Genomic DNA, 60,948 nt, shown 5'->3' with positions numbered 1-60,948 from the left:
TAGAAGCAGGTTGAGAAGTCAGTGCGCTAGGTGGGAGAGGCTGGGAGGCCCCAGGTTTTGCTTGTGTGGCGAGCTCTGCTCCCCAGCAGGATGCTCGGCTATGCTCAGGAGTGCGGCGCCCGCAAGGCTGTAGGCTTACCTCATCCTGGGAGAGCAGTCACTGGCTTCAAAATTTAGAAACAAGCCAGGTGCTGGTGGCTCACGCCTGCCATCCTAGCTACTCAGGAGGCTGAGATCTGAGGATCATGGTTCAAAGCCAGCCTGGGTAGGAAAGTCTGTGGGACTCTTATCTCCAATGAACCACCAGAAAAACAGAAGTGGCACTGTGACGCAAGTGGTAGAGCGCTCACCTTGAGCTGAAGAGCGGAGGGACAGCGCCCAGGCCCAGAGTTCAAGCCCCACGACTGACCACAAAATAAAAAAATAAAAAAAAATAAAAATTTAGAAGCAAAGCTAGGTGTGCCGTTAGAGCTGCAGGCAGTCATGAAGACTTCAGATAGAGTGTGGCAGGAATGTTTCTTTCCCATGGCCAGCCGACAGGCCGGCGTCTGTCCCTGGAGCCCATTAGAAATGCAGCTGTGGCCCCACTGACTCCCGAGCCAGAGGAGTCAGGAGTTTGGGAGAACTGAGTGACTACACCGTCACTCAGAGAAACAAGTCTCTGCTTGGACACAGCCTACTACCCAGAGGAGGCCCGCTGGGTTGTAGACGTGCGTGCATGCGTGCGTGTGTGTGTGTGTGTGTGTGTGTGGTGGGCGGATGGATGTGTGCTGCTGTGGATGCGAATCCAGCTGTGGGAACTCTCCGCAGGTCCTGCTGGTTGCTGAGACAGAAGAGGGCCTTGCCCACTGCTCAGCAGCGCTGCACTAGTTTGGAGGAAAAGGAAATTTTGCTTCCGGACACAGCGAGTGGCAGGCCCTGCAGGGCCTGCGGCTCTGGGGCTCGGGCCCCATCTGCATGGGACCTGGGCAGTTAAACTACTCGGGTGCCTTTCATGGCAGAACTTAGGCACATTCAGGAGCCTTTTGAATACTAACTCCATTCTTTTGTTTCCTCACACCACATGCAGTTTGTCTGCCTCTGGATAACGTGATTTACACTCAATCTGTAAAAGACAAAGCCATCCTGAGTCCTCCAAAATACACGCAGGAAGCCAAAGCAGACGTGGCTGCAGCAGCTTTATTGCAATCTGTTAAAATCAGCATCACAGTTAAATATTTATGCATAATCTATAACACAGCTGTTTCAGAAGCAGTTAGGACATTTAACTAAAAATAAAAAACCAAAACGTCAACACAAAGCTGTAAGGATTATCTGGAACCGAAATTATTTACAGTGAAACATTTAGGGTCCTGATTCACAAAACTTAGTGCATTTCATGATTTCTGGCGAGTTTCACGAAGGTAAGCAGAGAGCATGTGTTTCCAGAGAAGTCTGGAGCCAGCAGCTCTTACATGCTGGTTGGGCGGTGCACTTTCTGGGAGCTAGAATGAGTAAAGCAGCCCAACTGCGGCCGCTGCATGGGATTTGAAATTGTAATTACACAGCAGCAACCAGAACGGGCCACAGAGCAGAGCCCAGGCCGCGGCTCACAGCGGTCTGTGATCTCCCCGCCCAGGCTGCTGTGAGCAGGTCTCAGTGATCTCCCCGCCTTTTTTGGTGAAAAGCAAAACTAAAACAAAATCAGCCCCTCCCTGCAACTCTGGGTTAAGATTCTCTTTCCTTCCTACAGAATCAGACACAGTAAGTGAATCAGCACATTTAAAGAAAGAAGCAAAGTTCCTTGTATGGTGGCCAGAGTGAAGTGGGTTTTTCTTCATAGGTCAAAGCCTGGGCAGGGTGACCAAGAGGCCAGCTAGTCTATGGCCAAGAAAAACGTGCCAGAGAGGCCAGGAATCCAAGGTTACCCCAGGAGAGCTGCAGGGTACCTCAGGACTTTATGTCTTCAACATACACTAACAGGAGGAAGTGTTACCAAGAAAAAGCGATACTAACAGGAAGTGTTACTGAGATAAAGCGATACATTCAGTGAATCAGGTGCAGGTAGTCTCCGAAGGAACTTTTACAGTAAACACTTTCAACTCTGGAATGCCAGCACTGCACGGTTAGCACACAGGACGCTGACAAAGCTGCGGTGACGGGAGCGCTTCCCGAGCCCGAGATCCAAATGTACAGGTCGGTCCACAATGACTTCCGAGACAGGGTTATTAAAATACATTGCTAATCATAAAAATACTTTACTATATACACGTACACGTAGAAACTACATGCCTACTGAAGGAGGCCTCCGGCCCACGGGGCCAGGCCAGGCAACACAGCAGGGCTCTTGTTTGGTCTTCAACACCTGAACGCAGGCCGAGCCTCAGAAGGGCACTTGGCCTCCGGCCCCCGGAAGGCGAGGCTCTTCCGCAGAGGGCTACTTGGAGGAGTCGGAGTCGGCTTTACTTGCGTCGTCCTTCGCTCTCCTCCTGAAAGCTGAGCCCAGCAGCTCTGGGCATTCGCACTGTTCGTTGGCAATTTGGTTACATTTCACGAGGAGACTGTAGTTCATGGCGTCCGTTACCACGCTGTCCTGCTTGTAGTCAGGATGGTTTGCGATGAACTCTCTCATCCATCGGGCGACAGTCATCAGTTGTCCTGACAAAGAAACAGAGCTGCTCAGAACCACGTCCACACCAGTCTGCAAAGCCATCACGACGCCTCGTCGGCGAGCCACGGCAGCGCTGGGAGACGTCACTCCAGTGTCAAGAATTCCTCCTCCAAAGAATGGTAGCTTGCAGGCAGGCAACAGGGACAGTTTCTAGGCACCTATTGGATGCCAGACACATGCCCACACTGCCAGCTCTTACAGCCTGAAGCCAGTGCCTGCATGAAGAGTGGGGGTCCCCCGAATCCAGAGGGAGGTCATGACCCCTCTGACTGCAGGGGCCTTGGGGCGGTGAGGGTAGGGAAGAGGTCAGGATGGGATGGCAGGGGGTCACCAACAGTGACAGCATCCCGGGGCGGGTACCCGCTGCGCCCCGTCAACGCAAGGGTATCTTCAGGATGTGGCTGGGACTGAGGCATGCTGGGAACAGGACAGCCCAGTGGGCGGCCATGGAGCCCAGGGCACAGCTGCCAGTCCTGGCACGAGACCGTGGCGTGCGGTCACCCGGGCTGGACACACACAGCGATGTGCCAAAAGCCACAGAAGAGCTCCTGACCGAGCCCAGGCGGGGCGTGCCAGAGGCCCACGGGCCGCAGGGGGAAGAAGGGGCGAGCGCACTGCATGGGATCATGAAGGAACTCCGCGGTGCAGGGACTCACGCGGGAACAAAAGGAAAAGGGCTCCCGTACCCGATGCTCTCTTCTTGATTAGCTTTAGGTAGTTGAGAATGCTACATCTGGTGTCCACGTCCACTTCCATGTTCTCCAGGTAGGAGTTGAGGATGGGGATGAGGCCGGGGAACACGCCTTCCTGGGAGACAGGACAGTGTCAGCCCCACACCGGCGTGGGGAGAGGCCAGGCCCCGCCCGTCCTCCCTCCCTCCCTCCCTCCCTCCCTACCTTCCCGTTGATGATGGTGTCGATGCTCATGAGGCCGTACTCCTCGGCTGCCAGCTCCGCGCTGCTCTGTGCCTTGCCACAGCCGTCCACCACGGCGTGGCCGCCTGCTGAGCAGAGGAGAGGCATTAGAGGCCGGCCTGGCCTGTGCGCGCCGGAAGCCAGGGGCCGGTCATACCTTTGCAAATGTCTTTCCGGAAATAAAACATGCCTTGTAAGACGGCATCTCGCCTCTGCGCTGTTTTCATGTTTTCGTCAACCTAAGAGAAAAAGAGAATCACAAACAAGCCAAAACACTTGATCAAACAAAGGTGCCATCTAGAGCCGAATCCCACACCGGAGGCCAGCCTGGGCCACGGCCAGGTGCGGAGCGGAGCAGAGCAGCGCAGAGCCACCACCACCAAACGGAACTCAAGGAATTCTTCTAGTCCTGCCTGCCTCCTCGGTATACGGCGGTGCTCACTCGCCTTTCCTCCTGCCTGCCTCCTGCGGTACAGACTGGGCGATGGCTGGGGCACCATCAGCGGGACCTTCCCACCCCCATCCTGAACTGACAGCCTCTAGGAAATACAGCTTAGGCTCAAGAGGAAGACCAGGGTGATGGGAGAAGCCCCAGAGGGTAAATAACCACACCGAGTGAGAGGAAGAGGAGAGGACGCCATCCAGCCAGCGCCGTGCCCTCCCGAGCCGAGGCACGGCGTGACCTCACCTTGGACAGAGGAATGAGGAAGTCCAGCTTGTAAGATAGGATCACCCTGGTGAGCAGCACCACAAACACCACATAAGCTGAGTTCTCAAAGTCTGTTAACTGCACCTAGACATGCAGAAACTGGACACATTAGGACCAGCGCTGGCCCTGGCCTCCCCTTGGGCCTCCTGCCTGATCCAGGGCTGGAAGCTGCTGCCAGATCTGCTCAGGGATCATCCCATCAGCCTGGCTCCGCCCTCCCGGAGCCTCTGGGGAGAGCTTAGGGGCAGATGAGCAGCGAGGTGGCAGCCCGCCCCCCCCCCCCCCCCCTCTCCCGGCAGCACTGCGACTCACCTCCATGGGCCGGAATTCCACTCTCCAGCCGATATCCGAGTTTGGAGGAGGAGGCTTAAATCTCATCGTCTGCCAGTTTGTGGACTGAATATTCTAGAGAAGAAAACAGGCAGAGGATGAAGCAGCTTTGTGTATTCAGGAAAGCGTCCGTGTTGATGCCGACGCGTGTGCGCCCACACACACAAACGGTGTGGTGTGGCACCCCTGAAGGTTTTCTTGGGTGTGACCTGGCAGGTTAGGAGACCGCGGCCCGTATTTGTGTCTGCAGCCTGGAGGTCTACTAGACCATTTGTCATGCAGCATGTGTTTGAATTTTTCTTCACCAGGCAAACAAGGTAAAATACCGAACAAAAATGTGTAGGCTTGAGGAAACAAGCTGTAAGGATTTTTAGAAAGGGTACTTTAAGCCCATTTTAATTCCCTGTTCTTCACCGTGGGAGCGCAGACGGCGGAAGGCATGAGATGCGTAGTGCCACCGGCCCGGGGGACAGCCTGGTGCTGGAGGGAAACGCATTCGAGACGAGGAGGTACCTCGAAGTGGTCGGACTCGTTGGCATCATCCATGTGTATCTTCTCTTCAAACAGGGTCAGCGGGTCTCTGATGAAGAGGTGGGCAACATGCTGGGCCAGGAGGTGATCGATGCCTGCAAGACAGACCACGGCTCCCGGCAGAGGCCAAGGCACCACCTGCTCTGGGCGCATGGTCTGAGGAGAGGCCCCCAGCGGCCTGGGAAGACAGGCCGTGCGGGATCCGCGGCCTGCCCAGGACTGTCCTGCAGGCGCTGGGAGGGGCCAGGGGACCCCCACTACCTCCACAGCGCCTGCGTGGCCACGGCGGCCTGCATGCAGAGCTCCAGAACCAGCTCCTGCTGCTAAAAGTCAACAACACCCCAGGTACTGGGAACTCGAAACTGTAGGAACAAGCCGCCTAAGGAAAGTTAGACGTCACATGAAAACGGAAACCAGACCAGGGTCAGCGAGCGTTCAGTGGCTCTTGCAGGAGCCCGGGACTCACCTTCCTTGAGGAGCTGCTCGTAGATCTCCTTGTCTATGGTCAGGTCGATGTCGTTGTACTTCTCCCCACACTTGGACAAGTAGCTGTCTATGGAATCGTACCGCGACTTACTGATCCTATAGTTACTGGTCTTCAGTGGCTAAACATAAAAAATACAATAAATGCCACTAAAGTGATCTGGAAGTTAAAACCCCAAGTAAGGATGTAAGAACACTTTATCCTAATAGTGTAAATAGTGTGATTAGTTCTATTCGGACAGCGGTGAACACTTGAGTAACTGCCAAAGGACCAGATCAGAACAGCCCTGGCCAAGACCATTACAACCACTGTGGCCATTTCCATTTATTTATTTATTTGGGTCTGGTTGTGGGTCCTGAACTCTGGACCTGGGCGCTGTCCCTTAGCTCTTCAGCTCAAGGCTAGCACTCTACCACTTGAGCCACAGCACCACTTCCCGCTTTTTTTTCCTGTTTATGTGGTGCTGAGGAATCGAACCCAGGGCCTCGTGCATGCAAGGCAAGCGCTCTACCACTGAGCCACCTTCCCAGCCCACCGTGGCCACTTTCAAAACACCCAAGGCCGTGTTCCAGCCTGGAGATCTCAGCGGGAGCTGGGAGGATGTGCCCAGCCAGGGGCACAGCTGCCAGGATGGCCAGAGATGTGTTCCGGCAGCACGCAGAGGACTTGGGAACGTGTCTCCACCCCCCCCCCCCCCCCCGCCCGCTGTCCTCCCCACCTCCAGTCCTCGCTCCTCCCGGGTCCGGTCGTCCACAGAAGCAGAGATGACCCCCCAGCGGCAGTCGATATCCGACACGTAGCCTCGGTAAAACGGAGAAGCAGCACTCAGGGCCATCTGTGGACACAGGAAGGCCACTCTGCAGGCCGCCACACACTCCAGCGCTTAAAGCGGGCTCCCAGGACTCACCCACTGGGGATGGTCCTAACTCTAGGACTCCACCCACGTCCTTCATCATGACCAGAGAACGGCCACATGAGACACTGTAGTGGACATTTTACCAGCACGGTAACTCTACAGCACAGTTGAGCTCCATTAGCTCTAACTCTGCATCCTTTTAAATCCGTTCACTTTTGAATGAAGTCTCAGCTGATCCTCACTAGCACACTTGGCAAATCCTGCCTACGCAGCCTTTTTTTAGGATGTATTTAAAATAGGGTATAATTCTACTTACGACAATTGGGCAGATAGTGGCCAACTGATCATAAAGGTATCTGGCCTCAGATATGCTGCAGGCTTGGAATGTCACCTGTTTAAGAATGCACATGATTGACAGGTCATTAGCATGTGTCCCAAGCCATCAGGTCTGCCGCAGGCGAGGGCTGGAGGAAAGGAGGGGAGGGGAATGCCAGTGATGGCCATGCTCAATGCATGGGCTTTGTTTAAAAGCTGTTCTTGGTGAGGTGAACTAGAATCTGCACTTAACCGTGCCCCTCTTCTTGGGTTATCTGAGGCTTATTTAAACTTCAGTACCACAGGGATTTGGCGCTACTGAGGACAGTTTTAAAGAACCCTGGCGATGGTCTGGTGATGGCCCGGAGTCGGGGGGCCAGTGCACCTCCATCTGAGAAACAGCAGGCTGTGGGTGCTGGCTGGCCAGCCGGCTGGCTGGGGAGGGTGACCCTGGAAAGGAGAAGCCAGACTCACAGGCTTGTGCTGCGCTCAGTGCAGATGTCTGGGGTGACCACCCAGGAAAAGAAATACGAGTTCCCAAGGGAAGGAACTCGCCCGTGGGCGTGGCGAGGGTTCCCGCAGGACTGTGTGGCGAGACCTGGCATCTGCTGCTGACTAGCCATGTCTGAAGCTCATGAAGCAAAGAGGACACCGGGGGAGAGCGTGGGGACACTCGAACTCTGATCCAAAGGTGCTCGTGAGGCCTGACACGCACAAGGCCTGACTGTCCTCCAGACGCGCTGATGGTGGGTCTGGCAGAAGCCACGTGCAGCAGAGCCCGAGTGGAGTGGCCAGGGCCTCTGTTCATTCAGCCCTATTGCGACTTTAGATACTGTAGTATGGGGCGGGGGTGGGGGGGGGTGGGGAGAGTGGGGGGAGCTTTTCACGATAAACATTTTGTTTTCCAGTGCTTTGACTGGCTGCTCTTAGATGTTCTAGGATACAACAATTTATAAGCAAATCCTGGAAAAGTCAACCCTAGAAATGACTGCTTAAGAAAAGTAGCAACTGGAATGTGATAGTTCAGTTTGCAACAGAAACTTGTTATTCTAAATAAGTTTAGTAACGACTTTCCTTATGCTAGAGCTGACATAAGCGACAGAAGAGATGATCACTGTGGCTAAAGGGAAAGGAACAAACCAGTTCTTGCCCTGGAAGAAGGGCATGCGTGACGAGTGGGCGGGCCTGGTGTCCGTGTGGGCATGCCACCCGCGGAAGGGGCGGTGCCCACGGGAAACGGCATCGAGGCACACGGTTAAAGGAAGCCCTTAGGATAACAAGCCATGAGCTGACTGCTCACTAGATGAGTCCCAGGCAGTCCCACAACAGTACGTTTTACTTTTCTCTTGAGACGGTCTTGTTATGCAGCCCAGGATGGCCCGAGCTCCCAATCCTCCTGCCTCAGCCTCTCCAATACTGGAATTATAGGTGTGCACTATCACACCCGGCTCTGGGATTACAGGCATGCACTATCACACCTGGCTTAATAGTTGAGAATTAGAATATGGAAAGATACTGTTTGCTTTGAATAGTAAATCTTTACATTTTTAAAGTAAAACTTAAAAATTACTTTGAAATTACTTCTTTCCCATATAGTTTCTATTGTTCTACGAGATACAGAGCACAGAGTTCTGTAGTTATTGTAGATTTCATTGCATTTACAGCATTTTACATTGTCTAAAAGTCTGTGTTCATGACATGTTGTTGAAAAAATTAGCACTAAATTTACAAGGCTTAAGAGAAATGTACCTTCACCACAAAATGGTGGGTCAGGTGCCACTAGAGCTCACTTCTTTGCAGCGCTACAGTGTCCAGGGAAAGAGGCCCTCCCCCTTGAGAGTGGCTGTGTTGCTGCACAAAGAGCGTCTGTGGGAGAATATCCCTGCCCTTGAGGAGTGTCTGAGCAACACCTGGTTTAGCATTCAGTCAAGAGAGCGACGGGAGCCCCGATGCACCTGCAGTCCTAATGCCAGAACGAGCTTACATATTCTCTTTAGCCACTTTGTAATGAAAACAAAGTCAATAATGCAGCTAATGCCAAGAGTTCTCGTTTTGAATTGTGACTTTTCCTAAGGAAACTTACGGCCCTAAGTTTCTTTTGAAGCCAATACAGCTTTTACTACCGACACGTCAAGAAAACAGAGAAAAAAATTACCCTCTGTCATACTGCATATAAACAAGTCAGTGTGGAAATACGTGGCGTGGCCTTCACTTGGATTACGGTTTTGGAGGGACTCTACAAGCAGGCGTGCGCACAGGCTGCAGGCCCCGCACAGGAACAGGAGTCCCCTGATGTCCTCCTGAAGTGCTGGGAGGGCACGCTCATGGCACTGTCCCCAGCCCGTGGCTGTGTGCAGCTCCACACCCAGCCGTCGGCTGAGACGGAGGCTCTTGAACTTTCATGCTTGGGCTGGCCTTGAATCGTGATTCCCCTTGATTCTGTCTCCTGAGAAGCCAGGACTACAGGCTTCAGTGCTGCGTCTAGTTCCCCAAGGACCATTTCTAATCAGCTGAAGTCGGCAGAACAGACTCTCTGATTTTAAATTCTCAATTTGAAAATTTACAAATTATACAGTTCCCACACAATGATTTTAATCAAATGACAGCTCGTAACAGATACAGCTATTAATAAAGGCAATGAAATAAGTCTGAGCTTAGAGTCAGGCCTAGAAGGGCCCTACTGTAAGGCCTGCTGTTAGCCACATGTGAAGAATGAGGAGCCCCAGTGAAGGGAGAGGGAGGTGGTGCGTGCCGCAGGCCTTGCTGGCCGGGGCTCTGGCCTTCCCCCGTGTGGTGTGCGTGCCTGCCAGCAAGGCCACTGCGAAGCATTTATCCTTCCTCCGTCACTAGGTGGCTTTGCCTGATTAGCCAACTCTAAAGTCCCTTCTATCACAAAACCACTGGAATACTTGCATGAAGAAAGAGCTTCAGTAGTTGCCATCTGTAAGTGCTCACAGAAATAAAGATCTGCCCGTGTCGAACAGCTTCACTAGCCTGCCACTTATGAGCACTAAGAAGAAACTACGGACCCCACCTGTGGTGATCTGGGGTTCTAAGTCAAAAGACAGCTTCAGATGAACTTACTAAACAAGCTTGTTTCAAGCCTCTCTGTTGAACACCTTCATAGTAACAAAAGTATTTTAAAAAATAATTTGTGGGGCTAGGAAGGTGGCTCAGTGGTAGAGTGCTTGCCTTACATGCAGAAGACCCTGGGTTCAATTCCTCAGCACCACATAAGCAGAAAAAGCCGCAAGTGGTGCTGTGGCTCAAGTGGTAGAGCGCTAGCCTTGAGCCGAAGAGCTGAGGGACAGCGCCCAGGCCAGAGTTCAGGCCCCACGACTGACAAAATAAATAAATACATACATAAAATCCAATTTCTTTTCAGAAAGAATCCTATCTACCCCCCATCACCTTAATTCAAATGCAATTTTTAAAGCAGAGTCCACACGGCGGACACCGTACCTGAAGGCAGCAGTTGCCCATCCCAAACCCCATGGCATCCATGTAGATGTGGTCGGGCTGGGCCGCCTGGGCAGCCTCCTCGTCAGCAAACGCCTCCACGAATGGAGATGGGGTGTTCTTGTCCTTAAATACTGCGTTGTGAACATAAAAGGGAAGGATATGGTTGAGAGTCAGGACTCAACAATGCAATAAGCCCTCCCCACCCCCCCCCCCAGCTCCCCTCACCTTTGTAACTTACTTGGTACATTGATGACAACCTTTTCTCCTCTCCTGTGCCGGATATTTCTTGTTAGGGTACTAAAACAGACAACCAAACTTCATAAATACCCTCCAAGAACCACCATGCAGAAGAATTTGACGGCACAGAGATGAGCTGATGTAAGTCCTATTCAAATGACGTGGAGACAGTCCACAGACCGTGCGCAAGTTCCAGGCACTGAGATGTCTTGGGGACATTAGCCGTGTGAGGCTCTGTCCCGGGACCCCCCGGGGAGAAGCACCCCTGTCCCAGTCCACGGCACCAAGCCAAGTCTTGAGCACGCAGGCCCGCCGCGGTGGGCCCTCTCACCATGACTTTAGGTGAATCTAAGTGCGCACTTTGCAGCTGCATCTTGCACACACTTCTCCCGCAAGGTCCACTCAGCGTCCACAGCTCCTCCACTAGAAGCCTGCTTCACCTCACGCCAGGCAGGAGCGCTCTACTTTCTCCAAGGAGATGTCTGGTGCTGCCACCTTCTGTTACCTATCTGTCACTGTCTCTCTTCTTACAGCTAAAAACGTTTATTTCACTTTCAACACAATCTGTGTTACCTCCAAAAAATACTCAGAAACCGAATGAACACTGCTGAGTTTCAGCACCCCTGCCTGAGATCAGGAACCTTTGCTCAGGATGGGTGAGCATGCAGGCACAAAGCCAAGCTCAAGCCAGTATAGGTCCTGAAGGAACTGCAAACCTAACAACCAATAGCTAACAGCTCGGGCAGTTAACAGAACAGAGGAAAAACTACCTACTAAATGCACCAGGAGCCGAATACATTTTATGGTACTGCGATGGTATGTGTACTGAGATGAGTAGATCACAGAGACTACAGAAGGGGAAAAGATTTAAGGAATTTCCTCAGCCACAGGAGGACAATGCCAGTCTGGCTTTCAAGGTGATGTGGGAAACAGTCAGGTTTGGGTGTGAGAAGCAGCATCCAGTAGCGGTGGCCTGTGTCTGTGAGCAGAGCGTCTGCTGAGGGGTGGGAGGGGCGGCACACTCACCTGAAGCGGGGGTGCTTGTTTATTGCTTCATCCGGGAAGAAGAGGGACTTGGAGGCGCCGCCTTCCACAGGGTTGGGTTTGTACTCAGGCAGCGTGAACCCAGGGCAGCCTAATCTACAACAAAGCGAAGAACTGAACAGATGGTGTTCGTCTTGGGTTTGAGCCGCCTGTGGTCTTGCTGTGTACGAGTGTCTGTTACCATCACCGCATGGTGGCGTCCTGAGGGTCATCTCTGTGACCGCCACTCTGGTGTCACACAGTCCCCATGCCCTCACTGACCAGGATCTCTGAGGACTGCTGCCTGCAAGTGATGTCCCTGGTTCCCCCCCCCCGCCAGGCCCCCCCCCCCCATGGCTGAGGCATGCTCTTTCCCCAGCTATGAGCTTTCTAGTCTCTGCTGCCCCGCTTTGAGGGGCGCCTGTGTATGTGGACAGGGTTCATCATCCCCTCCGCAGGCCTCCTCAGAACCTGCCCTGAACCCAACCCCCTCTTCCCTGACCTCAGCGGGGCGCTAACCCAGAGTGCAGACTCCATGCCCGCCTCCCATTCCTCCTGGCTTTGCTCCTTCAGCCACCGCGGTTAGCAAGTGGGGTCAAGAACGGGCTTGCCCAGAGGGGTCCAGGGCTCTCGGCAGGCTCCGCTCACCAGCCCACACCTGACTTCAAATCTCCGCCTTGCACATGGGGAAGCGCCTGCTGGCTGGAGACTGCCGCCTGCGGACACCTGGAGCTGGAGCCTTGTCCGGAAGGCTGCTGTCAGCTAGACGGGACATCACCTGGGCCTGTGGCCACAGGAAACATCCAGAGTGGGGCCAGGCAGAGACTGGCATGGCTGTGAGGCAAGGTGGCAGGGTCTCGGTCCTCCACCACCCGCTGCACAGCCCCAGACCAGCCAGGAGCACTGGCGTTCCCGTCTTAGGCTAGTTTAGTGGACCAGTCATGTGACTTGTTCCAAGCTTTCCCCACTAGAGAGCTCATCCTTCTGACACAACACAACTGCCACCCATGGCAGACGGGACACTACTGATGCAGTATTGGGGTTTGAACTCAGGCCTCACACGTGTCAGGTTGGTGCTCTACCATTTGAGCCACTACTCTGGCAGCCAGCCCATTTTTTTCAAGAGCAAGTACTCCGTGTAGAGCTCTGTTCAGCTGAGGGGTGACATGGTATCAGTACTATATACTCTTAAATTATGAAATACAAAAACAGTCTGGTTTGTGTCACAACCTCTATCCTCTTTTAATTTGCTAAGTGAAATATATCATGCTCTTAATGTTAAATGGAAAAAGGAAAATGTAAAAGATTGGATTTTCAAGTTCACTAGAAGTCAAATGAACTCTTCAGCCTTCATGTTTGCTTTTTGTTCCAGCGTTTCCTCAAACAGCAGCCATCCCCCCCCCCCCGCCCCCGTCTCGTCTCCCCAGGATTCACTTGCTTTTTTCACTTCCACCACACACTCACAGTGTCCCTGCTCTGCAGTGATCTTAGGTTGCAGAGCACACTGTGGCACGGAACCTTCCAGGCCTGCCGGGGCTTGGAGGACCAGGTCAGGTTAGCACAGGGGTGGCGTGGCCTCTGGGCCTGGCACTCCAGCACGGCCGCTGGGACACGCTGGCGTGGACTAACCTGGGGAAGGACGTGATTGTGCACAAGGCCTGGCTCTCTCCCAGCACTGAAGTGGCCTCCTGCCGCCGCTGCCGCATGTTGTCCTGGACTGTGTTGAACTCGGACATGGTCCCCCCGTAGGGCTGTCCCGGAGTCCCCTCGATCATGTAGCTACCGTACTCCGGCCGCCAGAGGGTAGGGTGGCTGCGGGAGAGAAGACGCAGTTTCATCTTGTTTTTTAAAGTTTACTTTATTGTTCTTATAAAGGTGACGTACAGAGGGGTCACAATTACATGAGTCAGGTAAAGATCCATCTCCTTTCGTACAGTCTTCTGTTCCCTCTCTCTCTCCCAGTCCCTCCCTCCCGTCTCCACCTACAAGTTGCAGAGTTCACTCTCATCTGCGTCCAGTGAGCTCCACGGCTGCACCTTTTCACCTTAGTCTTTTGCTGCAGCATTTTGGGGTCTGCGTTAGGACTGGGGGCATGGCTCAAGTGGTGGCATCCCTGACTGGTAAATTTCAACCTCAACACCACCGCCATCGTTACTACCACCAAATCTAGAACTTGCTTACAAAAACATAAGGCCATGAGGTATAAATGAAGCCAAGGACTCCGAGGCTGCTGATTCTCCATAGTTCTTCAAGTGTAAAAGGACTGGCAGGTATTAGGTCTAACATACTTACAAAATATTTAATAATGGTTTATGTTAAATGTAAGTAGAGCTGATGTTTAGCTTATTGTACCGTATCACTCACTGTAGTAATACATTCAATCTCACCAACTTGGAGGCTTGCACTGTTATTATCTATTCTTCACGGATGAGGAAAGGGAGGCACGGAGAGGTTAAGCCAGCCTGAGGCTGCTCAACTGCTGAGTAACCAGTATTTGCAAGCCAGGCAACCTGGAACCTTAGCTGCGAGGACACCCTGCCTTCTACAAGTCTCAGAAGCAGTTCTGCTCTGCGTAGCTCCAAGATCTAGAAATTCAGAATGAAGGCTTACTTCGGATTTGTCCTTTCCCCTTTCTCTTGCAGAGTTTCAAGAACATCTTCTCCAGACAGGACCAACTGCACTTTTTTATTTTCATGATCAAAAGATACCAACATGTATTCCACCTATTGAAAATAATAAGGGTGAGAACGATGAGCACCCCCAGACTCCAGCACCGCAACTTCTGAAACAGAGGGAGGGAGATGTGAAGGCTAGGAAAAACCCGGTAACATCTGCTGACCCAACAACACCCCAGGGCTCATTTGCATAATATGAAAACCTGCAGAAGCCAGCTCTGAGGGCAAGAGTGCCTTCCTCAGCCCTCTCCCCCATCTTAGGACTACCCCCAAGAAGCACCAGGGTGCCTGGTGACAAAGTCTACTTCAAAGGAGATGGATGTCAAGCAGGATGGTGTAAACTGCTATGGTAAAGAAGTTGTCTTTTAGCTTACTTCTTCATTTATCTTATTATTAGAAACAGTTACCTGGGAACACAGGCCAAGCAGGTTACAATTACTGGCACCTTAGAGTCTTTTATAATCCCACTACAAGTCCCAATTTTGGGAAGCTCTACTTGGAAATACAAATGTGGAGAAACTATTTTAGAGCTCTCAATAACTTAGTTTTGATATATCACAAATAATTTATCTTCCCAGCTCTGAAACTGTGATTTTTGCAACTCACAGCAACAGTGCATTGATAGCAACACCGGGTGGGATTCGGGGAAACTGAGAGTGCGGCGCCAAAGCAGAGCTCCTCCGGTAGAGAACAATCAGGGCCGCTTCTGTTTCCCTGAAATCAGTCTTTGAGTCACGAGCGTCAGCCTGAATAGTGAGGGTTATGAAACCCTCCGTGACTGCAGATCCACATCCACTTTCTACATGAGCGCAGAGGCATGGGACGGGATTAGTAAGGCAAACCCTCTAACACCACCTTAGCATGAGGCACCCAGACAGTGATTTAAAGAAGGCAGACTGACGCCCCCAACCAGACAGGCCCTGATATATTTGGTTTGGCTTGTAGGACTATAATACGGAACACACAGTAAGTACCATGACTATACTGCATACACAGACACTCCTGTAACGCGTGCAAAGGCAAGCAGTCTGGATGCAGCCCCTGACCCTGGCCCCGAGGCTGGGCAGGGCTCTCTCCTGGCCGTGCACCTGTGCATGCCCCTTGCATATGTGGACTGGCCAGTCTTGGATGGCACACAAGCCTGCCTGTCCTACCACATAAACAGAAATTTGAAGAGATGAGCAAAAAAAAACCCCAAACAAGAACCTCCAATGACCTTTTATTAGTCAACTTACGAAGGAGTCTAGATTCCCACTGGATTCAGTTTAAGAGATCTTAAGAATGCTGTCACCACTGAAGGGTGTGAGCTCCTGTAATCTCTGTGCCAATGGACCGAGAACCATCTGGGAGCCCCTGTCCCCAGTCACTGGGGGCTGCCACTGCCTGCCGATTGCATCCCTCTGCAGATCCGGCCCTGGAGGAGAGCACACCTGGTGGGCTCGGAAGCTACCTGCGCACGCACAAGCGGGAGCAACCTCTGTCTTCAGGTGAACATAACGAGAAAGGGAGCACCATGAATTTTTCAACACTGGATCCTAATCTTTCAGCCCATCACGTAAAAGTAGCTTTGCCTGCCCGTTTTCTAGGGACAAAGGGGCTATGAGGTTAATGCAGTAACTCAAGGTTCAAGCGCTGGCCGGGCTCTGTGACTGTCCCCGCCTCACTCCAGGCCTGCCGGGACACCAGCTGCTAGGACCTGAGAGGATGGCATGTTGGTGAGAGAAGGTGGTGGAGGGTTACAGCACCGGCGATGCCAGGTAAGTGGGTAAAGCGGGCTGACAGATCACAGAAGGTGAGGAACAACGAGTCTCTGATACTGATCTATGTCCAAGATAAGCAAGAACTGGTTGTGATTATATAGCTTTATTTCTGTTTGTCAGTGGAAATCCTTACTTCTCCAAGTCACTCTTAGCCATGAGCCAGGCACTGGCAGCTCAGACCTGTCATCCCTGCTACGTGGGGGACTGAGAATGGGAGGTTTGTGGTTTGAGGCCAGTCCAGGCAGAGATTGCATCTCAATGGAAAGAAACTGGGTATAGTCCTGAGTGGCAGTGATCCCAGGTAGGACAGGAATCACAAAATAGCTAAGATGTTACCTTAAAAATAACAAGCACGGGCTGGGAAGGTGGCTCAGTGGTAGAGTGTTTGCCTCGCATGCATGAGGCCCTGGGTTCCATTCCTCAGCACCACATAAATAGAAAAAGCCGAAAGCGGTGCTGTGGCTCAAGTGGTAGAGCACTAGCCTTGAGCTGAAGAGCTGAGGGACAGTGCCCAGGCCCAGAGTTCAGGCCCCACAACAGACAAAAAACAAAACAAAACAAAACAAAAAACACAAGCACAAAATCAAGGCTGGAGGTATAGCTTAGTGATACAGTGCCCAGGCCCAGAGTTCAAGCCCCACAACGGACAAAAAAAACCAAACCAAAACAAAACCACAAGCACAAAATCAGGGCTGGAGGTATGGCTTAGTGGTATAGTGAGTACTTCCTAGCAAGCATGCAGACCTGAGTTAAAACCCCAGTGCTGAAAAAAAAAAACAACTCTCTTAGCTTAAGTTTAAAGCACAGCAAAAAGATAAAAAGCACAGACTCCCTCTGAGTTTTAATATCAGCCCAATGGATGACATTTAGAATGTTAACAAGCCACACTCCCCTTAATTAGAGAATAATCATCCATGATCTTGTTAAGCAAACAAAACAGAGAAACATAGGAACATTACCACAGGGGAAAGAAAAACAGATCTGCTCTTCAGTTAGGCTGAGTTCTGAAGACGCTGAGACTCTTCTGACCATTTTTCACTCAGATTGAAGGCGCCTGCCAAGTGCCAGTCCTCCATCCTCCACGCCATTCCCTGAGCCCCTACATTTCCTAATGTTAGCGCCCCACCACTCCAGTATCCGTGCTTATTTCCAATTCTAGCACCCTTCAGAACCAAACAGGGTGAGACAGACTTGGTTCAGTGACCTAGACAATGGGCAGTAACAAAAGGCACAGGAAAAAATGTTCCCGCAAGGAAATGTTCCCGTAAGTCACAAGGCTTACATTATGATTTCTGAGTCCTGTCCTTTCCTAAACTTCCTTCATACAACAAACAGTAAGGAGCAAAGAGGAAAAAAGAACATGAAGGCCTGTAAAACCCAACACCGATTCTAAGGATTAAAACATCCAGCAGTTCCCTCACCTGAGGCTTTGCATTCTGTAGTCTGAGTTGCCTATGGTCCCCAGGTATTCATACTTGTGAGTGTTTTGAGAGCTCACACTACGCACAGCATTATTACAATTCTTATTAGTTATTGCTGTCAATCTCTCGGTGTCTAATTTTAGATTAAACGTCATTATAGAAAAGCAGAGCACAGAGGATTTGGTACCATACATGATTTGTCAACAACTGTGGGGTGGGGGTGTCTTGGGGTGTGCCCTCCAGAGTACCCTTACTACCGTGTCAACGTTTGAGCTCTGGCTAGTGCACGCACCCAAATTCTGAAAGCGCATTCTCAGCAGGCATTGTGAACAGGCTGCAGAGTTGGTTTTGTGTAATTTGCGTTTCGTCTTGAGATCTACCTTTTCTCCACAGCACACAGGTGACGGCTCCTGACACAACCCATTTGACTCAGCCACTTTCATATAGGCCCAAGAAAAGACACCACCACTTTACAAGCCTTTTATACTTAAGTGTGCACTTTTCCACAGGGAGGGGTACACTCTTCACCTGCTGGTCGGTTTACCCTACTAGAGTCAGCCGCCCACACCGAGTCCAGGACCGAGGCCCAGTCTGTTCACATGCTCTCTACAGTGTTGCTAGGAACCTTGCCTCAACCACTACATCACTCAGTGCAGGTTTGAACAGGGGAGATGCATCTTGTCCATCTGAAATCAGACCAATAAAGAATCTTAATTAAGACCGATGTAAGAACTCAGTGTAACACTGAATAAAGAGTAGACACGTAGCAAAAGGTGCGGTTTAAAATGATAGCTAGTGTGAGTATTCTAACTTTGGTTTTGAGGTACTAAGGACTAAACTCAGGGCCTCAGTCCTGCTTTTCACTGAGGAGGGGGTTGTGAACTTCCACTCCCCTACTTTGGGCTTCCCACCATTGCTGGAAGGACAGGCAGGCGCGTGTCGAGTGTCCCTATGTGAAGATGGCTCCTCAAGGACTTTTCTGCCTGGGCTTCTCAAACCTTGATCCTCCCAATCAAGTGGACGTGACCACAGGTATGAGACACCTGCACCTATCGGCATTCAAACTTTTTTTTTTTTGGTCCGGTCGTGGGGCCTGAACTCTGGGCCTGGGCGCTGTCCCTCAGCTCTTCAGCTCAAGGCTAGCGCTCTACCACTTGAGCCACAGTGCCACTTCCGGGTTTTTTCTATTTGCTTATGTGGTGCTGAGGAATCGAACCCAGGGCCTCAGGCATGCAAGGCAAGCACTCTACCACTGAGCCACCTTCCCAGCCCCTGGCATTCAAACTTTTTAAGTCATGTTAAGCATTTAAGTGGTATTCACCAGAAGTTGAGAGCGACTTACTATTCCTTCTTGAGGGTAAGAGCTTCTGGGAGCTTGGAGTTTGGAGTGGTTAGGCATTTCTATGAAACATTGCTTAATTCTCTCCCCTAGAGGTGAAAATGGGTTACAAAAAAATTCTGAAACAATCGTTTAAATAGGGATATAGGTGGACCCATTGCAACAATGAGATGTACAAGTCGTTATGTTGAAAATGAACTTTACAACTTTGGTGGGGGGGGAGGACTGGGGGGGGCGGGGGGAGGATGGGAAGGGATGGGAAGGGGAAACAAAGGAGGAGGCTGCAATGCTTGATAAGAAATGTACTCATTATCTTGCCCATGTAATTGTAACCCCTCTATACAGTATTTTCACACACACAAAAAAAATTCTGAAACATAAGACTCAGCACTTATGAGAAAGTCCTTTGTCCATCTGTCCTGTGCCTGGCTGGGTCACCAGAATCTGGATGGAGAAAGGTCGATGAACGATGGGACAGGAAGGGTCAGATAGAAGAAGCCAAGGCAGTGCGCGGGAGAAGGGTTAGGCAGGGCAGGTCTCACGCTCAGTTCAGGGCTGATCCTCCATTTCACTGCTGGCTCTTTCCACTGGCCTACCCAGCAGTTTTTTTTTTTGTTGTTGTTGTTGGTCGTGGGGCTTGAACTCTGGGCCTGGGCGCTGTCCCTCAGCAATTCAGCTCAAGGCAAGCGCTCTACCGCTTGAGCCACAGCGCCACTTATGGTTTTCTAGTGGTTTATTGGAGATAAGAGTCTCACGGACTTTCCTGCCCGGATTGGCTTTGAACCGTGATTCTCAGATCTCAGCCTCGTGAGTAGCTAGGATGACAGGCGTGAGCCACAAGCTCCCGGCTACCCAGCAGTTTTGATCACTCGTCAGAACCACTCGTTGCTCTTCAGAGACCAGTTTTCTCTTTACACCAAGTGCTGAACCAGCCCACAGCCCTGGGGCCCAGGCTCTACCACCCAACAAGCAGGTGACTGCCTGCTGCCCCTCCACCCACCTTGCTCCCCTCTGCTTCTGTCCCTCAGCAGCAGTGCGGCCGACTCAGGGAGCTAGGCAAGCGTGGCATGTCCTCAGGGCTATGTATTAACTAGAAAGGCAAACCGGGATATGTAAATTATCTGGGTGAATATTCAAAATGGCCAAACCACTATTCATGCACACAGTAGTCTAATTTGGTCTAGAAACTCAGGTGGCTTCCCAGGGGAAGTGCATTTAAATGTAAGCTCTCGGAAGGGGACTAGGAGCTGTCTAGAGATTGCCTACAGACCCTTGGACACAAATACAGGATACCCTACCCAGTTATACCGCCAGGGGCTGCTGAGCCATGATGCACGCTGCTCCAGCCTAGTTTCCTCATGTGGAAAAACATGAACGGCTAATGGTTCTGAGGACTCTCACATTCCTACCCTGTCAAGACGCCCAACCTTGGAGAACCCACAGTGCCAGCCACAGTGCCCCATAGCCAGGCAGCGAGCGTCGAGACATCCAGATCCTAAGAGCAGCTGTGTGCGCCTAACACAGGTGCAATGAAACGTGACGTGGCTCTGAATTTGGTTACCTACCTGGTCACAGCATCATAAACAAGAGCAGCATTGTTTTGGGCTCATGTCTGGGCAGTTCTGGGGCATCAGTAAAAGTACCAAGTAAAAAACTGACTGTGATTTTCCTTTGTGTTGTTTTATCTGTACAGTGATAATTTAAATTGGTAACAGTTAAAATGTGACATTAAACTGCCCTGTATCACGAAAAGGAAATATTCTAGCCGTTTAAAGTGGTAGCAAATTCCTAAAACATTCAATGTATTTTGTGAAAAGAACCTTACAATCTCCACTCCCAACATGGATTCACACCACAGGAACTACAGGGTACACGCCGGAGTAAGTCTAGAGTTTTAGAAGCAACGTCAACAGGGCCTTGCCCTGACCTGGCCTCCGGCTTGTCCTCATGAACTTCCCACAGGACTTGGTGCTTCCTCCAATCATGCTGCCCCTGGGGGACATTCTCCCAGGCCTTCGTGACTGCCAGGAGGCAGGTGAGAAACCGAGACTTCACAAGAGAGGCTACAATAATGGAAGCCACAGGAAAGCCCCGCTGACTCTCGTGAAGGGGAGATGGGGCACTTTGAACAAAGAAGTCATGATGTCGAGCACCTGGACACGTGGCCATTTAGGTACGAAGTGCCATGTCTGCAGATGTGTTTGCCGTGCTTTGCACACAGCGTATTCCTCTGAATTGTGCTGGCTAACTTTTCTAACCTATGTTCTTCTGATTTTCTGGCACTCATGAAGGCTCTCCTACCTTGCCCCACTTAGCTGAGAAGCACGTGGGTCACCAGTGTGATGTTTGTTTTGGCCATCAGCATAATTCAGACGCTGCGCAACAGAGAAACCTGAGCCACAAAGCATTTCCTTTAAAAAAAACAAAACAATATTATAAACAGAAGTAGTTCTTACCACAGAACACTTGCACTTGAATACCACCCTGGGCTCCCAGGCAGCGAATTCCCTGGCTTTTTCCAGGGCATCCAACCTGCCTCTGTCCAAATGGAAGACAGGGAAGAAGGCGCGCTGGTTCCAGGACACCAGCTGCAAAAGGTGGAGCTGGAGCTGGGTGCTCACACCTGTAATGCTAGCTACTCAGGTGGCTGAGATCTGAGGATCATGGTTCAAAGCCAGCCGGAGCAGGAAAGTCTGTGAGACTCTTATCTCTAATAAACCACCAGAAAACTGGAAGTGGCGCAGTGGATCAAGTGATGAGTGCTAGCCTTGAGCTGAAGAGCTGAGGGACAGCGCCCAGGCCCAGGGTTCAAGCCCCATGACCGACCAAAAAAAAAGTCAGAGCTGGGCCTGAAGGGTCAGAACCATCAGAGCCTCTGCAGTCACCAAGTGTAAGAGCACCTTAGCCCGGGCTCTCCACCAGGATGCTACAGCCAGACACTCATGGTTCTCCGGTACCACGTCTACACATCAGATTCTCCTAGTGCCAGAGACTTCTAGGGGAAACAGAAGAAACTCAAGGCCTTAGTTCCTAGGAAGAAATCACTCAACAAAGATGGTGATGGAAAGTCCTTGCTACACAGCCTCTGAGCCAACACTAAAACAGGGACCGTAACCCCACAAGGTCATCTGTGCCCAGGGGGCCCGCCTGTGTTCACAGACCGGATGGCACTGGTCCAGGGCCCCGTTTACCATCACCCCAACACTGTGAGGATCTGAGCGCAGAGCCTTCCTTAATCTCAGCTCAGCGAGGCAGTACAGGGCCCCAATCAGGCAGGAACCGGTTCTGAATGTTACATGGGACCCAATCAACAGAGTCGTTCTAAGCTGCTCAGTAAGGTGTGGAAGATTCTGACTGGCTAATTAAACTCGGTCCCTGCATGTCTGAAGTCATACTGAAGGACAAAGGTCTCAAACAGCTTCGTCAAATGCCTGGCTTGGGGCTCACCGGTCCTAGCCGCTAAGTATCGCGTGAGTTCAGCCTGGCTTTCTTATAAAGGTTGGTCCTGCCTTCCTCCACAGGCTGGCCTGCCAGCAGCAGCAGCAGCAGCAGCAGCAGCAGCAGCAGCAGCTGCTGCTGCAGCGTAGAAGGGAAGGCACTCAACCTGTGGACTGAGACTTTTACCAGGCCTGTGGTGGTGCCTTCTGCTGAGGGCTCTGGCGCCTGGAGGGGCTGCAGGCCGTCAGGAGAGAAGAATGCTTGGTCTGCACCTGTGGTCTGAAGATGCGGCTTCCGCGCCGACTCCATCTCCTCGTGTGCTCTCCCTTCTTTTCCTTCCACTGCCACCTCCTCTCTGGTGGGAGCTCTTCCTCTGGCTGGTATGGACCCCAGCACCAGATACAACACCCTGACCTCTGCCTTCCAGCTCACTCTTTGCGAGAGTACTGACTTGTGCCCCTTTAGAACATATGCTGTCTTACAAATTTTTATGAATGGAAGTGGGAATCTAAAAGTAGTTAAAGACAGCAAATATACTTACACTTCTTATCAGGGCTTTGGACTTTATCAGTCATTTTGTTTAGCAGGAGTTACGACAAAATTCTAATACTCCTAAAGATGCCCGCGCTGGCTTTTCACAGGTCCTTCTATTTCTCAATCACCTGACTTCCTGCAGCGTACCCTCCGCTGGGACGAGGGAACTGTGTGTAAGGTAAGCCGTCTCTGGGGAAGGGCTTGAGCTATGCTCCAGGGAGGGAAGTGCATGAACTTTGTGCTCAGAGAACTTTTGTTGACTTCCTAGTTCTTGTTGTATTGAGCCGTGGAGTCAATAGATAACAAGCCCTAGATATAATAGGCCAGCCCCCCCCCCCCGCACGCACACTTGGTTTGGTAGAGTCCAAGAACGTTCAGAAGGGGAAATGAAGAAGTGCATCCACAGACCCTCTCCGGCTGTGTCTGAGACTTAGAGCGCTCAGAGAATAAAGTCTTCAAGGAATTCCTTCCATGTTCACTTTCTCAACTTTAAGGTCACTGCTGTAATCCAGACTCTTCTACAACACTTCAGAGAGCACAGCCAGCGTTCACAGGTTCTTCAAGCTGTTCCCCACCTTTGGGAAACTCTGGAAACTCCAGTTCATGACTCTGTGGTTGATTTAAACATGGCTAAGCCATGTTCCAGATTCTTAAGTTTCCAGGGAAATGGTCATGGAGTTTAATTCTGCTGAAAACAACCATGGTTCTGTATCTGCATGAACAGTTATGCAACTGGGAACATCTGTTTCGGGAGTTCTTTTGCAATCTTACTGTGGAAAATTAGTTCAACCACCAAATCCTGACAGAACAATCAAGGAAACACAATACTGGAAGCTCTCTAACTAGAGTAGGACTATGGCCATACCAACTTGCTGAGGACAGATCAATTGATATATCAAGTTTTCAGTTGCCCATAAACATGTACCAAAAACAAGCTCTTAGGGCTGACCGAGTCTTTGCCTTGCATGTGCAAGACCTCAGGCTGGGTGATTTCAAAGGCTCTATCAGTCAGTCACAAGCATGTACCGAAACTGGTTTTGCTCCTTCCCAAATTCCTACACATCCAAGATGTATCCTGTACAGGGTTCCCAGGCCTGCCCACGTGGCCCCCACTGAGCCCACACATCACTCTGCTCCTGGCCGCCCCTCCTCCAGGGGGAGACCCAGGGATGGCTTCATTCCAGGCCTCACTTCCCCCCTGCTCCTGCAGAGTTGTGCTGCACTCCTGTCCCTCAAGTGTGTGTCTCCAGGCCCCGAGGCACACCTGCTCTTCCCTGCTCTGATGATCTCACCTTCCAGACACCACAGCGGCTCCCACGCGCCTCACTGCTGGCTGCTGCTGCTCCTTCACGAGTGCCCAATTCCTTAAACTAGAGGCTTTAAACTCCCAAGCCAGTCCCCAAGGGCCATCCCCTGACAGGGTGCTTACTCACACAGTCCTCTGTGCTAGAACCTGGGGAAGATAGAGCATATCTACTACCAAGCACCCGCAATCCCACAGTCCTACATCCTGGGGCTTGGCTGACCCTGTTTTACACTCCAAGCCTAAACTATATCGTGCAGTGCGGAATCTGTCTGTAGTGACCCCACTTGCTCCATTTTTTATATCACTACCAAAATGATCTGCCATAAAGACCCTTGTCCCAACACCACCTCTCACAGGCCTACTAGAAAGTTCCTTAAACACTGGACTCTGTTGGCCTTCCAAGCCTTATTCTCTAGCCAGTCCGATTCTTGCTTTCCCAAACGCCAAAGCCACAGTCACCACAACCCCTCAGCTTCAGGCACCTGCAGTGCCTCCTGTGTACAAGCCCTTGCCTTCTCTACCTTCCTTTAAGATCTTACCAGAGTCCCACCTGCCTCAGGAAGTGGACTCTTTTTACCACTCTGGGGTCTCCACTTTCTCTACCCACTGAATTCTTCAAGAACAGAGAGCTTCTTTCCTTTCTCCTCCCTCTCTCATCAGTTTCACATTGCCATATACAGGTTGCACGCAGTAGAGGCCTCCTAATGGCAAAGTGCTATACTCCACTACGGAAATAAAGCTTTTCATGTTTTGCCACATGCAAGTGAAACTTAAGTTTCAGTTTTTCTGAAGTAAACAATGAGGAATCTTATCTTGTTATAGAGAAGCTGTAAAGCTCAAAAAGGTTTATGTAGGAAGCCAAAGACAACATTTCTGAAATCTACCACATACGGCTGTACAGTGGGATTACCGTTCCAGAAGCCACTGGAGCATGCTGTTTCAGGAGAATGCTGAAACTCCACAGGTAACGGGGTAGAGAAACAAATCCTAACATTTCTCATATGCATATCCTGACGTTCCTAAACTAAATGGAATTTAGAGCACTCTGAAACAGCTAAAATTGTGAAAAGCGCTTGCCTAGCAATAAGGCCTTGAGTGTAATATCTAGTACTGAAAAAACAGTTAAAGAACAAAACTATAAAATTCTCTAGATAATATATCTGCAAGCACATAATTGGAAGCCAAATTAGGGGCTTTTGTCTTTGCAGCATTGGGGTTTGAACTCAGGATCCTGCGCGTGAAAGGCTGCATTCCACCACCTGAGCCACTCTTCTGGCCATGGAAACTTTTCTGCCTGGGGCTGGCCTCAAACAGATCCCAGATCTCAGCCTACAGAGCAGCTAGAGTTACAGGTGGGAGCCATCAACGCTTGGCAAATTGTGTTCCCCTTTCCTCCCCCCTCACCCACTTCTTTTTAAAAATCAGTCTTATACATGAGAATGTAGTCCAAACTTTGTGTCTCAGATCACAGAACTTCTGAGAGAAGGGCTTTCATAAAATATAAGCAAACTTTCAACATACTCAAGTCACAGAACAGAAAGTGACACCAGTGATAAACATTAATAACATAGGGGCAAAGAACATAATCTAGAAAACTTGGCTAAGCCAGTTAATGCAGGAGGCTGAGTTTGAGGCCAGCCCAGGCTATCTATCTAGTGAGACTCAGCCTCAAAAGCAAAACAAAGACCCCGAGATCTGAGGTATCTCTCCTCGGCAGTCCATCGATATTTGACGCCAGGCCAAGTGTGTCCTCACTAATGAGAGAGAACAAAGCATAATGTGGGGTAATGCACTGAATGCATGTCTATGGACCTAGTATTCTACACTAGTATACTGTAAAAGCAGCTCCTGAAAGGACATCCCAAAACACAACTCAGGGTTGTTCCAGTAAACAAGACCTTTATCTGAAAGCTGTGTGTGTGCTATGCAGAAGTATGCTTTTCCTTATCATTTGGTGGGCTGTACACACCACATGGTATCCAAGAACATTCCCTCATTTCTGCCACCATGGTGTCCAAACCTGCCATGCTAGCAGCCAACCAGGCATCTAGGTGGATCTGGGAACCAACTCATTTATAAGGTGCTTACAGGAAGATACTTTTGAGTTCCCAAGAACTAGCTTACATCTCCACATCAACTTAGAAAGGTCAGTATACTCTGCTTTGAGACATATACTTTTATTAAAAATTTTACCCAAATGCAACTCAAGCTCAGTCCAGCCCTTTAGTTTTCCAAATGAGGAAATGCAAGTTCAAGGTCACTAGGCAGTTTGACTTTGGACTAGAACCCAAACACATGGTTCTTTGTGGTCCCTAGTAGACAGGTCTGACTATTTCCCCAGTGACAGACTTCCTTCCAACCACACCAATGACCACTGGGTGCGTGTTTTTAAACCACAGCCCTAGGGGTGCATTGTCGAATCAGGAGAAGCAGAATTTGGTCTGAAACCTGCTCTGCTTCGTATCGCATGTCAGACACCACTGCGTGTGGCAGCGCCATCATCTCCCGGGAGCATACCACTTACCACGCCTTCCCTGCTTTTATCTACCCAGCAGTTCCTCCTATTTCCCGGGCTCCCCACAGACACCTGCACTGCTGGCTGATGCTTCTGCCTCTGCCACCAGCACTCGGTGTGTGCAACAGCGAGTCCCAACAATGTGCAAGACCTAGTCTGACGCCGGGCTCCTCTGCACGAGGCTCTCCTCAAGGAAGCCTTCTATGACAAAGCTAAGCCTGGCTTTCATGCACAACTTTAACTGTGAACCACAAATGACTTGCCACACATCCCTTTTCACACACACTCAATGCAAAATTCTATTGCAACTGTCTTACTATGTGTAGCGAAGACCAATTTATCATGCATGTTTCATTCTGTATTTAATATAGACATAGCATGCCACTGTTCACTGTGGCACTACTGACAACAGCCACGATGTGGAAACACCCTACGTGTCCACTCATAGAACAGATAAAAGAGAATTCAGTACTGCCAAAGAAAAAGTAAGTTTTTTTCCTTCCTTGTTTTTGTTTTCATCTTGTCCCTTTATTTGTCTATGGGGTTTTTATATGTCTAAGGGGGGGGGGGCACAGAAATACAAGGACAAAGGGTAAACAAATTAAGCAGTGGTACTCACTAGACACCATGCTGAAAATGAACTATACAACTTGAGGGTGAGGATAGGAGGGAAAAACTTGGAGAGAGCAAGGAAAGGGGTGGCATTGTCCAAAAAGCAATGCACTCTACCTCACTTATGTAACTGTAACCCCTCTGTAGGCAATCTTTTTAAGAACAACATCAACAACAAAAGCCCAGAGATGTGGGTTGGAGTTTTCTGAATCTGTTTATCAACTTACTAATGTGTCATGGCTTGCAGATTGGAAAATGGTGCCTCTTTGTGGGATGACAACTTGAGTCACACTGAGGAATAGAGGCTTGGCACATACAAGTACCACTGTGGTGTAAGTCCAGGGGGGAGAATGAAGGGGGAGGAGACCAAGGCGCAGCCAAAGTGCCATTTCCCCATCCATCTGAAAATTCCACAATCTTAATTCATCCTCCGCCAGGCGGCCGACTTCCAGCTGGACTCCCATCACTGGAAGGCAGCAAAACATCAACTGATAGTTTCATATTTCACTTATGACAGAAAACTTGGAGCGAGAAACCTGGAGATGCAATTTAAACAGTCACCATGCTTTTAGAGAACAGCTTTGGCATGTTTTAGTGTAATAGCAGGAAACCTTACTAGAGTATTACAAGTCCAACTTCCCAATGTTATCTTTGATACCTGACATCTCATTTCAGGACATTATCTTTTTAAGGTGGCTAGAAGGCTAGGCTCAGTTTTCTCCCCCTTACAGAAGCAGAATACAAACACTGTATTTGCCACTCTTTTCTACTCCCCTTAAATTTGGGGAGGAGAAGCAAGCCTTCTCTAGACGAAAGCTGTCAAAGTGAAATCCTCCATACTATGTTTCAAGGCCCTATTTCAGCTCATCTTACTTTAACTCAACACTTTCAAGTCACTGAAAACAGGTAGGTCTAAATGCTTTTCTTGCCCATGGAAGGAATGGTTTTTAAAGCAGGGAGACTAAGTAGAAGGGGTGTTCAAAAGTTTCACGTTCATGATATTCTATCTGGCATGATGATTGACCACTTGGTTCTCCTTAAATGTGGAAAGTGGCACAAAGGAAACTTTAACTTGTAGTTGCTCAAGAATGGCTAGTCTTCTTACTGTAATTCCACAATTACCTGATGCCAGCCGTACCTAGCACAAGGCTTAGGCCCCAGGGCAGGAAATAATCAACCCTGCTCCTCTTGGGTTGACACTCTCCTGTGAGTGACCCGTAATATACCAAAGAAGGTGTAAAGGACAATGAACTTAAAACTGAAGAACTCTCACCATACACAGCTGCTGTCCGTTCCTTTTCGGTCCAAAATATGATAAGACTATTTCTGCAGACACATCAAGTTACTATTACTACACTTCTCGGATGTGGAAAAGTTCCTTCCCCCAGCTGCAGGAGGCCGGACTATCCACCTATTCTGTTCTGTGGGAAGGTATTTCTGAGCTGGTAGCACATCCACGGTTGAAACTTAGGCCAAGAGGGAGAAGTTGGTCCCAGAGACAATCAGAGGAGGTGAACCACCTCGGACAAATGCCCTCACCCTCAACTCAGACCGGCCATCTCGAGAAGCCATTAATTTTTACGTACTGCATATGAATTAAAAGACAAAACAAAATAGGAAGGTGGACAAAAACCTTTGGCAAGAAGGAGGTGATTCCAGTAAACCAGAGCTTCAGGACGCAGAGCCAGGCTCCTGCCCGCTCCAGGGAAACCCGCTCGCGGTGAGAACCCTGGTCAGCCACCCGCTCCGTGCGGGAAGCGTGGGGGAGAAGTTGGAGAGGTTCGGGAAGGCGCCGCGGGGCCGGCAGGTCTCGGGGTCCGGGGCCCCCGATCAGCAGAGGCTCTAACTGCACTGGTGCCGGGCGCGCCGGGCTCACGCCCTCCCCGGGCCCCCGCCCCCCAAGATGAGAGGCCCGGACACGGAGCCAGCCCCCGGGCGGGGCCGGGGTCCGGGGTCCGGGCGGCCCGCGCTCACCTCGTCGCCCCACTTGAGCACGTCCTTGTGCCGGTCCTTCACGGCGTGGTAGATGTGCAGGAACTGCAGGATCCCGTGCCGCCGCACGTGGTCGGCGTGGCGCTTGGTGTCCTCCCAGCTGAGCGGCGACCCCTGGGCCAGCAGCCCCATGGCCGCCCGGCCCTCCGCTCGGGGCCGCGGGCGGGCGCGGGCCGGACGCGGGCCGCTCCTCCCCGGGGACGCCCTCGGGCCGCGGCCGGCGGCGGCGGAGGAGGGGGCCCCGGAGGAGGGGGCCCCGTCCGGCCGTTCCGGCTCCCGGTGGGTGGTCCCCGCCGCCCCGGGGACGAGGCGAGGGAGAAGTGGGTGCGGCTCTCGCCCCGAAGCCAAGCGGCGGCTCCCGCTCCTCCTCGGCGCCGGTGTCGTGCACGGGCTTCCTACTTGGGACCGAGACCTGCGCCGCCACGGAGCATGCCCAGTACCCGCGTCCGCCGCTCGCCGCTCCGGAGGAGGGACAGACCGCGCTCCGGGTTTTATAGACCGCGGAGGGGGCGTGGCGATGGGGGCGTGGCCGACAGCTGGGAAAGGGCGGCGCAGGAGCGCGCGCACGTGCAATTGGGGCCAGGCTGGAGGGGGCGAGGCTAGAGGAGGTGGGCGTGGCGCGGCGGCGGCGGGCGTGGCGCGGCGGCGGCGGGCGTGGCGCGGCGGCGGCGGGCGTGGCGCGGCGGCGGCGGGCGTGGCGCGGCGGCGGCGGTGGGCGGGGCAGGCGGGGCAGGCGGGGCCGGCCTCCGGGGGAGCCAAGGTGCTGCCGGAAGCTCTCAGTCGCGGTGCCCTTCTACCTTTGTGGGTTGTGCGGAGGGTTACGGTTCGACACGGCCGTGCATGAGTGCCACGCACCTCGGTCGAGGCCGCCCCTCCGTCTTCCCCAGCCCCGCCGGTCCGCTCAGGTTTTGCTAGCTTCCTAGGATGCGCGTTGAACGTCGACCCGCTTCGTCCCAGTCCAAAGAGCGGGGCGGGCGCTCCCCCTCGCTCGCGCGGCACCTGCGCCCGCCGGACCCAGCGGCTCGGCCCGCGCCGGCCGCGCCCAGGCCGCGCGCAAGTCCCGCCCCCAAGCCGCCCGGAAAACCCGGCGTCGGAGCGGGGCGGGGGACGCGCGCGCGGCGCGGCCGAGCTGCGCATGCTCCGAGGGGCTGGCGGGAGGGAGCGGCGCGAGCCGGGCGCCGCTCGCCGCGCCGTTGTTGTGGTCCGGCCCCCGTCACGTGACGGGCGGTGCCGCCTCCCGCCGCCGCGCCGGCTCACCGTGACTCAGCACGGCGTGCGCCGGGGTCCACCGGGGCGGCGGGTGCCCGCGCCCGCGCAGCCGCTCCCGAGGCGCCCCGGGGCGGGAGGCGGCGCCGCCTCTGCCCGGACCCCGCGCTCCCGGACCCCGCCGTGCCGTCTCAGCGTGACTCGGCACGACGTGCGCTCCGCCCCCGGGCCTCCGCCCTCCGCCCTCGGGCCTCCGCCCTCCGCCCCCGGGCCTCCGCCCTCCGCCCTCGGGGGTCCGTCGGTCCCGCGCCCCCGCCGGGCCCTCGCCCTCCCGCCCGCCCGCGCCGCGTGCGCCCCTGCCCGGGCGGCCCAGCCCGTCTGGCCCCTCTGGTAACGCCGGGCGCGGGGCTCCCCGGAACCATCGTCAGCCCAGTCGCCGGGCTCGGTGGCCGAGCCCCTGCCCGGGAGGCCCGGTCCAGCGGGCGGCAGCCGGCCGGGGCCCCCGGCGCCCTCGGCCCCGCCGGCCCCGACGCGCGCGGACCGGGCCCGGGCGGAGGGGGGCCTGCACCCGGAGCGTGCCCCGCACCTGCCGGGCAGGGCCGCCAGGCTGACCGGGTGTCCCCCGCACCTGCCGGGCAGGGCCGCGGGGCTGACTGGGTGTCCCCCGCACCCGCCGGGCAGGGCCGCGGGGCTGACCGGGTGTCCCCCGCACCTGCCGGGCAGGGCCGCCAGGCTGACCGGGTGTCCCCCGCACCTGCCGGGCAGGGCCGCGGGGCTGACCGGGTGTCCCCCGCACCTGCCGGGCAGGGCCGCGGGGCTGACCGGGTGTCCCCCGCACCCGCCGGGCTGACCGGATGTGCCCCGCACCCGCCGGGCAGGGCCGCGGGGCTGACCGGGTGTCCCCCGCACCCGCCGGGCAGGGCCGCCAGGCTGACCGGGTGTCCCCCGCACCCGCCGGGCTGACCGGGCGCCTCGGGCCCTGCCCCAGCGAGCTGGGAACTGCAGACCCGCCTGCGTCGTGACTCCGACGCCGAGAAGCGCCGTTGCCGCTTCCAGAAAAGCACGTGTTTCTGAAACCGAGTCTGGGTTTGCATGTAGTTCTGGCGGTGGTTTTTCTGGGTTTGCATGTAGTTCTGGCGGTGGTTTTTCTGGACCTGCTTCGGCGTTCCGCGCTCTTGAGCTGACAAGCCTGTGCCGTCACACTCAGGGCTTATTTATACGGAGTTGTGAAAACACGAACGCACTTCTTTGCACGTAGTGACAAAGGTCCACATCCGGGCGCCAGTGTTCGTACGCCTGGAACCCTCTACGGTCTGAGGATTGAGGTTCAAAGCCAGCTTGGGCAGTTAAGTCTGAAGGACTCTCCACTTAATCAGCAAAAAACTGGAAGTGGAGCTATGGCTCAAACGGCAGAGTTTGCAGCTTCGGGTGAAAAAGCCACGGGAGAGCTCAAGGGTCTGAGTTCAGGCCTCACTTCGGGGACACACAGTCTCTCTCCTTCCCTCCACTTTTTTCCCTTCAAAGAATTACTTTGAAGTAGTTTTCTGAAGGAGTTTCCATGTAACAAAGCAGTTTATGAATACAGGGTACCTTTTTTCTTTTTTAAGAAGTAGAAGCTTGAGGGGTTATAGGATGCCTGGCAAGAATTAGGAGCAAAAATGGATGTTTTAGAAGCAAGCTATCTCGGGGGACATGGGGATGGGTAAGTGATGATCTCCCAAAAGGGCATCACTGCTTCCCCAGTGACAGGAAGGAAGAGCTTGAGGGCAGGATGGCTGTTGGGAGTGAAGGCTGAGTGCAGTAGACCACTGTTCTCTCTCAAGTATGGTTTTCATGGACATTTTTCAGTAGCAAAAGTAGAGAACACAGTGGAACAGTGGAATGACACTTCATGTGAACATTGTCCAGCTCTGGGGTCACCATGTGGCTGATCTTGTTTTAGTTGTCTCCTGTTTAAACAAAGCAGGTCTTACTGCAGTAGGATCCTGCCTAGCACTGAGGGTTGAAGAGACAGGAGGGTAAAAGATGGTTTTAATAATAGCTGTGGGGCCAAAAAGATGGGAAGAAATGAACTGGAAAGAAGATAAATCTCTTAATGGGAATTGGTTTCTTTTATCCAATTTTTAGAATTTGTTCCAAATTAGCCATTCTAAGTTGCGAGGCTTTGCGTTTAAAAATAAAACCCAAAACAAAAAAAATGAAACTGTTGCACAATAGTTTATACTATTGTATAAGCTAAGGGTAAGCTAAGAGTCAAGCAGAATAAGTAAGGTCTTTAAGCCAGGTATTTGCCCTTTTGCAAGATTCCTTATCTCCCTCTACCCCCATTTCTTTCTTTTATCTTCTCCTTCATTCTCATTCTCAATCTCATTCTCATTTATTCCCTTTTCTCCTTCCCTCCCAACTCTCTCCTCTCTTTCTCCTTTACCTAAGGGCATCTGCATGCTAATCAAGCCATTTTACATACTTAAATTCATAAATACAAGTAAATGTTGTATTAGAATAGATAATACCAAATATCTGACCTAGGCAGTAATGGCCAAAAAGCTGAATCATCATTATGTCTGTGGCAAGTGTGAATATTGAGCAATTTTGACTGAATGAGAGCTATTCCTCAAGCAAAAATCTCTGCCATTGCATAATTGTACTTCCTTAAGTGATTTCTTTGTACACCAAAACTCCTGTCACTTAGTGTTCAGACTTAAATGTAGTGGGCACCTTAGAAAGAAAGTTCAATTCACTAAAAGTGATTTATCAAAGAGCCCCATAACAATTATCTAGCCAGTAAGAAAATCAGTAGCTAGTGCCAAATTGAGAATGTTTGGTCTGTGTGTGTGAAAATGTACTCATACTCCATAGGTGTGTTTCCTTCCATGTTTGCAAAGATTTCTGAGGTAATCAGATGATGAGTTGAGGAGAGCTGAACATAGACTGGTTAGCATTATTTTATTGGCAGTGACTTCACTCAGCCTTCAGGGAAGTGGCTGGGGTATGTGTGTGTATGTGTGAGGGGTGGGCACCAGGTGAGCAGGCTGCTCTGTCTTTGATCTGGACAAGGAGGTGAGACTAAGAAAGTATTCATTGTTTAATTATACTCAATTAAAATATATAATTTGTATACTGATACTTTTATGCAATCTATAATTTATATAATTTTATAAAATACACAATTTACACTTTAATTATTACTGATAGTTTAGTTTTCTATGTATTCCTTCCTACAACCTGAGTAAGGGGTAGCAGCTTCCCAAAGAGCAGCCCAGAACTCTGAACCCTTACTAGTCCAAAACGCTGTTGCTCCTCCAACAGTGTGCTGGCAAGATTGCTGATTTGGGCCATACTGGGCCCACTTCCCTCTGGTCCCAAGCTTTGCAAGGAAAAAGATCTCACAGAGTATGGTGGCACATGCCTGTAACTCCAGCACAGGGGTACTAAGCCAGGATGGTCTTCAATTTGATCTCAAAAGGAAGGGAGAAAAGGGAGAGAGACCAGAGGGAGGAACTGAGGATGGATCCCAAACAAACAAAAACAAAACAGAGAGATGAGGAGGGGAGGGAGAGAGCTCCCTCTTTCAGGATGTACAGTGTTGTGAATTAGGCTGGGAAAGGGGCTGTGGGATGACCTCATTTTAGAGGAGGAGCTCTGTAGTAGGCAGCCCAAGAGGTTATCCTTGTAAACAGAAACAGGTTTTGATTGAGGTCTGTTTGTCTTCAAAGTCCAAGTTCATTCCACTTTCCTCACATTGTGTAAAAGCACAATCTAACCATACTAAGAGTGACACCAGAAATTTGAATGTTGTCATGGCTTACAGATTGCTTAAAAGAAGAGAAATCAGGGAAGGAATGAGCGTTTCTTGTATACCTACAATGTGTCTTGTAAAAAACTTATCCAAACTTACCAGTTTTAGTTTTTTAGGCATAAAGTAAGTCTTGGCTTTGAAAATTATTTTTATTTTTTAAATTTTAATTAATTAATTTTTTATTGTGAAAATACTGTACAGAGGGGTTACAATTACATGGGCAAGATAATGAGTACATTTCTTATCAAGCATTGTAGCCTCCTCCTTTGTTTCCCTTTCCCATCCCTTCCCATCCTCCCCCCATTCCCCCGCCCAACCCTCCCCCCCACCAAAGTTGTAAAGTTCGTTTTTGACATGACTTGTACATCTCATTGTTGCAATAGGTCCACCTGTATCCCTATTTAAACGATTTGTTTTTTCCCTTCCCCTCCACAAATTATACCGATATCAAATACAGTGAAAGCAGGGGTTATACCGTGGGGGAGGGACATACAAAGCAACAAAGAAATGAAAAATTATTTTAACTTACTTTTTTAAAATTTCCTCACTACTTTTCAGAGCTTACTCTGTTCTTAAGAGAACAGAGTTTTAGAGAAATTTGAAGAGAATGTAGAAAACTCAGTTCATTAGAAAATGTGGATAGAAACTGTACTTTATCTCCTGTCTTTTGACTGGGTGGTGGAATAATTCACTCAATATCAGCTTTCAAAATAAGACAGTCACATTTCCTGGACCAAAAGGGCATAAAAGAAAACCTCTTTGATACTTTCTGTTTTTATGTTCTTACCTCCCTCTATACCCTTTGTCTATAATTTTGGATGTCTGAAGCATATGCTGATAGAGGAGATAAAGGGAAAGAAGGCTGAGTCACAGTCACAAAGTACAGGATTGAGAGGTGAGAGGAACTAACACACTGGACAACCTGCAAGTCACAACCTCTTTTAATGGGGAATCAGAATTTTAAGTATAACCTGAAAGAGTTGTGCTCCATGAATAACAACCCACTCCTTTCATAATCCTGTCCACTCTACTTCATGGTGGCCACATGAAAATTCTCTTTCAAGGACAGTTTCCTGTCTAGAAAAAACAAATGTAGGTTTTCTGGGAGCTCCATGAGCCATTTCCACATTCGGAACGAGTGTGGAAAAGACTGTTTACCCTCCTTAGAAAGGTCAGGGCAAGTACTAGTCCTGAAATTGCAGGCATGTAGCAGGAGGAAATTCAGTTTTTCTGCGTCATGATTGTATTGCAGTGTTGCCAGCAGTACTAAAACCTTGGATGTGAGAATCTGTCTTTGAAAGTACATTATGACAGAGGCTACATTTGCCATTATCATTTTGTTTTTATTATGGAGAACAAACAGGTTGTTCACAGGGCTGGAGATGCTAGCTCAGCAGGAGAGTGGTGACTCCATGCTCCAAGACCTTGGGTGCACTCGATAGCACCAAACAAAACAAAAACAATCCACGTAGATGATACTGTAGTTTCCATTGGCCAGGGATCCAAGACTGGTCTACTTTGGCTCTGATCTATGACCAGGCTGCTTTCAAAATCTTTTTCTTGGATGTGGGCAGACCTCATTACATCTGTGTATATTGGGCTGATCTCATCATGCCTGTATATTGTACCAATCTTAGCACACCTGTGTGTATTGTGAAACTGTCAGCACAACTCTGTGCATTGTGCAGATCTCAGCACACCTGTATGCATGGGGCAGATCTCAGCCCACCTGTGTGCATGGGGCAGATCTCATCATACCTGTGTGCATGGGGCAGATCTCAGCACACCTGCATGCCTGGGACAGATCTCAGCACACCTGCGTGCATGGGGACAGATCTCAGCACACCTGCGTGCATGGGGCAGATCTCAGCACACCTGCGTGCATGGGGACAGATCTCAGCACACCTGCGTGCACGGGGCAGATCTCAGCACACCTGTGTGCATGGGGACAGATCTCAGCACACCTGCGTGCATGGGGACAGATCTCAGCACACCTGCGTGCATGGGGACAGATCTCAGCACACCTGCGTGCATGGGGCAGATCTCAGCACACCTGCATGCATGGGGACAGATCTCAGCACACCTGCGTGCACGGGGCAGATCTCAGCACACCTGTGTGCATGGGGACAGATCTCAGCACACCTGTGTGCATGGGGCAGATCTCAGCACACCTGCGTGCACGGGGCAGATCTCAGCACACCTGCGTGCATGGGGCAGATCTCAGCACACCTGTGTGCATGGGGCAGATCTCAGCACACCTGCGTGCACGGGGCAGATCTCAGCACACCTGCGTGCATGGGGCAGATCTCAGCACACCTGTGTGCACGGGGCAGATCTCAGCACACCTGTGTGCATGGGGCAGATCTCAGCACACCTGCATGCATGGGGCAGATCTCAGCACACCTGAATGCATGGGACAGATCTCAGCACACCTGCGTGCATGGGGGAGATCTCAGCACTCCTGTGTGCATGGGGTAGATCTCAGCAACCTGCGTGCACGGGGCAGATCTCAGCAACCTGCGTGCATGGGGCAGATCTCAGCACTCCTGTGTGCATGGGGTAGATCTCAGCACTCCTGTGTGCATGGGGCAGATCTCAGCACACCTGCGTGCATGGGGCAGATCTCAGCACACCTGCGTGCATGGGGCAGATCTCAGCACACCTGTGTGCATGGGGCAGATCTCAGCACACCTGTGTGCATGGGACAGATCTCAGCACACCTGTGTGCATGGGGGCAGATCTCAGCACACCTGCATGCATGGGGCAGATCTCAGCACTCCTGTGTGCATGGGGCAGATCTCAGCACTCCTGTGTGCACGGGGCAGATCTCAGCAACCTGTGTGCATGGGGCAGATCTCAGCACTCCTGCGTGCATGGGGTAGATCTCAGCACTCCTGTGTGCACGGGGCAGATCTCAGCACACCTGCATGCATGGGACAGATCTCAGCACTCCTGTGTGCATGGGGCAGATCTCAGCACTCCTGTGTGCACGGGGCAGATCTCAGCAACCTGTGTGCATGGGGCAGATCTCAGCACTCCTGCGTGCATGGGGTAGATCTCAGCACTCCTGTGTGCACGGGGCAGATCTCAGCACACCTGCATGCATGGGACAGATCTCAGCACTCCTGTGTGCATGGGGCAGATCTCAGCACACCTGCGTGCATGGGGCAGATCTCAGCACACCTGTGTGCACGGGGCAGATCTCAGCACACCTGCATGCATGGGGGCAGATCTCAGCACACCTGCGTGCATGGGGCAGCTCTCAGCACACCTGTGTGCATTGGGCAAATCTCAGCACACCTGCGTGCATGGGGCAGATCTCAGCACACCTGCATGCATGGGGCAGATCTCAGCACACCTGTGTGCACGGGGCAGATCTCAGCACACCTGTGTGCATGGGGCAGATCTCAGCCCACCTGCACACCTGTGTGCACGGGGCAGATCTCAGCAACCTGTGTGCATTGGGCAGATCTCAGCACACCTGCGTGCATGGGGCAGATCTCAGCACACCTGCGTGCATGGGGCAGATCTCAGCACTCCTGCGTGCATGGGGCAGATCTCAGCACACCTGCGTGCATGGGGCAGATCTCAGCACACCTGCGTGCATGGGACAGATCTCAGCACACCTGTGTGCATGGGACAGATCTCAGCACACCTGCGTGCACGGGGCAGATCTCAGCACTGTGTGTTATGGGCTGATGTATGACACAGGAAAGCAGCTGACTTCCTCATAGTGAGCAATCCAGGATAGAATAAGAGAGTCCCAAGACAGAAGTTGTCTTTTTTTACATTTAATTTTTCCTGTGTAAATTAACAGTACAAAGGAGTTTCATTTGGTGTTTGCATGTATCCAATGTATTTCTATCAAATTCACTCTACTTTTTCCCTCCTCTTCACTGTTTAGACAGTGTTAGTGGGTTTCATTTTGCTGCTTTCCTCTATCTAAAATATATTTTGCTCATATTTCACTTCTTTCCTCATCCTTTCCATTCCCTCTCCTCCCTTTCACTGGTCCCCACCCTGACAGTTCCCCTAAAGAAAACTTTTGCAAGCTTTTAGAAATATTTAACAACTTGGGCTCATAAATTATCCCCATTAAATCCTTATTAAATGTGAAATCAGTATCTATGTTGATGTGGTCCACAAAAAACTTAGTTTGGAAGTTTGGGCAGTATGTGAAGTATCATGATAATATAAGCAAAGTAATTTTCTACCAGCCAGATTAAATTTGTCCCAGTTTATTTAACCAGCAGTAGTCCTTAGCTCTTTGGGTCCTGTTCTTAGTCCTGGAACAGTAGATGAACGAGAAGGACAACATTTCTGTTCTCGTGGAGGTTTCCTTCTAGAATAAGCAAAGTTTGGTTATTTTAGATGCCATTTTGAAGAAAGCACTAGAGAGCACTTACGTTTGTTCTTGTGAGAATTTGTTCTGCTAGGGTTGTCTTTTTAATTAGTTTTGATAATGGCTTAGCTCTGATTTTGTATAGGAGATATGTGTCAGTTTTTCAAATGTTTTCCATTGCTTTGAAGGGGGATGGAAAATGAGAGCGGAAGTGGAATTTTCTTACATTTTCCATCATTTTTAAATGCAAATGAGATCATCAGTATGAATTGTAGTCCAAGGACACCTTACTTTCTGTTACTGTAGGTCCCTAAGACATTGTATATTTAATAAATTTCTGAATTGTGAAGGGATTATGAGAAGTATAGGAGATTTATTCAGTAAGCCAAAATAATGTCAAAATGTCAAAGAATATTTGATACATTGACATGACAAATTAAAAATTACTTGGTATGAAAACAGTAGTAATCTTGTAGACAATATTATAATATGCTGCAAAAGATGATGGGAATACATGTCATGTGATGTACAGAATATTAAAAAAACAACGAAGTACAAATAGTTCTGTTTTTCATTAACTTGATAATTTTGATGCTGTAAAATTTAATAAAGAAATAATACATATTAATTGCATTACATTTGTCAATAGGGGGGGTGTTTCCTCATAAAATAATATAAATTCTGCTTGAAAATGGAATCCTCAAACTGGTTTCCTTTTTATCTGTTCTTGTATTTTCTAGATGGACAAGGAGATTTGGTGTCATTATATTTTAATTATAGTAATATGTTTTGAGGTTTCTAAGTTTTGATTTTCAAGTTATAGCCAGTTTATCCAGCTCAGAGCTGTTTTATATTGAGATGATTATAAGGTAATTTACTTAAAAGGCAAAAAGGAATGTCTACATAGGTCTGCAAATACTATCTCAAGATTGATAGTCTGTTTATAGCTCAATTCAGGTAACATGTTGTCGCATGATTAATGAGAGCTGGGTTTCTTTAAACTGTGCTTAGAATCCTGTTGAAGTAATAAAAAAAACAATGGTTATTATGCTCTGCTTTTTCTGGGACTTAGTTTTAGCTATCTTGTTAGCATTGCATTCCAGCATTGCAGAGCAGTGAAAAAAATCTGGTGTTATGGTTATGAAAAAGGTACCAAAAACAATAAACGGAGAAAGAGTGGAAGGAAGAGGAAAAGGGAATGGAAAGGGAGAGATGCTTACTAGCTCATTTACACTTCAAACTATTAGTATGTTCTTGGTAAGAGTGTGCCAAAAAGTTTACCTCTTAGCCAAGCTCTGGGGAAAAATGCTAAAAACAACAACAAAAACCCCAAAAAATCAGAACTGGAACTGGAAAGGATAATTCTAGCTCTGTTACATAGTTACTGTGAAGCTTAAACAACATGGCTGGGAAAATTCTCTATAGAATGAAATAATCTGCAGATGCTACTAATAAAAGGCAAGGCCCGTTTTCTGTCTTCTGGAACCCTGTTCAGGTCATCTCCTGCAGTTGCCGAGTGGGGCCAGGGCCACGGCACAGAGGGCAAGCTACACAGCATCTTTACCTTCTGTGTACCGGTGCTGCTCAGGGGGGCTCAGGTGAGCAGAATAGGAGCCCCGCAGCATCCCTTTGACTAATGCCTATGGGACTATAACTGCAGCTAGTACTTTTCATATTTAAATACAAGTTCCAATTAGGAAAGGATAGATGGCTCACTCTACAAGACAGGAAAAGATCAAGGACACTGATTCATCTTGCTCACCATTTTTCACTGCAAAGCCTCTTTGAATGTTTATGGGTATGGGTCAGATCAGCATGGTCCTTGTGCACTATCAAAACCTATATGATCCTTACTGTGTTCCAACTCTCATCTTCTCATTTCATTCTCACAGCAATCATATGAAGCTGGCAGCAATTTCTCCATTTTTGCAGTTGAAAAATGGCCTTGAAGATTGAAACATGGCTGTGAAAGTCTGCCTGTGTGGTAGGTGTTAGAAGCTCCCTGTATATCTGCCCTTCAGGGCTGCAGGTGTCCCCTGCTCACAGCTTGTCCCAACCTTGGCCCTGAGCTAGGGTTTTCCTGTGAAGCCAGCTGTGGACTCTGCTCTCTCTGACCCAGCCACCTGCCCCTGTCCTAGTTTCGTTTTCTTTTTCAGTCATACTGGGCATTACACTTGCTTGGTAGGAATTCTATCACTTGTGCCACTCCTTAGCCTATTTGCTTTGGTTATTTATTTATTTATTTATTTTAGTTAGGGTCTTGCATTTATGCCCAGGCTACCTGGACCATAGTCTAATTTATGGCTCCTGAAGAAGTGTGTCTCCATACCCAGTTCTCTTCAGTTGAGGTGAGTGTCAGAGCCCAGGCTGGCTTTGAATGTTATGAGTTTGCCTCCCCAGTGCTGTAATAACAGGAGCTTCCCCCCATGCAGGCCTTCCAGTAAGTTTAATATTAATAACTTCCTAAGGTTCTTTTCCAAGACATGGTTCCTTGACCTCAGCCTTGCCTCCTGACCTCTCCTCTTCCAGGGGTCCTGTTAGGCATTTCTGAAGTCCCAGGTGCAGCTCCTCATACCAAACATATTGCGGGTCCTACTCTGCTGTGGTCCCCAGCCAAGCCCACTGCCCCGCAGTGACTGGAGGAGGCGCAGAGCAACTTCTGGCATCTGGGCTGGACTTCCTGTGTATAGACCTTGGTGGCTAGAAGCAAGGGGAATCAATGTTTCCTCCCCTTGGTCAGAGAGCAGCTCTGAGCAAGGCTGGATCTGGTCTCTAGACCCATTAAGGAAGAGTCTGCCTCTCTGTTGCCTCCCCAAGATCTCCACTCCATTTTCTCTAGCTTCTGGCCAGACACCAGTCTTCAGAATCACAGTCCACTAACCTCTCAACAAGAAAAGTCCATTTTTTCTGAGTGCTAATCAGTCACCATGTTACTTAAAAGAAAGCTAGGCCATGCATGGGAGCACATGCGTACTAGACATTCAGTCAAAATCTTGTCTGAATTCTGGGTGGTAGATGTTGGTGGTAGTGACTGAATGCTTTGACTTGAGCTGTGACAAAATGAGTGTTGCAGCAGAATGCAGAACAAAGGGGAGGAACCCAGGTACTGGCCTGGGTGAGAGCAGCAGGAGGAAGACCAGGTACCGCCTGGGTGAGAAGAGGAAGAGGAAGGCCAGGTACCGCCTGGGTGAGAGGAGGAGGAGGAAGGCCAGGTACCTCCTGGGTGAGAAGAGGAGGAGGAAGGCCAGGTACCGGCCTGGGTGAGAGGAGGAGGAGGAAGGCCAGGTACCGGCCTGGGTGAGAGGAGGAGGAGGAAGGCCAGGTACGGGCCTGGGTGAGAGGAGGAGGAGGAAGGCCAGGTACCGGCCTGGGTGAGAGCAGGAGGAGGAAGGCCAGGTACCGGCCTGGGAGAGAGCAGGAGGAGGAAGGCCAGGTACCAGCCTGGGTGAGAGGAAGAGGAGGAAGGCCAGGTACCGCCTGGGTGAGAAGAGGAGGAGGAAGGCCAGGTACTGGCCTGGGTGAGAGGAGGAGGAGGAAGGCCAGGTACCGCCTCGGTGAGAGGAGGAGGAGGAAGGCCAGGTACTGGCCTGGGTGAGAGGAGGAGGAGGAAGGGCAGGTACCGCCTGGGTGAGAAGAGGAGGAGGAAGGCCAGGTACTGGCCTGGGTGAGAGGAGGAGGAGGAAGGCCAGGTACCTCCTGGGTGAGAAGAGGAGGAGGAAGGGCAGGTACTGGCCTGGGTGAGAGGAAGAGGACAGCCAGTTACTTTGTCGAACAGAGAAGATAGTTTTGCTGTATAAATAATTTATTTTTTAGTGGTGTTCAAGATGCTGTTATATTTTACTTATCTCTAAATGTGTTTCTTTTGTTTATTTTTGTTTGGACTGTATTGCAAACTAAGAATTGGGACAAGTTCAGATCTTACAGTAAAAAGGAACCTAAACAAGTCCAGATTGGAGAGCAAATTGTTATTATTTAAAACTTATGGACCACTTTGAATATGCCAAGTTCTAACTGAAGAAAATATACAAAAACTATCCCTTCCATTATCAGCCAAGGTTTTCAGGAAATAGATACCCTGTTTCTCTGTTTAACTGCAGCATTGCTAGTATTTAAGCTTAAGTTTGAGAAATTTCCTCTTCATAATTTTTTATTCTTTATGTTTTAGAGTGGACCTCTGTCTTTTATCACAAATACATCTATGAGTAAATCAAATGTCATTATATAAGTTCATATTATTGGAATATTGCTAACTAAAATATCATTACTCTGATTTTTGATAAGACAGGCGGGGTGTAACATTGATCATACCTTTGTCATTGTTCAGTGTGCTTACCTCTCTACTGGACAATTGGTGGCTCTCTATTTTCATTTCACCCTAAAGGAATGCTTGCCCTCCATCCCCCATCCCTATTGGGTTGTTACCTGGTGGTCTGAGCGCTTAGACCCGGTCCCACAGATCATATTTCCCCGTCCTCCTCCCTTCCCAGGGAGGTTAACCTCTGAATGGAGTCTGAGAGCACTGACAACAGCAGACAGAGTGCTTGATTTCTTCAGTTCTTTTCTAGTCCAGAAGTGATGGTTGGTGAGTGGTACTGCCCTCACCTCCCACATGATACCATCCATGCACAGGAGTGACAAGAGACTCCAGTGCTCAAATGATACCATCTGTGCATAGGAATGACAGGAGACTCCACATGATACCATCCATGCATAGGAATGACAGGAGACTCCAGTCCTCACATGTTACCATCTGTGCACAGGAATGACAGGAGACTCCAGTCCTCATACAATACTATCCAGGCCTAGGAATGACAGGAGACTCCACATGATACCATCTATGCACAGGAATGACAGGAGACTCCACATGATACCATCCATGCACAGGAACGACAGGAGACTCCAGTCCTCACATGTTAACCATCTGTGCACAGGAATGACAGGAAACTCCAGCCCTCACATGATACCATCCATGTATAGGAACAACAGGAAACTCCAGCCCCCACATGATACTATCCATGTGTAGGAACAACAGGAGTCTCCAGCTGGTTTTCTGTGTGAGTGGTACTGAGGATCAGGAACAGTGCCCTGAGCCTATGAAGAAACATTTGGCCACTGAACTGTTCTCCCATTGACAAGAAACTGCACATCAACTCTGCCCTGACCAGTCCAGCCTCAATATGGAGAATATGCCACTTGAAAGACCACAGGTGACTTAGCCACAGAAGTGTGAATCTGAATGCAGAAACACTGGAAATACAAAAACTGTCTCCTCCAAAAATCAGCAATTCCAGAAAAATAGAGTCTGATGATATACAAGAAGATGAAATCCCTTACAAGAATGATCATTAAAATGACCAAATAATTTTATTTTTTTTCCAAATAATTTTAAAAGGATATGAATAAACACCTGGATAAACTCAAAGACAATGCAAATAAACATATGAATGAATTAAAAGAAAATACAAATAGAGTGGACTAGGGAATACAGCATAAGTTATAAAATTCATAAAGATGAATATTATGAAAAAAATTGAAATTCTGGAAATAAAAGCTCAGTGAGTCAATCTCAGTTAAAAGCCTTATAAGTAGCCTGGACCAAGTGGAAGGTGGATGAACTAGAACATTTAGGTTAAAAAAATGTATTCATGAAAAAAAAAATGTATTCATGGGGCTGGGAAGGTGGCTCAGTGGTAGAGTGCTTGCCTTGCATGCATGAGGCCTGGGTTTGATTCCTCACCACCACATAAACGGAAAAAGCTGGAAGTGGCACTGTGGCTCAAGTGGTAGATTGCTAGCCTTGAGCTGAAGAGTTGAGGGACAGCGCCCAGGCCCAGAGTTCAGGCCCACAGACTGCAAAAAAAAAAAAAAAATTGTATTCATGGAAAATGCAAGGACACCGATAAAAGACCAAACTTAGGAAGCCTGGGGTTAGAAGCAGGGGAAGATGTGCAAGATAAAGCCATAGTAAAATAAATTCAGTGAAATCAGAAAAATTTCTAGATCTTGTGAAAGTTAGCAGACCAGACCAGAAATGGGTTGTTCCATTTGTATTTTAATTAAAACATTAAGTGTACAGAACAAAGAAAGACTACCAAAAGGAACAGGAGAGAAGCACTGAGTACAGCTCCAAACCAGTCAGCAGACTGACTCCATCTCAACAGGAGAAGCTAGACATGGTGATCCATACCTGCCACCCTCAGCTACAAAGGGAAGCTAAAACAATCAGATTCAGGTGCATGTTCAGGCAGGAAGTGAGGCTTTCTAAAAAATAACCAATGTAAAAACTGGCTGGAGGCATGGCCCAGCGGGAGAGCACCTGCTTAGCAAGCACAGTGTTTTTGTCTTTAGTTCTTTATTTAATGCTGTTTCCTAGAGTCAATCCAGTATCAGAGAAAATTGTCATTAGCTACTTTTTATAACATAAAACTATCACGTTGTCAGCTTGACTCATACATGTACTGTAGAGGCTGTTTAAAATTTATGTCTAGTGCTCCCACTGGCTGTGACACCTTGGTGGTCACTTTCTCTGGCCACAGCCTCCACCTCTACAGAATGGGCCTCTTAGGCCAGACCCCACTTCCTACAAGCTTGATGAATGTCTCCTTTCCATATTTGGTGTTTAGTGACCTGGGCCATGTGAATACAAATTGGGATCAAGCAGGAGAAAGAAATGACAGTCTTTTCTGTATTGAACTATTTGCTTTCTCTTGCTCTGTCTCTTTGCTTCCTAGCCACGTTAAGGTAAGATCTCCTCACAGCCACCTGCTCTTGTCAGGATGTTCTGCCTTGACACAGGCCCCAAAGCAATGAGGCAAAGTGACCACAGCCTGAGACCTGAGAGGGGGGTGGAGAGGGAGAGAGGGAGAGAGAGAAAGAGGAGAGAATTTGAGAGAGAGAGAAGGAAAAGGAGCAGGAGAGAGGAGGCAGGGTCTGAATATCCCCAAGAGCATCCTCCTAGTAACCCAGTCCTCTGGGCCCAGACTCTCAAAAGCCTCGTCCCTCTCCCAAAAGTGCCACAAGATTTTGTCAAGCCTTTAGCTTCACGGGGGACCATGAAGATAAAAATCGCAGCAGGCTGTTTTATGCCTTTGCCTGTCCTGAAATCTCCCCCAGGAATTTACTTACAAAGCTTCCAGAGCACACAAGATGTTCACTTTTAATCGTTATCTGTGACTGCTTTCATGCTACTCACTGGAAGAATGGAGTGAGTTATAGGAGCTTAAATGATGGCAGGTCTGAGTTCTTTATTATGTAGTCAATGTCTAGTGAAATAATTTACTATCTATGGGCCTCTGATATAAAGAATTCCTCACATAAGGGCTCAGTTCTTCGTCCTATTACTTGGGCTTTTGCCAATGAGACTGAAATAAGTTGAAGGAAGCCAGATGACCCCAGAGGGATTCAGAGGCCTTTGAGTTAAGCAAAGGTTTTCAGAGAAGTATCTGCAGGACCTCTTCATTCACTTCCTTGTATTGCTTTGAGACTGCACCCCTCAGGACTTGGCCCTAGCTGTCGCTCAAGCAGGCATGGGTGTGACTTTGCCACTGCTCCTGAAGACACGTGCTAACTGCAGAACACAGAGTGCAGACCCGGGGATCATGGTCTTCCTCATGGGGTACGATGATGTTACATGTACACGGGACAGTACAGTGAGTACCTGTGCACATGACAGTACAATGCACGTAACACTGTTACAGACTGCTGAGCCCTCCAGGCAGAGCCTTGTGGGGGCTGAGCCAGAGACCCTGCCAAGGGCAATCCCTAGTAGAGCCATGAAAGCCACACCCCTCCAGGATCTCAGAATTGTTCTGCTACCAGCCTGCAGTGCCAGGCAGGAGAGTGGCAAGCATGAGACTCAACTTGGGGGTGGGGGTGAGGGAGACTGCTGCCTGGTCCGAGCCAAGCAGAGCCAGGGGCTCGACTGCCTGAGGCCTCAGGCCCTCTCACGGCAGGGAGGCACACATCAGGTCAGTGATTATCTCCAGCTCTAAGGTGTAGTGGTTTTTGAACTTACGTGGGACCAGTGTCTCTGTCTTCTTGTCTGTCTCTGCCTTTTAGAACGGGAAAGTTCTATGATGATCCACATTGCATTTTGGAAGCATGCAAGTTCTGACTTTCATAGGCTCACAGATGAGAGAAGAGTTTATCTCAGGATGAATCAAGCCTTGAATGTCACTCACCTGTGAATGATTTGAGTTTAGACTTCAGGCTGTTGGGGTAGAATGAATGTATTTGCATGCAAGAATGACATTAACATTTGAAGATGAAGACAAATTGTTATTGTTTAAGATTATCCTCCAAATTCTTGTTGGAAACTTAGTCTCCAATATAATAGAAGTGAGAGGTGGAACCTTTAAGAGGTGAAGAGGCTCTGAGGTTTCCTCCCTCATGAATGGATTAATACATGTATTATGGGAGCAGGTTACCCTGGATACAGGGTAGAAGACTTCAGCCCCTCTTCTCTCTCCCCCCTCCCCCACCCCATTTCCTCTTCTTTTCTCTTCCCCTTCTCTTTCCCTCTCCCTCTCTGGGATGACAAAGGAGGAAGGCCCTCAGAGCCTCCGAGCCACATAGATATTGAGCCACATGACTTTGGACCTTCTGATCTTAGTACTGTGAGCAATAAAATCTCCTTCTAGAATAGATTAATCTTTAGTATCCTGTTAGGGTAGCACAAAATGATCTAAGATCCAAGGTAAGCTAAGTGTGTCAACTGGTGCTTCTTATAAACTGTACCATGTTGCTCAGTCAGAAAAAGGTTTACATTTTTTTTACATTTTTGTACGTTTTTTATTATAAAAATGCTGTACAGAGGGGTTACAGTTACATGATCAAGGTAATGAGTACATTTTCTATTGAACAAGGTTTAAATTTTTACTAACTCATGGCAGCCACTCTTAGTGAACTTGAGTACAGGGAATAGGTTGCTAAAATGCTGTGACAGATTAACTCAACCTTGACAGGAACTGAGCCATTCAGAAATTTGGGGATAATTATAGCTGTGTTTGTCCTTTTTCTGAGCTAGGGTTACGTGCCTTGAAGACTTTCCCACCTAGAGTACTGTCTTCTACTTGCTGGGCCTTTGTCGTGGTGTGGGAGGGGAGAAAGCATGGGATGGACATGTGGGTCTGTGGCTTAGCAATTTCCACCATATGCCTGTTATTCCTTTTTCTCTCCAAATAATTCCCTTGTCTTTTCTTCACATCTTTCTCAGCTTGGCGTGTGCTTTAGTACTCAATCTACTGCTCTCCAGACAAGGATTCTGCCCCAGATCAGACCACTCAGGCCAGCATTTATTTTGATTTCTCAATAGGGGGCAGTATGGGAATTTCTAGGTAGTTACAATATTAGATTTATTTCTGTGTTTTGGGTCAGTGTGTTTTGTTGAACTGACCTCTGGTCATTAACATCAAAGTTGTGGCTAGAAATAACCAGGAGAGAGTGTAAATCCTAATAAAATGGGGGAGATATTAGAAAAGATTGTCTTGGAGAGACAATCAGGACGTGGACAAAAGCCAAGAAATACAAATTAAACAAAGATGCCTGGGCTTAGAGCTACATTATTATGTGGCAGGCTTGAGACTCAGGGCAAATTATATACACAGGATGGGGTTGAAGATTATCTGTAGATTCTGCCCATTTGCTAGCGTACTTTTGGTATGCTATTGGGACTAAGCCTACTTACAAATTCTAGGATGAATGACCATGACCGAGTGTGGTTGGGTTGGTAAAGTTAGTTTAAATTAACTAGCTCAAAACACTGTCTGTCCATTTTCTTACATCTTCAGGGTGTTTCAGTCATGCTCTGCCCTTTCTGCTTTGATCGCTTCACACATGCTGAGAATGTGACCCTACAGACAAGGCTGGGCTGAGTCATTTCAAATGGTTTCATAGGTCATACATTCCCAAGATGATAAGGCAGTATGGAAATTTCCACTAGATTTTCTAGACTAGGGATAAAAAGGTTAAAAAACATATTCCTGGACTGGGCATGGTGGTACACACCTGCAGGCTTATACTCAGGGTAAGGTGAATTGAAGGCCAGCCTGGTCTACACAGTAAGAGTTTGTCTCTAAACACCCCAAATAATAAAATATTCCTCCCACAGTTGTCAGTGGGTGATGTTGAACAAGTATCTGGACGTGAGTTTTCTCACAAAAACGCATTAATGGGATACTTTCTTGACTTTTTCAGTACTGTTGCAATACAGAGTCAAGGGTGAAGATCCTCATTGGTTTATGGATTAAAGAAAATAAAACATAAAGTTAAATATATAGATCATATATAACTTGTATGTATATTTTAAACATGTATGTGTAATACTATATAATCTTTAGTTCTACCATTGATACCTTTACAAACTAGCTGAAAAAGAAGTCATTTGATTAAAATTAACATTGTAAGTATAAAAGGCTATGTAAATACAGATATCTGGTTCTGCCACAGAAGAACTGATTGATAATACTCTTTCATTTTGAGCCAGGTGTTTCTCAGCTGTAGTTGAATTTTATTCTGTTTGTTAGTTTTAACTGACATACTATTTGTCCTTTTGTCCTTTGAGCTTTGCATTGTATCTTCAGTCCCTTCTCTACTTACTTGAAATGTGTGATGGTTTTAGGCGACGGGTCTCTCACCATGCTGTTGGCGTTAGAACACTGGGCTTGGCTCCCACTGCCCGCCCCTTCCTGGCTCCTGTGGCCTCGGTGCACCCTTTGTTCTGTCAGTCATCCTCTTCAGCTCTCACAAAGGAGTGGGGACAGGCATCTGCCTCTCCTGGTTTAGCCTGGTCACTTTTCTTCCTTTGTTGGGAACGTTCACCAGGACGGACGCTTTCTTTTATCTTTGGAACTAGTTAATATTTGTTAAACCAAATCGGATCTTATATGAGTAAACACAGTACCATGGCACTCCTCAGGGAGTTTCGGAATCTAAATGTTTCTCTATGGAGTTAGGCTGATGTCCTTAGGAGCATCTGAGTCAGTGGTAGACAGCGGGTTGATGGACAGATACTCAGGATTCTTAGCCTCTGGCGGAGGCAGCTCTGAGTTGTTCTGTGGTGTTTATCACGTTGTTCCCTGACAGGGCTGTGTTTCAGAATTCTTAATTCTTGGCTTCCATGTTAGAGTCATGTAGATGCAATGGTATCTTTCTTGGCAGAGCTGAGGACCAAACACAGGGCCTTGCCCTTGCCAGATAAGTGCTCTTCCACTGAGCTAAATCTACAACCTCACACTAGTATTTTTAAAACAGTGAATTCCCAGGGAATTGACAGATGGGCTGGTTTGCATCCTCTCTGCTATTTGGATCTTTGTCTCTTTAACATTGACCATTGGAGATCAAGCAGTACTTTGCAGACACTGTGCATAATTGACAGTAAGTAGGGTGTTGGCAGTGTTAGCCAGTGTCTAGACCTGAGGCTGATCACTTAGTATTTGACCAAATAGAAGGCTGCCTTCCATTTGACAAATTAAACCAATGGCAGCGTATGTTTGGTGTCAGAGGAAGGAGACCCAGAGGTCCACTATTCTGTCAGCCACACGGACAGACCAAGTGCTACCATCTAAAAGTACATTGACCGTGTTCACTCTCCTTCACTTTCCCCAAACTAACCACTGCCCAGAGGGACCTGCTTGCACGCGTGTGATTTGTGGTGGGAGTGCATGCTGACTGTTGAAAGGATATTGACTGTGGACCTCCTGTGCGTTTACAGTGCCTGAGACTCACTTTCCCCTCGCCGTCTGCACTGCCCTCTCTTAGTCACTGCTTTTGGTGAGTTTCCTTTCTCTTATCTTCGTTCACAGATGTGGTGTATTTTGATGTTGTTCATCCTCTAACACTCTCCAAAAGTGCCTTTTTCTTTCCTCTGGTTTCTTTGGCGTTCTCTTTTCTCCAAGGAGCCATATTTCACCTGTTCTTGGACAACATTTAGGAACCCAGATGCTTATTTATACAAAAAAGAGCATACTGCATGGTATTCACAGTTTATTTTTGCCTTTTTTGTTTTGATTTCAACACAAGACCTTGTTGTATAGTCCGGTTGACTTAGAAATCTATGTAGTTGACTAGGCTGGCCTCAAACTCACTGTCCTACCTCCTGTTCCTAAATTCTAGGATTACAGTGTATACAGCCATGTCTGGCACAGTGGCCCACACCTGTGGTCACAGCTCAGAAGATAGAGATTGGGAAGACTGATGTTCAGGATCAGCCCAGAAAAAAATCTAAGTGACCCCACCCCATCTTAATCTCAACCAATAAGCCAGGTATGATGGTGCGTGCCTGTGACCCCAGTGGTGTAAGAGGAATAGGTAGGATTGCTGTTCTAGGTGGGTGGGCAGGGAAAAAAATCAAACCCCTGTATGAAAAAATGACCGAATGCATAAAGGGCTGGAGGCATGGCTCAGGTGGTAGAGCACCTGCCTAGGAAGAGCAAATCTTGAGTTCAATCATCATTACTGCGCCCCCCCAAAGGAAAATAAACAAAAAACTAGATTTTAAAAATAGCATACAAAGGCCAGGAAAATAAAAGTATAATAATTTTTTGTTTTGATATAAATGAAATCTCTACACTTACACAGTATTGTAAGTTTTAATATATCTAATTTTCAATATTTAGGCATTTTTCCTTTAACGCTTTGGTACGATATTCATGAAACACATATAAACAAATATTTAAAGGTCCTTCTAGCCTTTTTTTTTTTTTGGGTCCGGTCATGGGGCCTGAACTCTGGGCCTGGGTGCTGTCCCTCAGCTCTTCAGCTCAAGGCTAGCGCTCTACACTTGAGCCACAGCGCCACTTCTGGCTTTTTTTTTTTCTTTTTGCTTATGTGGTGCTGAGGAATCGAACCCAGGGCCTCATACATGCAAGGCAAGTGCTCTACCACTGAGCCACCTTCCCAGCCCTCCTAGCCTTTTGCCTCTAGCTCTAGTGTAGCTCTTCATGGCACTGCAGTGGAATACTGTTTAATTAAAAAGAAAAAAGGAAAGAACACTCTGACACATGATTACCACTGATAAGCTTCTGAAACACCATGTAAAGTGCAAGCAGATAAAATTCCATTGATGACATTCAAAAATGGGGAAAATGACAGAACCAGGACACAGATCCTTGGTTGCCCAGCTCGGGGTGGGGTGGGGGGGCCACCTAGGGGTGGGGGAGGAGTTAGGGTGAGGGAATGCTTAGTATCCTGACTGCAGTTATGGCTAAACAACTCTACGTCTTTGGGAACGTTTATAGTCTTGTTAACCAAAAGAAGTCAGCATTTCTACTTATCTGTTTCTACAATGAAGTTTAGATATGGCTCAATTTATATAGCTCTCAAAAGCATTCTGTTTAGAAAGATTAGTTTTACTCTGTATGAAGCACTAACATAATAAAGATTCTAGTGTCATGGGCCCTATAGACAGTACTCACTCTTTCAATTCCTCTTAGTCCTTGATTATTGTAGCAATTGCCACGTTGTTGTATTTCTTTTATGGCTTACTATCTAGTTGACAGACACTTTGTTTACTTATGGGGTCCAGACATTCCTTACAAGTAATAAACCCAAGATGTTAACTGATTCCTCCAGAATGACCTGATTTCACTTGGGGCTGAGAATTCATCTCTTGACAACATGTTTTCTCAAGGTTGGATTTAATTACCTTTTAGTAAAACTTGGCATAAAGTCAACCATGTTTAAGGACATGTCAGAGCAAAGGCTTCTTGTCTTTAGAGATTTTTCGCCCACATCTCAATTATGTTCATCATTATCCTGTTGGCAAGCTAGCTGGATTTCTAAAGCACATGGAGCTCCCCTAGGACTTTGTGTATTCTAAGATACATGTTGTCCATCCATAAATGACTAACACTATAGGCATTATTTTGTTTTTATCATCTGTTTCACAGCTACATTGCATGAATCTTTTGTGAGTAGAAATTTTTAGATTTATTATAGCATTGTTATCAAGTTTATTTGTCAAGATATCATGTTAAAAAAAAAGCATGTAAATACATGGTAAAACCAAGACTAGGACATAAGGATGTCCTAGGGTTAGTACAAAGCTGGTCTCTCGGGCCCAGAAGACTGCATGCGAATGGGATAAGAGAAAGACTGAAGATTTTGTGGGTGGACAGTGTTATCCTTGGACAATGGAGATTGCATGATTAAACTGAAAGCAAGCTAGCCTCCTATAAGCCAGAAAAGCCATTTCTACTGGTGACTGGTGACCGGGTAACTGCGTGGCTTGGTGCACAAGACAGACAGAATCATCAAAAACAGTTCTCCCGGGGCTGGGAAGGTAGCTTAGTGGTAAAGCGCTTGCCTTGCATGCATGAGGCCCTGGTTTTGATTCCCCAGCACCACATAAGAAAAAAGCCAGAAGTGGCGCTGTGGCTCAAGTGGCAGAGCGCTAGCCTTGAGCTGAAGAGCTGAGGGACAGCACCTAGGCCCAGAGTTTAGGCCCCACGACTGGACTAAAAAATAAATAAATAAATAAAAACAGTTCTCCCAATCAAGATGACATTGCTCAGTAGTCCCCAGCTGAGGCCCCCTCAAATTTCCACTCCTCTCTCTTCTAGTTCCAGACACTCCAGCCAGTTACCTCCATGAGATCTGCCGCATTCCTGTGCTTTCCACTTTTATGGAGCCTAGACACTTTTTTCTTACGTTGGAGCTCAGACGTACATATTTAAATCATTGTTAATAGTTTGTTTTTAGTCAGTTACATGTCTACAATAAGAGAGGTCTTCTCATATCAGTATAGTCTGATATGTTTTTGTGTGCTAATCTAGATTAATCCATTTCAGTTCATTTTATGTAAGGTTAATTAAATTTTGTTGAATATTATAGTGGCTAATAAAAATAGCTTATACTTATTGAATGCTTATTATGTGACAGCCACTATAATAATTTCTGGTAGCTAGTCATTTCACCCTTACAAAATGTTATATACAGAGCCATGTCTACTTTTTTAATGCTTGTAGAAATTGAGAAGATAGGATCACATAAAAATTTATATGTTACTAACATAATAATCTGTATTCATTATAGCCAGAAAAATAAAATCTGCTCAAGTTTCTATCATCTAGTGAATAAAATAGAGTATATTTATATAAATATGTTGTTTTAAAAAAGAATGAAGAAGGGGCTGGGAAGGTGGCTCAGTGGTAGAATGCTTGCCTTGCAAGCATGAGGCCCTGGGTTTGATTTCTCAGCACCACATAAGCAGTAAAAGCTGGAAATGTCACTGTGGCTCAAGTGATAGAGTGCTAGCTTTGAGCTGAAGAGCTGAGCCACATCACCCAGGCCCAAGAATTCAGGCCCCATGACTGACCAAAAAAAAAAAAAGAATGAAGAAGTGATACATACTGCAGCACAAATAAGTTTTGAAAACTGTAATCTGAGTCAAAGAAGTTGGACACAAAAGTTCACATACTAGTACATTTATATTGAATAGAACAGACAACTCATAGGGAAGAAACTGTTTAATTGGTATATTATATTCATTACATAAGTGAAAAAAATGAAGACATAGAAGGCCAAATGCCTTGCGTAATACATACTTAGCAAATGCTGTGATCCTAGTTCAACGATTAGTGTGATAAGATGATGCGTATTACTTCTGAATCTAAGATTTATCCATAACTCCCTAAATCAGAGTGCCCAAGTACACAGTTTGCAGGCTGAGTTTAGTTTCAGATATCTGAGTTCATATATCTAAGCCAGTGTTAGCTCCTGTATCTTGCTGACAATATTTTACCTTCCTACCATTTCACTTGATACTTCAGAAGGCCTTGCGTGTGGATGGGTCTGTGCCCTCCTACACAGAAGCAAGGGTGAAGCAGTTTGTAGCAGTCTCCCCGTTTGCTTTTTGGCTTCCACTGCCAGGGCTTTCATTTATCATCAAGTTTGCAGTGCTGTTTTTCTCATAGTAGACTTAAGAAAAAAAAGTCAACTTTTTTTCCCCCTCAACTCTGTCTTTTGGAGAGAGCAAAGATAAATGAAGACCACATATATTTCATGAGAAACAAGAAAATAATGACTCAGTGCACTTAATAAACAAAATGGTTCTCTCTAAAGAACACATCTGGGCCAGTTAACCTCTTTTGATGATCAGGCTGGCTCCTTGGACACTTTGGTTTCTCTGATTCAGGCAAGACTCTGACTCACTGTGGGACCTTGGATTAGTTAGAGACTCTGAGCCTGGACTTCATCATCCCTGAAAACATCCATGAAGCTGCCTAGGGCAGAAACGACAAGCTGGGTGTCCAGGTCAGCTCCTCTAGGATTGTGTGTTGCTGGGAGTTAGTATCTTCTGTGAACTGATTGTGTCTGTTTCCTAGTTGTTGGGTCACGCTCCTAACCCCCAAGAGAATGGTACCCCCAGGTGACTCTTGGAGTGCTAGTTAGGTTATGGGTAAGAAGAATAGAAGAAAAGTCTGCTTAGGCTTGGTGAATTTGATGAAAGTCCTCAGGCAGGGACTTCAGAGATCCCGTTACTTTTGCTAGAAGTTTCCTGTCACGAGGACATTTGAGAGAGCCTGGTTTCAGGCTTGCAGAAGAATCAGGGAAGGTTAGTGGGATCTTGCATTTGAGACAGTTTCTCTAAACTTGTGAAAGCACTGCCCTTTGGAGTGTTGTTTTCTGAGCCCCAACACTTGTAAGTGGATATTTACTGGGGAGGAGAGCAGAGGAAGTTGCTTCTCTCTTGAGATGGACGGTGGCTGCTTGGGTAAAAATATATGGAAATATTTCCCAACACCATGGATTTATAACTTAATACTCTGGTAAAAGTGTGTAGTGTTGGGGCTCATAATAGTCTTAGATCAGGCTCTCTCTACACCCTGTCCTCCTTGATCCTTACTCTCCCACCAGTGGGGAAGGACTCCGGTGATTTCTGGCTACAGGAAGACCATCCCTGCCCAAAAGGGCACAGTTGCCTTCTAATATCAAGCTGAAACCTCATAATCTACCACAGTACAGTCACTCCTGGTTGGATTTGGCACAAACATCTGTCTCTCTGTCTTGTTCACACTCCAGAGAACCATTGTGCAAGCTAATTTCTCTTTGAGTACATCAGTTTCTCTAATAATAATAACTTACTTGCCCCAGAATTGCCTATGTGTCCCCAACTGTCTTTCTTCTGAAGAAGAGGACTTAAGGACCTGAACCTCGTGCTTAGTAAGTGATCCCTCTTGTCAACTTCCTTGGATCAGTAGTCACAGCAATATCTGGGAGGCTTTTGCTTATTTTGATACATATTTATTGAATATTACAATTAACTTTATGGTCTATAGTTTACCATTGTATGACATTTTATTGGGGTGCACCTGCATGCAGTACTATTACAAACAATAGGAACTCAGATGGCTAGGAAAACTGTTTAATGAGACATAAGGGCAAAAAGAAAAAGATGATAGCCAATTAAAGTTTCCTCAGTCGCTAACTTCCCCATGGTTAACGTTCCACGCGCCAGTGCTGCAGTTACAGCACATCAGAATGACATCTTGTCAGTCCCTGCGATTCTGAGAAAGTTAATCACAAAGATTATTATACTGATAAATTCAACCTAGAGGTTGTTCTTTTTTTTTTTGATGAGGGAAGGGCAATGTGATTTTAAAGAGCTATTTTTCCATATAACCCAGACAGTTTCCAGGTTATAGTAACTGGGGGTTTCTAAGCTGTTGCAGGTGAAGGTGGTCTCTCCAGGGTCACATAACATCTGAACCTCATGGGCACCAGTGACTTTTCCCTGTGTATGCCGGTGAATGTGTGTATATTTTCTTGGGCCAGCCCATCTGGTGCTACTTTAGCCTAGCCAGCCTTGGGAGGGGGAAGCTTTTCCTTCCCACCTGTAGCACCTGAGCAGTGAGTAAGGAAAGTCAGATAACTGCATGGCAACCTTCTGTGGGCTCCTTTTTCACTGTAATCCTAGTTCAAGTTTCAGCTCTTTTCCCTCTTGTTTTAAAAGAGGGAATACCTGGGAATGCATGTATTTATATGAATATCGGTGTGGAGGGAATTTGTGACCAATTTTTAGTGTTATTTCATATTTAAAAATAATCACCATTGACTGTGACCCAGTGCCAGTATATTTCATTTTTCTATAGTCATGCATTCTCAGCACTCCTGGGTGGATGGATGTACCTCAACTCTGACTCAGTTTGTACTTGCAGATGAATAAGCCAGCAGCAAACATGCTTTTGACAATTTGATACTAGGCTTTTCTTCTATATCAAGTGAATTTTTTGTGTAGTTGTTGTGAGTCATCAAGAACTTTAATGCTGAAATGAAACAATGACATACTTGTGCTGAAAGGTGACTGGTCTCTGCCTGACTCCACGTTGGGCTCTCTTTGTGTTTAGATAGATAGCTGGAAGGATTCATTCTCTTGCATTGGATGTGTTCCCTAGCTGGGTGAGGACCAAGGTCACAGGCACATGAAGGAAGTGTGACCGTGCGGACTTAGTGTGACCTTGCTGACTCACTGTGCTGAGCAGAGCTTCACATTTGCTTCCTTTCTTCTGCTCAAGTAAACCTAGAAGAATTGTCCCAGGCTCACCTTTCAGTCCCTAATGCTTCTCCTCTTGCATAATAATAGAGCAAAGCTTATAAGCCCTGTGTCCCTGGCGGACATCTACCTAGCTGCCACCTACAGGATTGAACAGGACTCATGAATTTGAGTTTGAGATTTGTGTTCAGATACTAGGACACTGAAATGAGATGAATGAATGAAGGACAGTGTGTGTGTGTGTGTCTTAATCCTAGTAGTAGGTACTTAAGAAACTCCCTCAAAGTTGAACATACCAAGTTGCTTTAGAGAGACAGCTACAGAAAAACAATACTTAGAAGAAAGTCTACAGTTGAATCCCAGTAAGAGAAGGCAAGAACCTCAGCACTGGCAAAGTGTATTCTCCAAACTTGCTGATAATAACAGCATACAGACAAGGAGCACTTGCCCTTTGCTCTTTGGAAATTGACTGTAATGAGCCAACAGTAGAGAGATTAAAATGGAGAAGAGATACACAGTTTATTAAAATTCACAGCGTAGGAATCATCCACAACCAGCTTCCCTGAAGACCAAATGGTTAAAGCCTAACCGATTTCCAGAGTACAAGTCCTAGTGGAGGCTTAGGTGGGTGTTTGGGATGGCCGGGGAGATACCCAGAAAGGACACTTTGTAGAAGGATATACAGGATGGATCTGGAAGGATGCACATCAACAAAAGCTGTCTTACTGTGCAGATAATAGTCTCTCCCTCAATGCCATCTGACCAGGCAAGTCCTGGTACTGTAGAAGAGAACTGCGTTCACAGACAGGGTGGTGTTGGGTAGGGGAGGCCAAAGTCAGAGACAACCCAGAGGTTGCTCCTTTAACTCTGTGGGGGTTGGAGCATTCTTTTCTGAGTCCTAACAAAGTCAAGGGCAATGCAGCAACACAATTCTTTCCTTCAGGATGGAGCAGAAGATTCCCACCTAGCCTGCTGGTGAGAAGTTCACCTCTGTCCCCCTCATGTTCAGTGTTGGCTTTGTGAATAAATCATCTTCATTCTTCATAAGAAAATCTGGGATATCGGGGCTGGGAAGGTAGCTCAGTGGTAGAGTGCATGCCTTGCAAGCATGAGGCCCTGGGTTCGATTCCTCAGCACCACATAAACAGAAAAAGCCAGAAGTGGCACTGTGGCTCCAGTGGTAGAGCACTCGCCTTGAGCTGAAGAGCTGAGGGAAAGCGCCCAGGCCCAGAGTTCAGGCCCCATGACTGGCAAAAAAAAAAAAAAAAAAAAAAAAATCTGGGATATCTCTGTGCATCACCTTTACAATAAAAAAAGTCTGAGAGGCGATGAGTTTTAGTGCTTCTGCTTGTTTTTGGTCCTTTGCTTCTAAGGAGGCAAGTGCAGACATACAGTAAACACTACCTAAAGATTAACTACACTCAGTGGCTCTTGACCTTTCTAGTTGGCTTTGAATCCTCATCTGTAACCTTTTACTTACTCTGGTATTTTTTTTTTGGGGGGGGGGTCCGGTCAAGGGGCCTGAACCCTGGGCCTGGGCGCTGTCCCTCAGCTCTTCAGCTCAAGGCTAGCACTCTACCACTTGAGCCACAGCACCACTTCCGGCTTTTTTCTTTTTGCTTATGTGGTGCTGAGGAATCGAACCCAGGGCCTCATACATGCAAGGCAAGTGCTTTACCACTGAACCACCTTCCCAGCCCTTACTCTGGTATTTTTTTTTTTTTATCAGATTATAATCTCAAGTTCCTCCACTTTACCTCAGAATATGGCTCTTTTTTTGTACATTGGCATGAAATTTTATTCTTATAATACCCTACATCTTTGCAACAGATACTTCTATTTCTTGTATTTCTTGAATTGAATACTTTCAACAGCAAAAATCATGAAAGCAGTCCTGGAGAGCTAATCAGTTGTGCTTAGACACAATCTCAGAGAGGGAGTTTTTTATGTCTGTAGTTCTGGCTAGTCAGTCTCAGTTTGTAGCATTGTTGTCTTGCTGAAAATACATTCTGCTTAGCTGGCTGCAGTGGCTCACATCTGTAATCCTAGCTACCTAAGCGGCTGAGATTAGGAGGGATTATGGTTTGAGGCAAGCTCAGGCAAAATTCTTCCAGACTCTCCTGCCCTTCACAACCAGAGTGACATATGCCTGTCCGAGCAGTGATGTGGGGTTTGTGATCAGGAGGATTGTGGTTCCAGCCTGGACAAAAACGTGTGTGAGACTCCGTGATGGAAGGAAGTGGGGTGTGTTGGCCCATGCCTGGCATCTCACTTTTGGTAGAAACGATGAAACAGGAAGATTGAGGTCTGGGAAAAAGTGAGAAACTGTCTCACAGAACCAGTGCAAAACAGAGTCAGAGGTAGATCCCTGTCGTGCACACGTGCGTGCATGCGTGCATGCGTGTGTGCGTGCGTGCGTGTGTGTGGTGTATTCCTTTCTGACCTTACTTTTTTTTTCTTTTTTGCCAGTCCCAAGGCTTGAACTCAGGGCCTAGACACTGTCCCTCAGCTTCTTTTGCTCAAGGCTAGCACTCTACCACTTGAGCTACAATGCCACTTCTAGATTGTCGGTTTATGTGGTACTGAGGAGTTAAACCCAGGGCTTCACGCATGCTGCCTTTGTTAAGCCACATTCCCAGCTTCTGACCTTGCTTTTGTTTCCGTTACCATAGAGGGTGGGGGAATCTGTCTTTCTGCATCTTCTTCCTCCCCAGTGTACTGCATCCACTGTCAGAACCTACCGCTACCTGGCTTCGGCTCTGCCAATTCCCAGACGCCACCTGCCCTTCGGATTCGCGGTGAGTCCGTGGCACCTTCGGATTCGCGGTGAGTCTGTGGTCTCCCCTCTCCGTGGCGCCTGGTTTGTGGTCCCCTCTCACGGCTACACCTTTCTCTCATCCATGGCGATCTTCATACTGTATATCCACTTGGTTTTCTAAAGCCATTTGAACACTTACACCCTCAGAGAAAAACTTACCTTCTGAACACTTCTCTATTTTCAGGGTTTCCTCAGGGCTCATGTGTCTTTTGATATAATACTAGTTAATCAACACATAGAAACTCTATATAACTATTCTCAGGCCTTGTTTTTTTTTTTTTTTTTTTTTTTTTTTTTATGAATGTGTCTTGCTCCTGAAGCCCTTTCTTCTACTTGTTTTCCAAAATGCATTATAGGGTCTGCTGTAAAGCATGCACACTAACTAAATATTGGTTCCAGTGTATACAAGTTAAAGTGTCCTATTTGTTCTTGTCAGCGGAGTAAATATTTAACTTGCCTGACATGACTGATCATTTGCTTAGACAGTGCCATTTCCTGCTTTGGGGGGAACTTTGGTCTGTTGCTGACTTGTTAGTCCTCTGAGTCTTTTCAGATAGAGGGTGCGGGCCTTCAGAAGTTGGAACACGCATTGTTCTTACAGGTTTTATTACCTGTATGGTTGCGTAGGATAGGAAACTTCAAACCAAACTCCTACAGAGTCAACACAGAGAACATCACTTCGAGTCACTACAATGTGTGGTGATTTCTCCTGTGAACCATCAGCCAGTCCAGATCGGTGCATCTGACAATGTCTGGAGACAGTGATCCATCCCACTGGCTGCCCACAGGCTGGTGGTCAAAGGCAGACGTTATCAATGATTTGATTGGCTGGCTACAAATCAGGCTTCTCATACCTGGAATGCAGTTTATTTGTTTGGATGGTTCCCAGAACTCCTAGAAACATTTACTTTTGCTTAGTAGATTAGACAGGACTGCAGTTATAATAGCATGTTTTTCTCAAGATTCAATAGATTCTGAAAAATAAGATTGAATCTGTAAGCAGTGATTGAACTTTGTTTTTAAAGCTGAGAATATACCATTTCATGCACTGTACAGTATATACTGCATGGGGAGAATATTCTTTACGATACTGTTTGTAGAAACAAAATGCTAGAAATAGCCCCAACGTTTATCAGAGGGGCTATCAATCCGTGTAGACTGTGTGGCAGCAAATGACTACCTCTGTGCTA

The 60,948-nt window shown here is 48.3% G+C and overlaps 1 protein-coding gene across 2 annotated transcripts; it reads right to left on the bottom strand.

Annotated features, from left to right (window-relative positions):
- Positions 1-1,161: 1,161 nt before the first annotated feature.
- Positions 1,162-29,266, bottom strand: Gclc (glutamate-cysteine ligase catalytic subunit). Of its 2 annotated transcripts, none has more exons than XM_042671913.1 (16): positions 29,086-29,266; positions 14,122-14,234; positions 13,141-13,323; positions 11,515-11,628; positions 10,490-10,548; positions 10,252-10,382; positions 6,791-6,865; positions 6,337-6,453; positions 5,601-5,739; positions 5,117-5,229; positions 4,586-4,678; positions 4,253-4,357; positions 3,722-3,803; positions 3,547-3,653; positions 3,337-3,457; positions 1,162-2,637 (listed from the first exon to the last, which is right to left on the bottom strand). In XM_042671913.1, exons 1-16 carry the CDS (start codon positions 29,233-29,235, stop codon positions 2,417-2,419), a joined length of 1,923 nt encoding a protein of 640 aa, XP_042527847.1. In that variant the 5' UTR covers positions 29,236-29,266; the 3' UTR covers positions 1,162-2,416. The 2 variants fall into 2 exon arrangements, with proteins under 2 accessions (XP_042527847.1, XP_042527848.1); XM_042671914.1 differs by having other exon boundaries at positions 3,547-3,650.
- Positions 29,267-60,948: the final 31,682 nt, after the last annotated feature.

Source organism: Dipodomys spectabilis, unplaced genomic scaffold (genome assembly GCF_019054845.1).
Source record: "Dipodomys spectabilis isolate Male_0828 unplaced genomic scaffold, ASM1905484v1 ptg000669l, whole genome shotgun sequence".
Classification (NCBI taxonomy): Eukaryota; Metazoa; Chordata; class Mammalia; order Rodentia; family Heteromyidae; genus Dipodomys; species Dipodomys spectabilis.
Note: the sequence above shows the minus strand (reverse complement) of the source record. Positions and strands in the feature narration are given on the sequence as shown.

Bases quoted from the DNA above. Each gene is read 5' to 3' on its own strand.
- Gclc (XM_042671913.1), bottom strand. From the start codon at position 29,235: ATGGGGCTGCTGGCCCAGGGGTCGCCGCTCAGCTGGGAGGACACCAAG. The intron at 13,324-14,121 runs GTAAGCCTTCAT...TCTCTCCCGCAG, and splicing joins GGGGAAAGGACAAATCCGAA to CCACCCTACCCTCTGGCGGC. The intron at 3,654-3,721 runs GTATGACCGGCC...TCCTCTGCTCAG, and splicing joins CCGGAAAGACATTTGCAAAG to CAGGCGGCCACGCCGTGGTG.